The sequence below is a fragment of the Alnus glutinosa genome, chromosome 9, assembly GCF_958979055.1.
Source record: "Alnus glutinosa chromosome 9, dhAlnGlut1.1, whole genome shotgun sequence".
In the NCBI taxonomy this organism is placed as follows: Eukaryota; Viridiplantae; Streptophyta; class Magnoliopsida; order Fagales; family Betulaceae; genus Alnus; species Alnus glutinosa.
The window spans coordinates 13,352,539-13,423,712 of NC_084894.1; the positions used below are offsets into that span (position 1 = coordinate 13,352,539).

The 71,174-nt window shown below is 36.7% G+C and overlaps 6 protein-coding genes across 9 annotated transcripts in view; 3 read left to right on the forward strand and 3 right to left on the reverse strand.

Moving 5' to 3' along the window:
• Positions 1-9,107: 9,107 nt before the first annotated feature.
• LOC133878662 (uncharacterized) lies at positions 9,108-25,639 on the forward strand. Of its 4 annotated transcripts, none has more exons than XM_062317239.1 (11): positions 9,108-9,186; positions 9,280-9,331; positions 10,779-10,892; positions 16,799-16,865; positions 20,605-20,670; positions 21,901-21,994; positions 22,138-22,254; positions 22,541-22,641; positions 24,184-24,258; positions 24,352-24,444; positions 24,781-25,639. In XM_062317239.1, exons 3-11 carry the CDS (start codon positions 10,879-10,881, stop codon positions 25,078-25,080), a joined length of 927 nt encoding a protein of 308 aa, XP_062173223.1. In that variant the 5' UTR covers positions 9,108-9,186; positions 9,280-9,331; positions 10,779-10,878; the 3' UTR covers positions 25,081-25,639. The 4 variants fall into 4 exon arrangements, with proteins under 4 accessions (XP_062173223.1, XP_062173221.1, XP_062173222.1 ...); XM_062317237.1 differs by having other exon boundaries at positions 9,169-9,186; positions 9,269-9,331; XM_062317240.1 differs by lacking the exon at positions 9,108-9,186 and adding an exon at positions 10,500-10,710 and having other exon boundaries at positions 9,224-9,331.
• Positions 25,640-26,652: 1,013 nt separating this feature from the next.
• LOC133876783 (uncharacterized) lies at positions 26,653-29,154 on the reverse strand. Its single transcript, XM_062315030.1, has one exon. It carries the CDS (start codon positions 29,152-29,154, stop codon positions 26,653-26,655), a length of 2,502 nt encoding a protein of 833 aa, XP_062171014.1.
• Positions 29,155-32,162: 3,008 nt separating this feature from the next.
• Positions 32,163-35,269, forward strand: LOC133876784 (uncharacterized). The gene is made up of 6 exons (XM_062315031.1): positions 32,163-32,859; positions 33,001-33,491; positions 33,601-34,563; positions 34,667-34,771; positions 34,842-34,919; positions 34,997-35,269. Exons 1-6 carry the CDS (start codon positions 32,163-32,165, stop codon positions 35,267-35,269), a joined length of 2,607 nt encoding a protein of 868 aa, XP_062171015.1.
• Positions 35,270-35,974: 705 nt separating this feature from the next.
• On the reverse strand, positions 35,975-37,636 carry LOC133877197 (uncharacterized). Its single transcript, XM_062315450.1, has 2 exons — positions 37,178-37,636; positions 35,975-36,323 (listed from the first exon to the last, which is right to left on the reverse strand). The coding sequence occupies exons 1-2, from the start codon at positions 37,307-37,309 to the stop codon at positions 36,030-36,032; spliced, it is 426 nt and encodes a 141-aa protein (XP_062171434.1). The 5' UTR covers positions 37,310-37,636; the 3' UTR covers positions 35,975-36,029.
• A 6,686-nt stretch (positions 37,637-44,322) lies between these two features.
• On the reverse strand, positions 44,323-52,303 carry LOC133878411 (alpha-L-fucosidase 1). The gene is made up of 3 exons (XM_062316964.1): positions 51,622-52,303; positions 45,993-46,229; positions 44,323-45,354 (listed from the first exon to the last, which is right to left on the reverse strand). The coding sequence occupies exons 1-3, from the start codon at positions 52,263-52,265 to the stop codon at positions 44,586-44,588; spliced, it is 1,650 nt and encodes a 549-aa protein (XP_062172948.1). The 5' UTR covers positions 52,266-52,303; the 3' UTR covers positions 44,323-44,585.
• A 17,300-nt stretch (positions 52,304-69,603) lies between these two features.
• LOC133878078 (transcription factor RAX2-like) overlaps positions 69,604-71,174 on the forward strand; it is a 1,710-nt gene continuing 139 nt past the window's right edge. The window contains exons 1-3 of the mRNA XM_062316570.1: positions 69,604-69,902; positions 69,990-70,119; positions 70,419-71,174. The exon at positions 70,419-71,174 is cut by the window's right edge and continues 139 nt beyond it. Of these exons, the coding sequence (XP_062172554.1) occupies positions 69,767-69,902; positions 69,990-70,119; positions 70,419-71,097 (945 nt within the window). The 5' untranslated portion in view covers positions 69,604-69,766 and the 3' untranslated portion in view covers positions 71,098-71,174. The remainder of the gene's footprint in view (positions 69,903-69,989; positions 70,120-70,418) is intronic.

The window sequence follows — 71,174 nt, forward strand, 5'->3', positions numbered from 1 at the left end:
TATAGGCTTTACAAAACCTATTAGAATACTGATTCGAAGTTCTCTGGGCAGTGTTCGGACTAGGACAGTGGGAGTCCGAGCGGCAAGCAGCAACCAACTTCTAGTACGCGCTTCACGCGTTTCTTCATTAAACTCCAGTCTCCGCATCCAAACGGTGTTGCCCTAGCGTCCGAACAATTACATGCTGTGTTGACCAATCATGTCTGCTGAGTTTTTCAGAATCTTCTCAAACACTGATGGGCATCCGGACGTTTCTTTGGGCCGTCCGGACGGTCAACTAGGGAATCAACTTTGCTGAGTTGTAAATTGCACAGAATCTTCTTTGACTCTGGAAATTGCCTTCTTGATGCTTATGACACTGATACTTGTCATATTAAGGCATTTCCATAGTTAGAAAAATATGCTCTAAATATTATTGAAAACTCTAGATAATTACGGCATCCTTGTTATAACAGTACATTGATATGGTAGTGATTTTATCAATAAAATGTAGCCAATAAAACTAACAAGTAGTAACAAGGAGTAAAGTATGGATTTTAGTAGATCTTTTGCTCCATATAACTATTATTATTATTTTCTATTTTGTTACTGACAAACTTGTTCTTGAGAAGTTCATAGATCGATGGGTAAAGAAAAGATAGAGGAAGAGAAAAACAATAAAGAAGCATACAAGATTCCCACCAAGAATGGAGTTATCATCTTTGTCTACATCGACATGAGGATTTGCAACAAAATGGACTAAGACAAACAGGACCCATAGATCCAAAACCCAAATCTCATACCCTTTCTCTCTCTCTCTCTCTCTCTCTCTCTGTGGTGAAGAACGAAATGGGAAGGGGGATGGGTTTGGAGATGAAAGGGATAATGGGAAGGGATTTCTGCTTAGAGATTGACTGATGAGAGAGAGAGAGAGAGAGAGAGAGAGAGAGAATGAGAGGAATATGGCAGGAAAAGAGAAGATGCGTAGAAAATATTAGAGAAAGAGACAAAGGAGAGAGAAATAATAAAGAAATATATGCATTTGTGAATAGTGTAATGCCACATGTGGCGTTGCATTGTACACAAATGGAGCAAAAATGCATTATGCATTTTGGATGCCTAATCTTATGGACTGGAATTTTAAGCATTTGCTTAACTATTCTATCTAAAAGTTGAAAATGCATAACCCATTTGTGAGTGCTCTAACTCATAACTCTTTCTCTTTTCTTTTTTTCTTTTTTTTTTTTTCGGTTTTTTATTTCTTGGAGTGAGAATTGAGATATGCAGGATGTACTACTTTTTTCGTCTATCTGATTTACCGGATTTACAATTAGCTCCATGTAGTATCAAAATGAACTCAGAGATCTTTGGGATATGCCAAAAAAATAATTTACTCCTTGCAATAAAATTCTATCAAAACAATTGAAAGATTTAGTTAGTGTGTCACGCCAGCGCCAATAACATGACGACACATATCACTCTTAATAAAAAATATATATAATAAAAAAAACTTTTAAAAATTGAAAAAATTGAAAACTTAAAAAACATATTTTTCAATTTATTAAAAAGAGGGGGGGGGGGGGGGGGGGGGGGGTTGGCTACCCTTTACTGAGGGTGGCCTGTGAGCCATTCCTAGCCACCTCTAGGTGTGACTCGAATGCCACCCCAAAAGTAGCAGGGGGTGGCACGTGCCACCCCGATGCCACCACCGACCCATGGGTCGCACGCCACCTTGAGCTACCTCTAGAATGGCCTTCGAACCACCCCCTTTCTGTTTTTCTTTTTTCTTTTTTAAATAAAATAATAATTTTTTAATTTCTTTAATTTTTAAGTTTCATATATTTTTTTTTTTTGTTAAGAGTGACACGTGTCTTCATTTTATTAGCATCGACGTGACACACTAACGAAATCCGTCAAATGTTTTGACAAATTTGGCTGCAATGAATAAATTATTTTTTGGCATACCCAGGGACCTCTCAGTTCATTTTGATACCACAATGAGCTACTTGTAAGCCAGGTAAACCACAAGGACTGATTTTGCTTCTTCTTTTTTTCCCTTTTGTTTTTTTTTTCTTCATTCAATTTGTGACAACAATTTTTTTTTTTTTTTAAAGTGCTTTGAGTGTTCGGCCACCTCTAAGCCAAGAAAGTGGTTCAACCACTTTCAATGGCCGATTTAGGGGCCGCCAAACCAGATAATTTCTTTTCCAAAATTATTTTCTTTCTAAAACATGTAAAACACTATTATAGCATATATTAACATATTAAATAATAGCAGCAACACGGCTCATTGTCTTCCATAAAACATAAGCATTTGAAGAGTCTCTAAAAGGCACACCCTTTTTCACATCCAACACTGTTTAAAGTCTAAAGTTGGAACCTTTTTACAACCTAAGCATAAAGCCCTCAAATTTACACTTTCACTATTATCCTTTCACCAAAAACTCCAAACAATAGTCCAAACCTACAACTTACAGAGCCTAAGGCTCATCTTTGGTCTCATCTAGTTTATTTGAAAGGTTAACCATATAAAGTTATGGGTTTTAAACAAAAGTTTAAGCCTTTTTTCATTTCTACACCCATTAAGAACACACACACACACACGAACAAGCATGCATGTATTCAACCAACCCAATAAAAAAAAATGCTTTTGGAAAGGAAAACACAAGCTAGAATCAAGAGATTACCTTTTGAGGCCTTGAACTTTCAAAGAAACAAGAATAGAACTCCATTTTCTTTCTCAGTCTCTTCTCTCTCTCTCTCTCTCTCTCTCTCTCTCTCCCTCCTACACATTATGTAGGGTCTAGACAACCATTTCTGTCCCTCCTACACATTCTGTAGGATCTAGACAACCAATTGGTTGTTAGGGTTCCATAATGTGCCTTAAATAATCCCCTCTCATTTCTGCAAATTCTGGACTTATCTAAATTGTATGCTATCTGTCACCAATCTAATTGATCCATAGGGTCTTTTATTTAATCTGACGTGGTTTCATGCTTCACCAATCGATTAGCTACTTTATATTGATCGATAAATTACTTTCTTTGCAACCCGTAGTGTGAAACTGATCGATCAGCTTAACTGTCGATCTTTCCAGGCCCATTTTCCTTAATTTCCACATCATTCTTTGTCCCTTATTTATGTTCTGAGTCCTCATTGTTGTTTTCTTAATTCTAGTTTAGAATGTGGTATTACATCAGCCACACAACCCTAAAATTCTCTTCCATTTTGAGACCTCGCCACCTTCAACCACCATCGTCTTATCACCACTGAAACCCACTACAGCACAATCATGCCACCGCTATCTCCAACATATGCGACACAACTTGACCGCGACCACAACACCAATGTCAGAGACCCCTACGCTACCCCCAACAACAAGCTAATATTTTTGAAAAGAAAAGCAAACGAAAAGGGAAGGAACAAATCAGAAAGCTAACGCACTTATGCATACGAAGATTGGAAATGGTGTGAGGCAGCTTCAGCTTGTGGTAGTCGACGATGGACATGGTGGAGTAGATGCAAAAGAGGCCAATGAAGAAGACGAGTAGCGCGCTGGTGAACTCCCATTGAGTGAATGCGAACCTATCTAATTTGAGCCTCTTTCAGGTGGGCAAATCGTTTTCATCCTTGGCCGCTGCACAATCTTTATCCCTAAACAACCTTTCTTTCCCGCGTATCAGAGTTCAAGGAGCTGTCATTAACGTTCTTAGCGCATCCCTCCGAATTGCACTAACCACATCACCGTAGGCTGTGAGGACTAAGATGTTTGGGTGTGAGAACAGCTCATGAACCACATCAATCAAATTAGTGTAATTATAGCGTTGGACAAACAACCCCTATGACTATGGCGGTGGTTTGATGGTCCATTCTGGGGGTGGCCAAACCACCCCTAAGGTCATTACCTTTGGCCAATTATAGGGATGGTTGAACTGTGACAACCCATTTCAATACCATTTTTTTTTTTAACCCAATCATCACAATAACCTGTACACACCTAATAACATCTCATAACATGAGCATATCACATCAGAGATACGGTGGTAAGAACCATCTATGTGACCATGATTAAAAAATGCATTTACAAGCAAGAGTGATCAACCGCAATTGCAGGGACTAAGGGATGTCTTTACTCACACAGCCGAAAGATAAGATGCGCTACTATTGGTTTAAACATTTCTTTAAAAATATTTGTAGCTGATGAAGTAGATATTGTAGTTATGAAAATCCTTTAAACATAATATCTTAGTTCTGCGTATATGTGCACATTCCAAACTCATGCTCGGAAACGTACACATACAAACCTATCTAAGTCATAACACATTATACAATATAACTCAGCTATACCCATATATATGCATTCTGAAACTTTATGCGAAACACAAGCATACAAGTATGTCTAAGCACACATACATTCTATGACTCAACTATATACATATACATGTGTTCCACCCTATTTTGGTGAAACACGAGCATACAAGTATATCCAAGCATAAAACCATATACTCTCTTAACTAAGCAACACCCATATACACATTCATGCATTCCATCCCCTTTCGGTGAAAAACAAGCATATAAGCATGTCTAAACATGAAGTCATAAAACATCATGTGCAACTAGCTGTAACTGTATGCATATGTCTTGTCCCATTCAACTCATATACATACTAATATATCTAGCATGAAATCCCTCATAAAACAAGCCATAAATTATCATCATAAATCATTGTGCCATGCATGTTGTCATTAATTTCTTTCCTTTTCATTTCCATTCATTACATAGACGGTGGGACTTTCTTCATGCTCGTCCAACCCTTTTGTTGAATGGGTGGGACTTATTCCCACCAGGAACATTCTCCCTGCTCATCATTCATTTATACTTTATTATCTTTATTCACTGATGGATGGGACTTGCTCCCATTGGGGACTTTCTTCCTGCTCATCCAATCCTTTTATTGAACGGGTGGGACTTGTTCTCATCAGGAGCTTTCTTCCTGCTCATCAATCCTTTATACATTATCGTTTTATTTCCTTGTTCTTTTCATTCATTCTCATTCCCATGTATATATTCGTGATGCATGCTATAAAACCATTCATTCCTTTACTTTCATGCTCATACAACTATTTACATTTATCTTTAATACACTTCAATGAATTCTTCCCTAAAAAATAATAAAGACTTCTAATTTACCGTGTGTGTGTGAACAATGCGTAACAAAATATCAAAGTGCGAAAGACTTCTAATTTACCGTGTGTGTGTATGAACAATGTATAACAAAATATCAAAGTGTGGAATTTAAATAAGATAGATATTTTGTTAACAAAGTGGAAACTCAATTAAGAGAAAAATCACTCCGGGGCAACCAAACCTAGGAATTCCACTATTTAGAAGACAAAGCTAGTAACAAAGCAGAAACATTCACATACCCCGATGCAGTGGTCGTACCTTGCACTCTAACGCGTAACCCAACGTGAACGCTTCCCAACCAGGTCTCCTACCTGAAGGGTTCTTCAATGGATTCCTTTAGCTTAAGGCTCCTCTCTAAGCTAAACTTCACACGAACAAGAACCACACACCGGGCAATACTTAGAGAGCTAGCAAATCTTCACAATTTCCACCTACACACCCTCTCCAAGCTCTAGAGAATTCAATACCAAATTCTGTAAATAATACATGCCTAGAGGCCTCTATTTATAGGCTTAGAATACCTAAATTGCCACTGATTTAGATTTCTCTAGGCGGCATCCGGACGGTGAATTGTGCAACCGCCTTTCCATAACGGGCTTCATGCGTTTCCTGATTAAGGCCGGATTCAGACAGTATTGCCCTAACGTCCAGACGGTTGCAAGCTGTCTTTCCCAATCCGTGTCTTCAAAGAAAATCTGGATTCTTCTCAAACACTGAAGAGTGTCCAGACGGTGTTGCGCTGACGTCCGGACGGATGCACGCTGAGCTGTCAGAATCTTCGACACAAGAGGGCATCCGGACACTTCACTAGACCGTCCGGACAGGAACAATAGATCCAACTTTTACTAAGTTGGAAACTTCGTAGAATCTTCCTGGAAATCTGAAATTGCCTTCTTGAAGCTTGTGACACTGAAACTTGTCATAATAAGACCCTTTTCCATATTAGAGAAATAAACTCTGAATATATGAAGACTTCTGAAATAATATGGTATCCCTATTAAAACAGCATCATTACATGATAGTGATTTTGTCAACAGAATGAAGCCAATAAAACTAACATTCACCATTCGTAAACCAAAGCAAATACACATAAATCACTCATCAAAGCATATCTTAAAACAATTGAAATCATCGAAAGTGGTCATGTAATAATATATCGTTGGCTCATGTTAAACAATCATATCATACTTTGGAAACTCTTTTGAAAACTCATTCTGTTTAGCAAGTAAAATACTTACTAAACATTAAAACATTAATTTATAACAGTATTTAAAACATAGTAGTATCTTTGCTCAGTCAGTAATATACTTACCACAATCCGCTTGATGTTGATGGACAACTCTCAATAAAGCTCGCAATGCCCAACTACAATAGTTCATTGCATGTTCACTATTAATTACTACTCACAACTTTACTTTGCCCTAAACACAATGATACTTGAACACTACAAGTATCACACATACATGTCAACCCATAGTGATCTAGAGTTTCTTTTGACACCCTATCAACTAATAACATTAACCCATAGAGAAACTCTGGGGTTAAACACTTAAAACCCATAAATTTATACCACTTTACAAAAGCTAGGGTTATAACATTACCTTGCTTTGTGGAGAGATCCGAAGTTTCAACCCACGAAACTTCAATCCAAAGCTTCACCCAAGCTAAAGACTCCTTTATAACCAAAAGCCCTAAAGAAATTGACAAGATTAAGCATCCCATAGAAAAATGTAGCTTAACTTGATAGAAATTAGGGTTTACGAATTTATCTCGAATTGATCAGTGAGAATCGATGTTCTAACACCAAGAATCACATTTCCGGGGATAGATTTGGCTTTAGGATCTCACTTGAATCATTACCCAAGGTTTGAGCTCAAACCCTAGGTGAGAGAAGAGAGAAAATTGGTAGAGAGGAGAAAAATGTGAGAGAAATGAGCTAAAAACGTTTTAAAGACCTCTTTTTTTCTTTTTTCTTTTTTCTTTTTTTTTTTTTGGCGCTAGATGCCACGCGCACTCGGACAATTTAAGTCACCTTTTGAACAGGCCTCTCAAGAAACCTGTAGGGACCCCATCAGAAGGTCCCGTTCGGATGCTCAGAGCAAACGAGACGTTCTGTCCTACATTCATTTGCATGTTGTTTGAATGACTCAGCAAATGAGACTTTCTGTCTTATTCATTGTCCCGTTTTGATGCCTTAGCGAATGGGACATTCTGCATCACCCCTGGAACGTTCCATTCAAACGGAAAAACTCTCGTTCGAAAGCCAACTCTGGTATTAGGCATTTTTCCTAAATTTTAAGGTTTTTCTTACTCTTTAACTGTTTCTCTTTGGTTTATTAGTTCCACTTGTCTTATTTACTTAATTCAACCATAGTGACTCATGTAATTACCTTCTTGGGTGTTATGTTGAACCACTCCTGAGACCATTAGGGATGATCGACCACTCCTTCTAGCCAATTATGGGGGTGGCCAAATCATCCCATTGGCTCTGGGGGTGGTTCGGTTACCCCTAAAATCACCCCATAAGCCTTACCATATGGACTATCACATCTGTTTAGTGACTAACGTGGTAAGTGCCACATGGATTACCACGTTAGTTTGTACGAAACTTGTAGTAAATGTTATAGTATCCCTAACAACATTCTTATCGTTAACATTACTATTTGGTATATTTTATTATAAGTGACGTGGCAATATATTGGCCTTCAAATTTAGTTTTTTATACACGTCTCTTATTTGTGTAATAATAAAAGAAAATTAGTAGGTTCTTAACTGCATTGAAGCGACTTCCTAGAACCCTGACTTTTAAGCTTTTCATATAAAAAAAAAAAAAAAAAAAACTAAAGGCTATATTTGTTAAACATTTTGAATTTTTTTTTTTAAAAAAAATTGATTTGAAATTGTTTTTTGATGTGACTAAAAGTCAATAAGTATTTTGAATGTGATCCACATTTGAAGAGTATTTTTTGTGAAGCCCATTGAAGAAAATTGTTTAGTAAACCTTTTGAAATAAATTTGTGTTTCCAAAGAAATAAAACTGAAATATATTTATTTTGAGAAAACACATGCTTATTTTTTCATGAGTGGAGCATAACGTCTCATTTATAAAAAAATAAAATTAAAAATTAAAAAAATATGAAGAAGGTCGCACAGTCACCCCAAAGGAGGAAGGATGATGACTGTTTTATTCTATTGGGTTGGCCGCGTGACCACCTCTAACCTGATGGGGTGACCACACAACCTCATCTGTCCTGTTGGGTGCTCGCGCGGACGACACAAATGTCGTTGGGTAGATGTGCAACCATGTCTCTCCTTTGTACGACCTCCTCTTTTTTTTTTTTTTAAAAGTACTAAGTTAGTCTCGACCCTTACAAAAAATAAGTATATGTATATTTTTTAAAATATTCTGATAAAAATGCGTGAAAAAAGTTTTTAGAGGTTTGTTGTGTTATGAAAATTAAATAATTTATCAAATTCTTAGAGAAAAGTGTATTTTAATTTTTTAAAAACACAAAAATATTTTCGAATAATTTAAGAAGCATATCATACATAGTAATGCTCAATATTATTGTTTTATTTTTATTTTTTTAAAATTGGCGTGGTTTTTAAATTATATTAAATTTTAAAAGTTGATGTGATTTTTAAAATTATCATTAAAAATGTAATCCATCTCTAATTGAATGATAATTTTAAACACTACGTTAATTTTGAAATAAAAAGTGAATAAAATGATGATATTTAACCTTACTCTATCCAATATCCTAAACATATCTTCTCTCAAAAAAAAAAAAAAAATTGAAAGAAATCTTTATATAACCAAACGCCAAACCAACATCCACCAAAAACAGTTCAGCAGTAGTTCAATTGGCTGGAAAATGAAGTGGATATCACTAGTTCCAATTCTACTTCCTCGTGATGACATGTTAAAAAAAAAAAAACCATACACCAGAAACTGGTGCAAACTACCCACTGGCCCGACTCACCGGGCAAAGGAGATCAGACCCGACAACAGACGAACAAGTACTTTCCCTTACTCATAGTTCTTAGAAAAGAAAAGAAAAGAATTCTTAATTTTCGAGAGTACCGACTATTTCTCGCAAAGCTCATTTGCAGATTAGCTCATAAAAATGGAGTTCAGAGGGTTAGCGCATTTGCAGATTAGCTGGTAAAGCTCTTCGTCGTCAACTTTTTTCCGTTTTTGTGGGTCTCTTTTTTCTTGTACACTATGTTTTCGTTGTTAATTTGGCTTCTGCAAGTTTGTTTCTATCGTATGGGTAATATTTCTGGAGGAGGCGGGGTATGATGCACTGGTGCGGGCCTTGTGTTGGATCATGAATAAAAATTGCAGTATATTCTGTGATCCGTAACATTGTGTGCGCAGCACCTGTTTTTTTTTTTTTTTTATAAATGATTGACGAATGCAATTTTTGACTTTTATGTGGTTATAGAGTATTCTTAGATTTTTGAATGTAATACATTATAGGACAAGAATGATGCAAAGCCATGTCTTTCCTTATTTTCACTGTGTGGATAAGGATTAGTTCTTTAAAATTTTTCTTGAAGATAGAAGTGCGCTGCAGAGTGAAAAAGGAAAAAATCACTGATGTTGGAAATTGGTGTTGGATTGTGTTAGTCATGGTAATAAGCTCAAGGGTCAACAAAGAATCGCCCAAGTAAAGTACAACTTGCAATGCGAGCAAAGTACCTGCTTTTTTTTTCTTTTTTTGTAGTAAGTATTAAAAGCGTTAGGCGCCCTTAAGTATACAGAAAGTATACAAAAGGAACACCTAGAAAAAGAAAACAAAATGGAAACAACGACCCACAAAAGCCCAAAACAACCCCACACCAAAAACTACAAGAAGACACCCTTGACAACATAAGCCAAACCTCAGAATGCTGACAGAGCCCTCTTGCCTTTGCCACTGCTAGAGCCTTCAAAATTAACGGCAAAGTACCTGCTTCTTTTGTACTCTGAAAAAGCTGTAGAGAATGTTGTATGCCAACTTTCCTTTAGCTGTAAGCATCTCTTTATGTGGATATGCATGTTTTTGTGTGATTGTGCATGCATGATCATGTGTCCGGGATGTTAGCAAAAATGGTGCAAATCTTGAGTGCTAAATGTTGTGCCAAGTTGGAAGTGATGTAGCAATGCATTGAATTTTCAAGTTTCTACTCCATTTTGTGGTATCTGTGGAGAAGTAGCTTTTTATGCTCATGTTATGTTTAGTCTTCCATGTTAAGGTTGTAGCATTCTTTATTGTTTTGACTCATCTATTTGTGTTGTACACACTTGCACATGCATATACATTTGTTTTGAGGGTTACTTTTCTTAGGAAAACAAATTTATTGCTACAAATGGAAGACTAGAAAGCTAAAGCCAAAGGTAGTATTACATATATACTCAAAGCAAAAATCCTGACAACAATTGGAATGAGATGAGCACAAAGTCTGGATACTGCATCTTTATACTCCAAGTATGGGCAGTATCACTGAGCATAGAACTTCTATTCACAACATTAGACCTTGCAGTATCACTGAGTATAGGTTAATTACTCTACCTTAATTAACCTCCCCCCAACATCTCTCTCTCTCACTCTCTACTTATATTGCAGTAAATGAGCTCAAATCAAGATGTTACTTTAGCTGGGATTTAAGGCTTCTTGAATCAAGCCCGGTATAAAGCTTTCACTTTGCTTCAGGAACTGCAATCAAATGGAGCCTGACAGGTGTTTTACATCTTTTGTTTTTAGTTAGTGATTTTTAAAAGAGAATATTTTCAACTTGCTCATAGTCAAGTTGTAACCAAATTCTATGATTACGTTGCAATTAATAATTTATGTGCTTTAAAAGATTATTTACTTTGTCACTCTCTCTCTCTCTCTCTCTCTCTCTCTCTCTCTCCCCAAAAAAAAAATGTGGGGCAACAGTTCCTATAAATCTAATTGTTCATTACTTTCTGATGTTATTCAACGATTTACTCCAATTTTCTGCCTGAGATTTCTTAAATCTGATTTCATTAAAAATAGATGCATATCGTTTATAGTTCTACAGCAATTCAACTGTTGTTAGATTCTTACTCTGTCTCTGTGTTAAATATTTATGTTAAAAATCACATGCACTAGAGCTTTTTGCTTCTTACATGTAGGATTTATGATGAAAAACTGCTTCGCAAATTTGAAGGATGAATTACTTGGACATTTTCTCCTAGATTGCTTGCTCTAAAACCATTTATCATACATTTAAGTCTGACCATGTAAGTAATCGTTGGAATTGACATGTTCCCCTGAAATTATCTAATCAACTAGACTGGAACTAACCAACCTGACTTTAAAAATGTAGTGTGACCTTTTTCATTTAAATGGATGTGGAAAATGCTTTATATCTCAATATCAATATATCTGGTCAAGATCCTATATATCTTATTAGAGGCTCTTGACTTTTTTCTTTTACAAAGAACCAATTTCTTATTAAAAGGATTTGTTGTATTTAGAAAATCAAATTCAACATGTATTCAGCTGCGTCTTTTGTCCGTATTATGGGTGAGCAGCTCACCTCCAATTTAAATATCTCCGATTTCCTCCATTTGACCACGGATTTGAAACCCCTCAACACGTGAAATTCAACCGTGCAGAAAAAAGACATGTTTTTAATAGAGTTCTAAGTCCAAAGAATTTGTTAAGAAATGCTGTCAACGTAAGTAGTCTCTTCTGCCATCTCTCATTGATGCACAAACTTCATATAGCTATCCAGATTTACACAAATCCAGAATCTGAATAGGAGAAAATAATCTAATTTATGCTCAAAACAACGGGAGAAAACTCAATGAAAATTTAAGAGAGTATAGCAGAAAATAATCTGTTTTCTTGAATAGGTAGATAATACAGTCTTGCTTCCTCAAGTAATAAAGTGAAGAAAATAATTGAGGGAACAAAGAACAGTTTCTCGGCTTTTTTTTTTTTGGCTTCCAAACACAAAGGTAAAACCCAGAAGTATACAGATGAGTAGTTTCCATTTTACATAATATTTTCAATGTTCAACCGAGGAAAGGTATCCATAGAGAGGAAACAGAGGAAAAAAAAAATTGATGCATAAAAGGAAATACATGCAATATCAAGATCACAAGACAATTGATTTGATTGATAGTGTATTGGATAAACAACTGAGCAAAGAAAAACTAATAGTACAAGTTCTCCAGGAAGCATAAATTAGTAAGCACCAAAAAAGTTACTAGTTCAATCGGCTGGAGACTACGTCTCATAAAGCAGAGGCCACTAATTTGAACCTCCCCCTCTCCTTGGGGCCAATTACTTACATATATATATATATTGATAAGTAAGAAACCGATCTTATTAAAAAAGCGTAAGGTGCCCCTTAGTACACTGAGAGTATACAAAGGAAACACATACGTAAAAAGAGAAAAGCGAGCGAGAAAGACAGCAAAATTAAAAGACAAAGGGTGGACATAAGCCATAGTCCAAAAGTACAATGTAAGGTAGAACAAAGAAAGAATCTCGTCTAAGGTACTTTCCAAATTCTCAAAGCACCTATTGTTTATTTCCCTCCATAAGCACCAAAAGAGGCAAATAGGCGCCATTTTCCAAACCGCATCGCTCCTTGGTCTTTCAGAGGACCACCAACAAGCAAGCAAGTCGATAACTTGTCTGGGCATAATCTAAGACAACTCAAAACGACTGAAGAGAGAACTCCACAAAGTAGAAGCCACATCCCAGTGAAGAAGATGATCCACAGACTCCCCAGTCTTCTTACACATAGCATCTGTTTATCACGATAACATACCGCTTCCTAAGGTTGTTTAGGGTAAGGATTTTGCCACGAGCCGTAAACCATGCAAAAAAGGCAGCCCTTGAAGGAGCCTGAGTGCGCCACACACTTTTCCATGGAAAGCGACTACCCCCAAAGCAAGCCAAGGAGTAGAAGGACTTGACCTTGAACAAACCTTTTTTGAAGAAGACCCACCACATCTTATCTTCGCTGCTTCTTCTCACTTTGACTGAGTGCAAAGCCTGGAAGAAAGAAGCAAAATCGTCCACCTCCCAATCGTGAGCCTCCCTAGTAAAGCTCAAATTCTACTGGTTGTAACTGCCCAAAAACTCTAAATTATCCGCAACTATGTGTGTGTGTGTGTGTGTGTGTGCGCACCAAAAAAGTTGCAATGCACAAATTGGAGTTTCGAGGTTTCTCATGAGCAAACTAGTGCTCATGAAAAAATACAGGAAATATGAAAGGGAGCCATAGAGAGAGATAGAGAGAAAGAGAAAGGGATTGTGCATCAAAGAAACATTTTATCAAACATCTTATACATAGCATTTCAAGAAATTGTTTCATTTTTTTTCTACCACAAACGGGCAAACATCACTCGGATCGAGTGGATCCAATCTTTCACATACAAACCCAAATTAGAAAACCACAGAAAAGAAGAAGAAAAAAAAAGAGTAAAGGATTGTAGATCTAGCTTCTTCTCAGCCTTCATCATCTCCATCATAGCATGCTTGGCCAAGGACTGCATTTTGCTCTAAACATTTCTCAAAATCTCTTTCACAAATTAAATAGAGAGTGAGAAATATTTTGAGCAAAACCCAGTACAAATGGAAGGATGTCCGGCCTCTGATTTGCTCTCAAGGATTTGGAAGTGGTTTTTGGTTGAGAGGAGGTGAACATGGGGAAGAAGGAGATGGCGTCATAGGAGAAGACACTACATAGTGTTGACGGCATTGTTTAACGGCATTTGATGGTTAGAAATCTATTATAAATGCCTTTTTTCTATGTACAGTTAGATTTTGAATGTATTGAAGTGTCTTAAATCCATGGTCAAATGGGAGGAAATGGGAGATATTTAAATTGGGGGTGAGCCGCTCCCCTATTTTGGGGCCTTGGGTTTGAATTCCATTCTCCATGTTGGATCGCCACATTCCTGTCCATGTCTTTAAATCATATTTTTGTTAAAAATGAATTGAATTTTATATTGCACTTCTTAAAATGATGAGATATTGCTAAGACTCGTCAAGAACGGACTTGTGAGTGGAGCGTGGTGGCGTGTCCGATGTGTTCCCTGTAGGGGGCTGCCGTTTGCGGTTGGGGATGGAGAGCCAGTTCTTTGTGGAGGCTAAATTCTTCTGTTTTTCGATGGTGAAATTAGCAGAGCTTTGGGTGGAGGAGAAGAGGAAAGGGTTCTCAGGGGTTGCTCTTTTGGGGACAAGATGCACTGTTGTCGATGGTGGAATAGGTGTTGAGAAATCTTGGGATCGAGGATTTCGTCAAATCTTTTAGGAGGGGTCCAAGGCGACCATCGTTCGGAGAGGTGAGAATAGGTCCAGTCAGTTCTTGGAGGTAGCGGTTTTTTACGCCGTGGGTGGCCAGAGAGGGACGATTCTATTTCCTGAAGGCTGTGATGGGTGGGGTTGGAGCCGTGTTTCTAGGGAGCTGAACAAAGATCTAGCCTTTCTTGAAGCCATGTATGGGTCTCGGTCTTCTGGTGTTCCTCTGGCAGAGAAAAAGTTGGGAAAGGAAGTAGGATCTCCATCGTTTGCGGAGGTGGTGTACTCGGCATCAACCATCTCTGTCATGGGTGGTTGGCCTCTAGTTCAGACATCGGGTTCACGGGGTGCGGCAGAAGTTGAAGACGCACAACAGGTGGTGGAATGGTGCGAGTTGAAGAAGCTTCATCCGCTGGGTATGGAGATGGAGGTCGTTCGGCAAGCAGTGGATTGCTTCGCTCTGGAATTCCAAACGCTTGGTCCTTTGAGTAAGAATCTTCGTGTCGATGATTGTTCCAGTTTTCGAGACTTCAGAGGTAGCTTGGCTTGCATCATGTCTAGGGATGCATAGGTTGAGGTCGACGCTTCGGTGCAAGGTGAGTCTCAAGCTGTTTGGACGCTTCTCCAAGGCTTTATATTGGGTTTTCGGAGACTGGGCTTTAAGGCCTCTTTTGGGCTTAAGTGTAAGGTGGGTAATTTTGTGGTGGCCGGGTGATTAAGAGGTATAAGGCTGCTCTCAAAGGTTTCTGGTTTCGGGTTGGGTTCAGTCGGTTGGTGCTTAAGCCCAATGCCAAGAGGGTCATAGGTCCTGACCGGGTTTTTGGGCCCGTTGCGTTTGCCGTGGATTCGGGTCCTGAGCCCTCGTTGGATTCCGGTGCGGATGCGGGGTGGGTCTTGGGTCTGGGTGCGAGTCCAAGTTTGGGGGTTGATCAGATTTCTCTCGTCTCTCCGTAGGCGACATCTTCGGCGGTCATGGATGCTTCTATGGTTACGAGTACTGAGCCTTCGTTGGGTTATGGTGCGGTTGTTGGGCAGTTCACGGTCCCAGAAACGTTTCCAAGTTTGCGGTTTCCATCAGCGATTCCAGGTTCCCTCTTTGGTCCAGTTCAGTAGTACTCTGGACCAGAATTTGTTCCAGTGTTTTCTGGGTGGGATTCTTTTGCTCCGGCAGTGTCTGTGCGTGCCTCTTCTTTCCCTTCTACACACGTCTCTGCGCTTTCTTTCCCCAACACTTCTATCCCTTCTGTGCAAGTCTTTGGTCCAGCTCTTTCTAAGCAAGAACCGAGTATTGAGGAGTTTGCTTTGGTGCCAGGCTTCGCAGTTGTTGGGTAGGAGTTTTTGGGGGCGGCAGCATTGGGTGAACGGCTTTGGTTCTCACTTCCTGTGATGTCAAAGTCAAGCACGCCTATCTTTCTGTCGGAGTCTAAGTCGGTGTTGAGGTTTTCTCGGAAGCGGATGGATGCCTAGCTTAATAAGCGTTTTATTGCTGAGTCTTTGGCGGCATTCACCGCCTCTCCTTCTTTGTTGGGTCCTCATTCTTTGCCTTCTATGGAGACCGTGGCCCGTTTGGGAGCCATCGGTTAGCTTTGTTAGGCGTGGGTTCCTTCTTCTGTGCAGTGTATCTTCCCCGCCAATTGAGGTGGGAGGATCTTCGAGGAGAGGTGATTCTGAAGAGGCTGTTGGTTCTCCCGAGGTAGCATTCGATGCTACATTGTGCCTTCAAGCTATGGGGATTTCCTTTAAGGGGAACGAGAAGGGTTTTTTGGATGTTATGTCTTAAGTGGTTGAAGGGCAACGTCTTGAGGTCCCAGTTTTTACTCCTAAGATTAAAGGGAATAGAGAACTACATAACCTTGAGTGCGATATCAATTATGATGCTAGAAGTCTTGGTTCTACTTGGGGCAAAAGCAAGAGGCCTTTGCTTTGATGTAATGTTGCAAAGGGTTTTTGCTGGGGTGTTTTGGGATTTCTGTTGTGGTTGGGTCTATGCAGGTTTTTTACTTGTTTCTTTGCCTTTTTTGTTTTTGTGTTTTTTTATATACTTCCTGTATGCTTAGGGGCGCCTATGCTTTTTATAAAATTTCTCTGATTATCTATTAAAAAAAATAAAAAAAAATGATGAGATACAGCTACATGTACTACTTCTAACTTCTAAGTGGTAATCTAGCGATTATTGATACTGTGTTTACACATGTAACTTATTTTGTGGATAGTTAGAACTACTTATCAAAAAAAATTTGTGGATAGTTATGAACTCATGTGACAATACGTGGTTGATGTTGTATTTTTTGTTTAATGTCTCCAATCATGCATTTCTTCAAAAAATTGTTTTTATATTATACAATTTTCTTTGTTAGGTTAAATTCTCCAAGTACTTTTTCAATGACTCTCGAGATTTTAGGCCATGAATTGCAATTTTCTCAGGTATGCCTTATTTTCTGCAGTTATTTGATGTGCAGACTTTTTTCCTTTACTTTTTTTTTTTTTTTTTTTTTTTGCAATTTGTTGGTTACTGCAATTTTTTGCCTGTTGAAAATTGAATTACACATCTTTAAAGAAATGTTACCAATTCACCACATGATGGATGACTTGTCTTGGTAGAGAGAATAATCCCCCTTTGTTAATTTGTCTTGTAAGGAGAGATTCTAACGTAATGATGTAGTCTAGATTACATGTGGCTTCATGGAGGCCCTTGAGCTAAGAGGAGAGCGGTTAAGTATGGACATGCGATTCTGCATGAGGCAGAAACCTCAAGTGACTCTCACTTGACAATTGCTAGAGCGAGAAGCAGTAGGACGTTTGCACGATCTTCGCCCAACAGTTGCTTGAGTGAGATGCTACAGATGACAGAAAGTTAGCGCGATGTTTGCTCGATCCTGGCTCAAGCGAAAAATGCGAGTAATCGTGGGATAGAAATCTCACGTGAGTGTTGCGCAATGTTGTGAGTGTTGCGCAATGTTGTCTCAAGCGAGATGCATTTATTTTTAATAAAGGATAATTTTGTAATTCTACTTTTAGGATTGAAACCTAAACCTATTTAAGCATAATAAGGCCAGTTTGGCCAATTATTAGTGTTGTTATTCAGCTTTTATCAATAAGAATACTCTTGGAAAGAGTTTTCTCTATTTTCCTGTAATCCTAGAAGATTTCTAGGCTTTTATTGAAGAGTTGGTAGTCTAGTTTATGCAGATTCTGCTTCCCATAAGCTATGCTGCATCAGTTGGTATTAGAGCCTGGTTATTTTCCTAGCATGGCGCGAAGAGGAGGATGTGGAGAAAGACATGCAACTATTGGCTATGTTTATGAATGTGATGAGCATCTAGAGGCACGTTTGGTGAAAAATTAACTAACGATTTGACCAGTTTGGTGATCGATTTAATGCATTGACTGATCAGCTTGCCGCCTTAGCTGTTGCTAATTGGCGTCGCCATCAATCAAATCTACATTTTGCAAAGGAGCATGATGAGGATAGCGTCGGTGGAGAGCCCATTAATCATTTGTTGAGTGTCGAGCAAGGATGAAGCATCCCTTGATGCCCAACAATGCTAGCCAGTGGGAGGTGGGTTTCAAGCTTGACATACTGGAGTTCCAAGGTTGTTTATAGCCCACAGAATTCCTAAATTTGGTTGCCGCTATGGGGATCTTGGATTTCAAGGAGGTACCCGATGATAGGCGAGTTCCCTTGGTGGCTACCAAGTTCTGAGGGCAATACACTGGGGTTGTGGCAGCAGTTGAAGCAAAGCAGAGTCTGTCAAGGCAAGTCAAAGATCAAAAGTTGGGAGAAACTATTGAAGCATATGAGAGCGGCGCTCTTGTCTGACAACTACACGAGGACAATGTACTAGTAGCTCTAGAATCTTCGACAGGGGACACGCTCTGTGGATGACTACACTACGGAGTTTTATAGGCTTGTGGTACACATTGATCTTGCTAAATCAGATGATGAGCTAGTTTCAAGTTACATAGGAGGTATGAGACAATAGTTTCAAGATTTTTTGAATTTATTTAATCCTGTTAATGTATCTGAAGCCCATCAAAAGGCCTTGCACTTAGAGAAGACCTTGCCAGGAAGTCTTTGGGTGTAGTAGGGGAAAACAATGGTGGTAGTAGTCACGCAAACTCCACACACCCTAGTAGTGATATGGTTCTGCCACTTGCACAAAATAGAGGTCAAGCGAATGCGCAGCCTAATAAGGCAGCTTCGACAAACGCCCCACCATGGTGTTCCCAATGTGGTGAAGCGGGTCATAAGATGGCTGGTTGTAGGAAGTGTGACAGCTGTGGTAAGGAGTTATTTATTGACTTCGCAGAGCCTGTGGATGTTAATCTAGTTGACATTGAACAAGGGCTTACATATGATGTTGGCGGAGAATGTGAGTAGTATGTCCAGGGAGATGAGTATCCTTTGTTAGTAGTGAGGACAGTGTGCTTTACACCCCATAAGTCTGAGGGGGAGGACTGGTTACAATAATACTTTTCAGTCCACTTGTGTTATTGGGGGTAAGTTATGTAGACTTGTGATTGATATAGGGAGTTTTGAGATAATTGCTGAATAGATTCAAAAATTGGGGTTGGAGATGGAGAAATACCCTGGTCCCTACAAGTTGGCTGGGATCAAGAAAGGAAATGAAGTAACTATCTCTAAACATTGCTTGGTGTCCTTTTCTATTGGGTCTAAATATAGGAATAGCATGTAGTGTGATATTTGCTATGGATGCTTGTCACTTTCTGTTGGGTAGGCCATGACAGTATGATAGAGCTACTTAGCATGATGGGAAGAATAATACTTACAGTTTTTTATTTGAAAATGTCAATATAGTACTCCAACCGAGCAAGGAGGTTGAGCCCAAACCCTCTAAGGGGGAAGGTAAAAATCTCTTAGCAAGAAGAGAATTTGTGGATGAGATGTTGAAGTCAGTAGAGAAGTTGGAGAGGGAGCTGAATGAAGCAAATGAATTAAATGATCATACATGCAATCAAATTTCCATTGGAAAGGATTTTTTAGTACAGAGGACAATAGAGCTTTTAGAAACAGAACATCAGCTTGAGGATACAAAGAACATTAAGTGTTGAATTGTGCGAACTCTTGATGGATTGGAGATGGAATGTAAAGAATCAAAACTGATTAGAGACAATTCAGAGAATGGATAGAAAGGCAGAGGGTTTAGTTATTCAGATTCAGATGTCTCATAAAGCTACAAGAGATCTGGTCCCTTCCCATGGCGATTCATCAGATGACAAAGCAAATTTGAGGGTGAATTCTCTCCAACCCGAGGAGGATGATGTAGTCTAGATTACACGTGGCTTCATGCAGGACTTTGAGCAAAGAGGAGAGCTTTTGAAGTGTGGACATGCAATTATGCAGGAGGCAAAAACCACGCGTGACTCTGGCTCGAACAAGGTGGCGGCGGGACTCTCGCACGATCTTTGCCCGAGAGTTGCTCGAGTGAGATGTTACCAATGGCAAACAGAAAGTTCTCGTGATGTTCAGCCGATCCTAGCTCAAGCGAGAATGCAACTAATCATGAGACAGAAATCTTGCACGACACTAGCACGGCATTGGCTCAAGCTAGATGCCTTTATTTTTAATTAAGGTTAATTTTGCAATTTTACTTTAAGGTTGAAATCCTAAACCTATTGAAGCATAATAAAGCCGGTTTTCTGACCATTAGTGTTGTTATTAAGTTTTTATCATTAAGATTACTCTTGATAAGAGTTTTCCCCTATTTTCATATAATCCCAGAAGATTTCTAGGCTTTTGTAGAATTGTTAGTCTAATGTTCGCAGATTCTGCTTCCCACACACTATGGTGCATCAAGTAGGCATTTTCCTACTGTTTGCAAGCATGAAGAACTAGTCAATTCAGTATATGTGAACAATAGAGTGAAGAATTTTCATTTTGCTGAATATATTTTTGCTAGAGAGAAAAACTGTTGCTTATTTGGAATTCTGGTTGAAATCATGGTTACATACATGTTTGTCAATAATAATTACTACAGACCTTTTCCAATTTTTGTTGCTTCAGTTACTAAATATAAAAGACATGGTCGCTTTAGGAACATCAATTTTTGTACACATCTATTAGCATTTCTTTATGTTGATCCTCTTGTATATCTCTTAATAACTTCTGTAACACTGACATAGCTTGTTATCATTGTGGTAGGATCCCAATTCCAAGCATTTAGGAACTACAGTTTGGGATGCATCACTTGTGTTTGTCAAATTTCTGGTACAGTTTATTATCCCTTTGTATGATCTTGAAACGTTTCTGCTACTTTTTCTTGCACATGTTTCTAACTCATTAGAGGTTCATATATGATCTCTTTCTTAAATTTATATGGGCGACTTTACGTGGGTGGGATTAAACTTTGCCGAGTAAATCAAGTTGTGTGCAGTATGGGCAACTTCAATCATTGATCATGTTTAATTTTTTATTTTTATTTTTCCTTAATCTAGGGAAAAGACAAGGTGACAAGGTTGCTAAAAGATTATAAAGCCTTAAAGTGATTCTCACATGAGCCCCTGCTTAATGATTTGGAGCAAATTGCTATAGAATCTTTTTTTTTTTTGACAAGTAAGCAAAAATTTTATTAAAGAAAAAAGGTGAAAGGCACCCCTAAGTACACAGGAAGTATACATAGGAGCAATCACAGCTAACCCACAAGGGCTAAATTACCATAGAATCTGATGACAAGTGTACTGATCTGTCTAATGGAATATACTTTTTGTCATGGTTACTTCGTTAAAAAGTTTTCAATAGTGTTTGGTCCTTGATGCTGTACTACATCAAGTGTTATTCTTTGCTTCCTAAGGATTAACTACAATTAAATATTACATTTATTTAAAAGGGGAAGCCCATTCCCCCTTAAGCAGCCTCGTGTTTGATGCGGAATACATTGGACCTTTAGTTTTATTTAAATTATTAGTTTTATTCTATTTAATTAGGGCTTGATCCAAAGTTTAAGTTATTTGTAGTTTAATAATGGGCTTGGCCCTTAGTTACATTAGGGTTAAGGTTAGGGTTAGGATTTAGTCTATGAGTCTATTTAAGCATAATATTCTATTGTAATGGACAGTTGATGATGAATGAAAAATTAAGCGTGCGCCGCTATTGTCTTCTCCCTATTTTCCCTCTCTCTCGGCTTCTTCTTCCTTTCTCTCCGAGCTTCTTCCCCTCTATTTCTGTGTCTTTTTCTTCTTAAATTCTTGTGTTATTTATTCTATTAATCTGTCCTACATCAGTGTTGCTGATAGAGGAGACTCTTTTTATGTGGAGATGAGGTTCTATGATATTAGGCCTCTTTTCAAGCTTAGTGGGAGTTAGGAATTAATTTTTAGTTTGTCTGTTGGATTCAGTTTCTTCAAAGATCATGCATTATAATCCTACTTTGCATTTTTATGCACATTTGTATGTTTGAATGTCTAAAGACCCTTTTCTTTTTCTTTTCTTTTTTTTCAGGAGAAAAATTGTAGAAAGGGAAGATTTTGCCAATCTAAACTGAAAGGAAAACGTGTTATTGAACTAGGAGCAGGTTGTGGAGTAGCTGGCTTTGGTGAGTTTCTATTTTTCTCTTGGTTTTTTTGTAGAATTAATCTATACAGTGGTTGTGCACTTTTTTCTGCTTGAACAGGATCTAGGCCGTCCTGCTTTATAATGTAGGGTGCTGCTTTGCCTGACCTGGACTGCTCTTTTCAGGCATGGCTTTACTGGGATGTGATGTAGTGGCAACGGACCAAACTGAAGTTTTGCCATTGCTGATGAGGAATGTTGAACGTAATACTTCAAGGATCTTGCAGATGAATCCTGGTTCTGGTGAGCTCTGTAACATTTAAGCAAATTAATTGCTTATGCATATTGCAGTTTCAGTATAATGTCCTTTTGATGCTCATTCGAAGTGCCAATGTCTGTGCTAAGCTGTTACATTGAGTTTGACTATATTTTGCACTATGAACGGAGCAATGATAACTATAACCACTTTTAGAATTGTTTGGCTGTCAATAGAGGATTAGAGGACCGCACTTAGAACTACCCAGTGATTATTTTAGAGAGTTTTAATGGTACTACTTGAAACGTAACTGAAACTTTATGTTCTTTGTAGATTCATTTGGTTCGATTAAGGTTGAAGAGTTAGACTGGGGAAACAAGGATCATATTATGGCTGTTGGTCCACCGTTTGACTATATCATTGGCACTGACGTTGTAAGTTTATTAAATGTTAGACATTTTTTGCACGGATAAAAAAGAAAAAGAACCATGTCATCTCCCTTATCGGTGGTTCCATATTAGGAAATGAATAAATTTTTTAATTATTGTTTCATATGTATCATATCTATATTTTGGTAACACAAACATATCTGTGAAATTGGGACTTTTCTTGATCAAACTTGGTGTTGCGATTGCTGTTTGCTGCCTATGTGCTTGATATTCTTTGAGTGGAATGAAGTGCGTGCTTTCTTCTGTACTTTAAAAAAGAGTCCATTACCAAGTTTTAGTCCTGCAAAAGTAATATTCTGAGAGCAGGTATCGGAATACGCACTTAACCTTAAACGTTTTTGCATGAACAGAAAATTAGACCCATGCACTTGTGTTTGACAGTTTGGAGACTTTAGCTTTGCACCGCACTATAGCCTCTTTTACTGAAAAAGAAAAGAAAAAAAAGAAAAGGAAGGTGTTGCTAGCTTGTGTAGTGGCTCTCTGTCCTGCATCATACAAATGCAATAGTACTCTGATCTTTTGGGAAAAGCTCAATGTTAGATGAGACATTACCGAGGGATGACAATCATGTTTGTGGCCTCTAGGATGCAAGTTCTTGATCTAGATTAAGTTTTCTGGTGCCTCAATCATTCCCTTAGAATGTTGGAGGTCTCAGAGAATGAGGGCAGTAAAATATTCAACTCTTTTTTTGGAGGGTTTTCAATCTGTAAGTAATAATTGAAGGGGCAAAAGAACAACATACCGAAGACACAGTAGGATTCTTTCCTCTCTTTCTTTCTTTCTCTTTTTCTCTTTTCTTTTTTTTCTTTTTTTTAGTCTTCTTGTCTTTTGGCCAAAGAGATATAGTAGGGTTGGAAAATCAGTTTTATGTAATATTGGTCGCAGTTGGGATGTGAAGCATTTTAATTGGTATAACAGAAATTAAGCAATATGATACATGTTGATGGCTAGTGATTTAGAGGGTGTTTTCCGACAAGACAAATAGAATATTCACAAGTTTATCCAGCTTGATAGTAGGAGTAACTTTTCTGTCACATTTATGTAAGGTTGAACTACACCAGAGGGGTATGGAAAGGTTTTGAAGATAAAGGATTTATTTACACATTTAACCAAATGCTCCTGTTTTACAGTTCTGAGTTGTGGACATATATATTTTCATTGACAAGGATCTCTCCAGCATAGCAAATATTCCTTCGTTGCTGTCCTAATTTTTAGGGCTTACTTACTAGTTATTTGTGTTAGCTTTGCAATTTAGGCAACTTTGCCAAAATCATTTGTCACCCAAACTAAATTGATTTGTTACTTCTAAGTTTTGCTTGATATGGGCTACATAAGGCTTCCAACCTGTCACTAAGCAATTAAATCTTGGATGTGTTTGCTAATTGATCAAATAGCCTGTTTCTTAGCATTTCCTTTATGTTTAATTGGACTCATTCATATACCATTTGTCTTATTGTTGTAGTGATGTGACTCTAATTAAAATTATTTCATTTGAGCCAGTAAGTTTCTAACTTCTTTGGATTTAAGGTTTATGCAGAGCACCTATTGGAACCGCTATTGCAAACAATATCTGCATTATCAGGACCTAAAACTACACTATTGGTATTGTATTTGGTAGTTGTTATTTTAATTTTTTCCTCAAAAACATTATTGAAATTGATGCACTTATTTTAATTTCTAATTATTTTCATGAAGCTGGGTTATGAGATCCGTTCTATGAGTGTCCATGAGCAAATGCTTCAGATGTGGAAAAGAAACTTTAATGTGAAAATTGTTCCACAAGCTAAGGTATGTGTGATGTTTTATGCAAATCTCTACTGTAAATGGTTTGGTCCATAGTCTTTAGTTTATACCTTTTACATTTAATTTACAAGTACAAGACATGATATCGGTGTCTCATACCTAATAGATTTAGAACGCATAATCTTAGCCATTACTTTTTGCAGTAGGAAATATTTTGAGAACATGCTATATCAGATGGTCATCATCTGATTGTGGATCTACTTTTTGCATCATCTGATCATGCACCATACGTCAAAATATGGTGCTTCAAAAACCATGCATCAGGTTTGAGTCCTGCGATAAGAAATGCTACCACTTCACTCGTTGACTCATTCCATGCAGATGGACCAGACATTCCAACATCCAAGTATTCAAATATTCATTATGGGATTAAAGCCTCCAGAAGGGAATATAGTGAACGCGGATCAGGGGAGTGATCGGAAAAGTGACGAGATTGAAATAAGTAAGAAGGGTGAGAATGTTGGGACAAGTAATGAGGAACAGGTGGCTGATTCTGTCGGTGTAGCCAATGAAGACTGCGAGCTATTGACAAAATCTCAGAACGAGAAACTTGATGATTTTGAAGTTAGAAGATATGGCTCGATGGCTGCTCGACTTCTGCGAGATGTCAAGATAGCCTAAATTTGCAGGGCAGGCCTCTTGTGATTGTTTTTCTCTGGTAATGTCAAGAGAGCCTATATGGATGGGACATATGTGCAACAAGTTTTCTTTCTGAGCAGCAACCTAGGCAGCTCGATTCCAAACCCCCATATTTTTCACCCTGAGCCAAGCTTCCTGTTTTGTGAGGCACACACTATTCCAAGCAACCCAACTCCCCCATGATTAAGGTTGTTTACTTCCAAAGAAATGCCCTAAAAACTTGATCATCATGCTTAATCACTCATTTAGGGAGTATGAACAATAAGGAACAAAACGTTTGGATGGCAAATAGAATTGCAATTTGCCTTGATGGGCCAAAATTTTGGTTGCCCAACTTGTATCTCTGGCAACAATCTTTTGCATCGAGGTCTTACAGTCCAACTTAAACCAAGAAGCAATCGGAGAACACCCAGGTACTTAATAGGGAGGGACCCTGTATTGAAACTAGAGATTTCCAAAAACTGATCTAAAATCCTACATGTACGATCGTCATTTAATTTTAGATCTAATATTGTTACATTAAGAAGTGTGCACTTTGAAAGAATACGTAACATTTCTCTAAAATTATTAATCGTACCACATGAGAAAATGTTACTCTTATCCGGATTGAGGGTGATTTGTCAGAACATGTATTTAAACTTAAGTCACATCTATCACAGACGTTGACGCAGCACCATGATGTGGCAGTGCTACATTGGAGAGTAGAGCTGTGGAAGTAATTTTGGGAGTACCTAACATTTCTCTTAGAGTAATGCTTGTTGTACACAATGAAAGAGGTTTACAATAATTTCTTTCAAAATTTACTGTTTGTCCCTCTGTTAGAGGTATTCCAAAAATGTCTGTGATCAAGTAAATAGCTCTGTGATCGCGGAAAGATTTGTACAAGTTATACCTTTCGTCACCACTTTGTGGAAAATCGTAAGGTATGAATATGTTAGAGACCTGTGACTCGATTGGTGAAATAGTATATCTCCAAAAAAGTATGTTTTTTTTTTTTCGCCGCACAAAGAAAATATTTTGTTGCAAATGAACAAGATAGTGAGGAATTGCCCATACGTAAAATCATAATTATTGACACGGGCTTTTTTCACATAAAAGGGGAATCTTTTGTTACAATCGAAGCAAAAACAAAGTGTGTACACAACTCCTTTGTATTCATTTTATATATATATATATATATATATATTTGCTTGACACACTTTGTGTACAACAAGCATTACACTCTCTCATCCTAATAACATTTATGCGTCTAAGGTGATATTCTTAAGCTTTCTACTTTGTTTCATTTCTCTTCTTAAGCACTCATGAGTCGTAATCAATGTTAGAAGATCACAAATCGAGCCCTCGCTCTCTCTGTCTACATCAGTGGCGGACCCAGGTAACTGACATTGCAGGGGCCAATAAATATAATTTAAAATAGAAATTGAATAATTTGTCACACAATATGTATCACAAAAGTACATTATAAAAATTCATTATAATCTGTGCCAAAATTAATATATTAGCAACAAAAACATGTTGGCACTAGTACAAAAAGACAGAAATATAAAGTGTTCAAAAACCTAGTTTACGTCCTTTTAGAGAAACAAAATCATCAAGTATCGAATTTAAATTGAAGCTCTCAGCAATTTCCCTTTCAATATACACAACTAAACTATTTGCAAGAAATTCATCTTCCATTTTGTTGCGAAGTCTTGTTTTAACAATTTTCATAGCTGAGAATGCTCGTTCGGTAGTCGCTGTAGACACTGGAAGAGTCAAAACAAGACGAATCAATCTATCAATAAGATGGTATGTCTTTGATTTTCCTGTCTCTACCAATCCTTGACATAATTCTGCAACAGAAGACAAATTTTGCAACTTCAAATCATTATGCACATCAAGCTCAAAATACTTCAACTGGAATCCCAAATTAATTTTCTCCTGCTCAGAAAAATCAAGAGGATAATACACCTCTGCAAGACTACATATATCATCAATTTTAAATGAATTATAACCATCCTTTGGATCCAAAGTTGAGCTAAGTGTCAAAAGTCTGACTGCCCTTTCACCAAACCTACAATTAAGCTCTTGCAGTTGAAAGTCTATAGCAGCATTGAATATGTCAAAATGATAATGATGCTCCACTGTAATGTGATTCCGTTGATTACGACCTCGACCTTCAATATAACGAGCACTCAAGTCTGGGATGTCAATTTCAAATTTCTTGGAGAAAGAGACAACGCTCTCAAGCAATTTCTCCCAATCATCATCTCTCAGCTTTTGGATAAGCTTTTTTGCAGTAGAAACTGAATTAATAGCATTCAAAATGTCTTGAGATTTTTGCTGCAAAGCTTTACAAAGAACATCAGTGATACCCATAATTTCCTTCATCAAATGTAAAATAAAAATGAATTCGAATGATGTAATCATTTTATAAGCAGCATTAGCATCTCCCCGTTGAGAGTAATTAGCTCCTTCTCTTCTAATTAATTCAAGCACTGAACAAGTAGCATCAAACATACTTATTAGGCTGCAAATAGAATTATAATGAGAACCCCAACGAGTATCACCAGCTCGTTTCAAAGTGCCAATTTGGTTAGCTCCTTTTCCAGTTTCAAGATCACCAATAGCTCGCATATGTGCAATTTTTTCTGCTTGAGCAGCTTGTAGTTGATCGTGACGTTTACATGAAGCACCAACCATATTGATAATGAAATTCAAATTTGTGAAGAACTCATGAACAGAAACCACTTCTCTAGATGCAGCAACTAATGCTAATTGCAATCGGTGAGCAAAACAATGAACATAGTATGCATAAGGACAATCATTAATAAATAATGCCTGCAATCCTTTCCATTCACCACGCATATTGCTAGCACCATCATATCCTTGTCCACGAATATTTTGAATGTCAAGTCCATGATGAGAAAGAACATCAGATATTTTATTCTTGAGAGTCAATGCCGATGTATCTTTAACATGAACAAGATCAAAGAAGCGCTCTTGTATAAAACCATATTTGTCAACAAATCTCAAAACAATAGCCATTTGTTCTCTTTTAGACTCATCTCGTGCTTCATCAACAATAATACAAAATTTAGAGTCTCCAATATCTTCACGAATTTTATCTCGCACTTTACTTGCCATGACTTGCAAAATCTCCTTTTGAATTCTATGAGAAGTATACTTTGCAGATTTAGGAGCATTTTCCAAAACAACTGTTGCAACTTTTTCATTATATGATGCTAAAATTTTAATCATCTCAAGAAAATTACCTCGATTTTTTGAATCAGGAGTCTCATCATGACCTCTAAAAGCACATCCTTGAAATGCAAGCCACCGAACAACATCAATAGAAGTTTTTACACGTAATCGATTATTTTGAATTTGCTCAGTACTTTGTGCATTCAATAATTTATCGATATGCTGTGATTGTTGTTTTAAATCCTCACAATATTTCACAGCATTATTATGGGGTGAACAAGGATCCTCTCCAATATGAGTCAAAAAGGCACATTTCTTTCCATCGTGAACCTTTTTCCAATTTCTAAATCCCTTGGTGATAAATACATCCCATCCATGACGTCCAACTGGTTTCATTGTAAAAAGATAACATGGGAGACAATATGCGGCATCCGTAGTAGGAGAATACTCAAGCCAAGATGAAAATTGTGTAAACCATGAAGCTTGAAAACGACGGGGATGATTTTCAGGTCCAGAAAATGGATAGTCTCGACGCAAAATTTGATATGGACGTGCTTTCAAATAAGCCATTCTTATTTCATCACGTCGATTGACTGGATAGTCCCACATCGGAGGACGTTTTCCTGGATCCCGTTCTATAGAAAAACCATCAACTTCGTTAACATTAAGCGTGGAGGATTTAAAAGGAATCTCTTGAGCTTCCACAATTACAGATTCATAAGGATGTTCTTCAACTTCAATCCTTTGAGATTTAAGAGGACGTTCTTTGAGATTTGAAGTTTCAGTATTAAAATTCAATGGTGGATTACTTTCTGGAACATCAACTTCTTTTCTTTTGAAGAATGACTCGATAGTTTTAAACTTTGACATGCTTGATGAACCTAAATTTTTCAAATTAAATTACAACCCCATAAGATACAATCAAACTATCAAACAAAACAAAACAAAAAAGAAAAAATTATCAGAATCTAATAAGTAACAATCATTGAATCATACAAACTAAAAAAAAAAAAAAAGCAAAAAAAAACAAGAGTCTATATAACACTAAACTAAAAATAATAATATGAAAAACTAAAAACTTCAAAACTAACATCATTGATAATTTCATATATAACCCAAAATCAAAAAATATTCTGAAAATTTGAATAGAGAAATTACCTTGTAGACAAAAGTCACAAGATCAGCACAAGTATAATAGAGAAGCAATGCCCAAAAATAATGAAAAATCTCTTGTCCTCTTCCTTCTTATGCTCTTCAAGACTTCAACACCTGCAAATCAGCCAAACCTCAAAACTAACATTTTTTTTAGGGGTAATTACCTTTTCCCCCCATGAACTACCGGCCAGTGTCATTTTGCCCCCACGAACTACCCCTTCGACCAAAATAGAGCATCCAACTACCAATTTGACACCGTTTGCCCCCTTCCGTCAGTCAGACCCGTTATGTCCGACGGTCAACTGCTCACGTGCATGTCAAGTGCCGTCTACCCCATTTTTATTCCGAAAATGCCCTCCGGTACGATTAAAGGCGAGAATACCCTTATTAGCGTGGAATACCTCAAATGCCCTTGAATTTTGTTTCATTCTACCCTAATCTGCGCCGCACACTTCACTATTTTCGGATTCAAACCACACTTCACTTTGAACACTGAAAACCCTAGAACTCAATCCTCATGCAATCTTCAAACATCAAAATCAGCCTATAACAACTACCAATCTGCTACAAGTAACTCTGTTTGTTGGAGATTTTCGGAATTGTAAGTACTTTTTATTTAATTTGTTTGTTTTCATTGTCTCTGATCAATGACCTGTTGCTTTGTTATTGTTGATTTCTTTTTGTTGTTATTTGTTGGTAGTACCCGATAGATTTGCTACTTGGGATTTGGTTTTATTTGTTTAGGGTTTCCTCTTTGCCTTAAGTGGTCCCGCAGTGGTCGGCCCTTTGTCGGTCAGTGGTTCTTTTTTTTTTTTTTTTGTTCGGAAGTGGCCCCCTTTGTTACTTTGTTCCCCTTTGTGTGTTAAAGTTCACCAATTTTCCCCTGAAGTGGTCCCCTTTGTTCCCCATTTGTTTGTTGTGTGTGTTTTGAAATTGTTTAAGGTTTTTTTTTTTCGATGAATAAAAACTTTATAAAGCACAATCTCAACATCCAACAAACACTCCAGTGAAGACTGGAAGCACTCCTGCACTACTCCTCAACGAAACACAACTAATAAAGCAACAAGCTACTACACACAACCAAAACAACAGAACAGAAAACAAACACTGCAGCAACCACAAACACCAGAATCAAATATCAAAACCAGAAAACCTCCGGGAACTTCATCTAGTACATCCGAATTATTGAAATATAACTAAAGATATTAATCATTTGACTCTACAAATTACAATTTATGTAAAATGTAAAATAATTTCATATGTAGGGTTTATATATACTTTTGAATTAATTGAATTAATAAATACTGTTATAAAAATATGTGAAAATAGGCTCTGCCCTATCAATCTTGACAGGGCAACGATCATCATACTTTATTTATCATTTAATTTACTTTGGTATTTCATACATTACATATTTGATTTAGCGCATCTTAGGGTGCATCTTAGGGTGCATCTTAGGGTGCATCACAATACTCAAGAGTCTCGTTATATTTTCAAATTTTCTTAGAAAAAATTTATCAATAGAAAACATTCAGAAAACATAAAGTTTTAAAATCGCATTATCAAAACCATCTTCTACTTAGTGACTAAAGCATCCCTACAAGCCAACCAACAAATAAATGAATGCCGAGGAATGGCTAAAGAAAACCAAACCAAATTCAGTGTTGGTTAAAATAATTGATCATCTACAACAGCCAAAGCATAAAATTTCATGCATTGGAGAAACTACTGTAAATATAACTATCTACAACAGCCCAACCTTCTTTTTTACCAAGGTTCTTTTTCTTCAACAATTCATGTGCCTGAAAGAGCAACAAATATGCAAATTCTTAAATGGACAATCTAGCACTCATGAACTTCAAAATCAAAACTGCATTTAAATTGAACAGGAAGACATTACCATGTTTATCCAGTTCAAATAAGATATTAGCAAGCCTCAGCATAAACCAAATAATATATATATATATATATATATATATATAGAGAGAGAGAGAGAGAGAGAGAGAGTTCTTTAAAGGAGCGACACTGTTCAAAATCTGAAAATTCAACAAAAACATAATAAGCATTCTATTTGTACCAAATGCAGTAAGTTGAGGAAAACACAAGACAAAGACTCATATGCCTTGAAAAACCAAGTAAACGCAAATCCCCTCAGGCTCATCCAACACAAGCACTAGGCATAGGCATATAGGATCATACATGCAAATATTTGCCTTCACTGAAGTGTATGTGTGTGTGTTCTTGTGGCTTCACTTGGCATTAGAGAAAGTACTATTTTCCGAATAATTTCAAGTCACTAATCAACAAAGTAGTTTGACTTCATTGTTCAGAAGTGACCGTGAAACTCTTTGTTAAAAAGTTTATGACCTATAAACTTCTAAGTTTTCGAAATAAAATTTAAAATTTAAAACTCAATTCAGTGTTTGTATGTTTTATGTGCAGTGTCAATCAATCCTATCACTTGAACAATGGCAAACAACGATGTCATTTTTAGGGTTCATTACGGGGGCCGGTTTGATCGGCGATACAAATGCACCTATGTTGGAGGGCAAATAGGGTTGTATGAAGAGTCGTATGACCTAGATTGTTTGTCTTTTTTTGAGATCGAAAGAGTAGCTGGAAAATTTGGATACGAACCAGGTGACCTGGTGTACTATCGAATACCCGGAAGAGAATTAGATGATGGGTTGGTTTTATTAACATCTGATGAGGATGTCTCCAGAATGGCCGATGTCTTATTAGGCCATACACTTGTATTACTGTACACGGTGTCTTTTGCAGATGCTGGTGCTGAAGTAGGGGCAAATGAGGGTGAGGGTAAGGGTGAAGATATTGTGGAAAGTGGTAATGAGGAAAGGAGGTTGAAGGTTGTAAATGATCCATACTGGCATGCATTGATGAGTGACGATGACGATGCATGGGATGGGGCTGATGAACCAGAAGCTGGTGGTTCAAAACGTGATGATGATTATAGTCCTCATTTTGATGATGAGGGTGATACTGATGAGGAGGATGGTGGTCATGGGGAGGGTAGCCATGAAAAGGCAGCTGATGTTGGTGGTTTAAGTGGTTCGGCTACTATGTTGGATGATGAGGAAGAGGATGAGGTATCCTCTAACTTAGCTAGAAGTGATATCCTCATAACTCCCCCTAAAAGTGATGAGGAGTATGAGGCGAGTAGTTGGCCTAAGTGTGTTACTAGGGTTTCCCAGTTTCAGGATGTGGACATGGAAGACCCACATTTGGATGTTGGCATGTCATTTGAATCTGCTGCTCAATTCAGGAAAGCTGTGAGAGAATACAATTTGTTTAGGGGTAAGGATGTTGTGTTCACAAAAAATGATGGGGATCGGGTTATTGGAGTTTGTAAGAGTAGGCCCAAGGGTTGTCCTTGGAGAGTTTATGGTTCACTGGTTACGGGTGAGAGAACTTTTATGCTTAAGTCACTGAACCCTAAACACCAGTGTACACGATGTTACAAGTCTTCGATTGTAACGTCTAGATGGATTGCAGACAGAATGACCCACAAATTTAGGACATAGCCAAACTATCCAATTGCAGCTCTCTTTGATGATGTAAAAAGGAAATGGAATGTGGATGTTACTCCTAGACAACTGTACAGGGCCAGGGTTAAGGCGAAAGAACAGGTAGAAGGTAAGCACAAGGAACAGTACAAGCGGCTATGGGATTATTGTGCAACAGTAAGACAAATGAATAGAGGGAGTACACTGTTGATGAAAGTTGAAAGGCCTACGTTAGACGTCCCACCTACTTTTCAAAGGTTGTATATGTCTTTGGCAGCATGCAAGGAGGGTTTTAAAAGGGCTTGTAGGCCCGTGATAGGTGTTGACGGCTGTTTCCTTAAGGGACATTTCGGGGGGCAATTGTTGGTTGCTGTGGGAAGAGATCCAAACGACAATATTTATCCGATTGCACTGGCTGTGGTTGAAGCTGAAACCAAGGATAGTTGGTCCTGGTTTCTAGAGACTCTAGTGGGGGACCTTGGTCCAAATGGCTGTACTGGGTGGACATTCATTTCTGACAGACAGAAGGTATATTAAAATATTGTCTTTTCATACATTTTCACTTGTGCATTTACTTTCATTGACTCAAATCTCTCTTTATTTATTTTTAATTTGTCTTCTATTGTTCTTTGCCTAGGGGTTGATACCAAGCTTCGAGGAGGTCCTACCAAGTGCACCGCATCGCATATGTATCCGACACTTATATGCAAACTTTAGGGGTGATGGGCACAAAGGATTGGTGCTAAAAGACAAGCTGTGGAAAGCAGCTGCTGCATATAATTTTTATGGGTATCAAAGGGAAATGGAGGCGCTGAGGAAATTGAGTCCAGCTGCCCATGCTTATTTGGAGAAGATTGACCCCCGTACCTGGGCTAGGGCTTTCTTTGACACCACCCCAAAGTGCGACTTGATCATGAACAACTTATGCGAGTGCTTCAACTCGTACATCATCCATGCCCGAGACAAGCCAATCATTACCATGCTGGAGATGATTAGGAAGAAGTTGATGATGCGATACCAGAAGAAGAGGCAAGGAATAAGGGAGTATGTCGGGGAATGGTGCCCGAAGATATTGGCAAAGTTAGACCAATGTGGAAAGGATGCTGCGGAATGTACTTCAACTTATGCTGGGGATGGAATCTATGAAGTGTTGTGCAGTTATGGCACATTTGTGGTTAGCTTGACGGACCGTGTTTGTGGGTGCAGGCAGTGGGATATGACTGGCATTCCATGCCCACATGCCATCTCAGCCATTTTATATCATTCTGCCAAACCTGAACAGTACCTGCATCCGTATTACAGTGTTGAGAATTACAAAATGGCTTATGACCCAATGATATACCCAGTGCCAAGTGAGGACCAATGGGTCAGAACCGGGCAAGATGAGGTTCACCCACCCGTTATTAGAGCTACCCCAGGCCGGCCCAAGAAGCTCCGGAGAAGGGGTCCAGATGAGCCAAGAAACCCACATTGCATGAGGAAGGGTGGTGTAAGCATGAGATGCTCGAAGTGCAGGACAGTTGGCCATAATGCTAGGACTTGCCCTAGGAGGAAGAGGAAGTCCACTCCAAGCACTGCAACAGAGTTGAACTTAGATGATGTAAGTACATATATCTTAAATACCACTTTTTATTTTTTTATAACAAAAGACAATTGCCAACTTTGTTAATAATTTTCCTAACCTTGGTTGTTTTGTGTCGCAGATTCCTTCTCACCCAATTGCTGATGATTCACAGCCTACGGAATCATCTACAGCTGCACAACCTGTTTCACAGCCCAAAAAGAGAGTTCCACCTACTACTGTTGATGTAGGTATCAGTAACATTTGTTATTACAAATATATATGTGTTATTTCTAATGACGATATTACATATGTAGCCTACTTCAACGAAAAGGAGTAAGACAATGGCTCCCTCAATGCATACTCGGGCATCACAAAGAGCAAATTCCACAGCTGTAAGTAAATACAGCTTTCCACCCTATACTTTATATGTAAATAGACTTTGAATTACTAATAAGAGTGTGTTGCACAGGCAAAATCTGTTGCTGCAAGGCCTATTAGGAGGTCTGGTAGGTTGATGGCAGCATTTAAGGAGCCCGATCCCAACAAAGAGATACCCACTATTGACCTAACATGTGATGATTCACAACCAGCAGTATGCACTCGGGAACCGGCCAGGGCACTCGGAGTTGTCATTCGAGAACCAGTAAGGAAGCCAGCAAGAGTGGTGGTACCAACAGTGGAGAAGGGTATACGAAGAATGGAAGCTAAAAACAAAGGGAAAAAACCAATATGGCAGCCTTGATGTGTTTTTATAAACTGTTGTTGGAAATATGATAGTCGACTATGTTGGTTTGTAGTTGGAAATATGATAGTCGACTATGTTGGTTTGTAGTTGGAAACTGTGTTTCGTTTGTTGTTGATAGGAACAGTTTCTTGATGTTGTAGTGGGAAATATGGACTATGTTGGTTTGATGTTGTTGGAAACAACTTGTTTAGGTTTGAAGGAAAATATGCAGGAACAATACTATGTTTTCTGATTTGTATGTTGGAACCTATTTGTTCAGGTTCCAAAACAGTGTAGTTGGAAACAATTTGGTTTGTTGTTGATAGGAACAATTTTTTGATGTTGTAGTGGGAAATATGGACTATGTTGGTTTGATGTTGTTGGAAACAACTTGTTTAGGTTTGAAGGAAAATATGCAGGAACAATGCTATGTTTTCTGATTTGAAATTATGCAAAAATACCAAAATGTTATGTTGATGATGCCAAAATGCAAAGTTGTACAGGAAACTATTTGTTCAAGTTTCGTATGTTGGAAGTATAGGTCAGTATTTTAGCATATGTACAAGGAATAATGAATCAAATTGGGGTTGTCAAAAAGCTATTTTGATGATACCAAATTTCATGCCAGGAAATTATACACATTTTTTACATTTTCGAAAAGAGGGAGACAAACATTACAAGTACACTACACATTACGAAGTTTACGAATACACTAGTTACAAGGTTTCAAAGTTACAAATACACTAATCATTACAAACATATTAGTCATTACAATTTTTCAAGGTAGCTGTTTGTAGGACATATGTCCTTGACTGACACCATACAAGTTGCCCCAAAACACAGCTAAGAAGACAACAAAAAAAACCCAAGAAAATGCCAAAATTCGGCTATTTGTCTTTGCAATTTTCACTTGCATGTCATATCGAATTGCTTTGATCTCTAGCTTGGCCTTCAATTCTACAACTTCCTTGTTCAGCATAGCGTGCCTGTGTTGCACACGAGTCAATGCTCGTCTAGCATGTTCACACATTTCAGAATCTTTCCATTGGAAGAATCCGCAAGACCGACCAACCTATTCAATTAGAGGTCTCATGAACAAAGTTAGTTTTTCAACGTTAAAAAAAGTTCAATGGAAGGCCAAGTATAATTAAGAGTTGATACCACTTTACTTACTAACATAATTATATTATAGGGGTAATTAATGTGGAAACAAGCATACAATGCAATTATGATACATATAGAAATGATGTACATATTAATCTGGCTCTTTTGGAATTTAAGCATGATCATATCTATAAATTAAAAAAATAGAAATCTAACATACATGACTAAGCTCACTGACCTCTTCTCTTTCGATTTGTTAAGATACAGTACATGCATATCACAAAAAGTGGTGCTTTCAATTTGCTTATCATTTAACCAAACCAAATACAACATAATGCTACTGAAATTATTTACAATGCCAAATAGTGGTGTCATTATTGCTAAAGTCCTCAGCAAATGACGAGAAGAAAGATATTAATGCTCTGATTTCATGAATTATCTAAGAGGTATTCATCATGCAATCATTGTCCGAACACAACTAAATAATAACCAATACCTCATTTCAGGATAATTTAACCAAAAACCACTCGAGCAAAAGAAAGAAAAAACGACCCATTGTCTTCAGTTACCCATTGTCCGAAAACAATAACCCCAAAACAGTTCAGGCAAAAAAAAAACACCTCATTGTCCAAAAACAGGAAACCAAGGAACAAAAAAAAAAATAAAATAAAATAAAATAAAAAAAAATCCTAAGACAATAATCTAAGATCTAACTTTCAAACCCTAAAAAAATTACCCATTATCTATAAAATATAAGAGAATAAGCAGACGAAGAAGAGGTACTACCCATTATTTACAGATCCATTAAAAAAAAAATCTTACCTCATAGTTCACACAACCGTAGAACAAGCGGCCGAAATTTTCATCGGTAAAGGAAGTCTTCAAAGGTGCAGGTACTCCACACCGGCAGATGGGCTCTCCGGATGTTGCTTCGCTCTTCCATGAACAAGACATTGAAGCTCTTCAAGGACGACTCTTTCAGCGGGCTACTGCTTTGAAGTTGAAGTGGAACACCAAAGAAAATGACGTGAAAGAAGCTTCTGTTGCTTAGTTTGAATTGTTTTGTTTTGTTTTTCTTTTTTTCTTTTCATAAGCTTTAATCTACTGTACCGGAGGGCATTTTCGGAATAAAAATGGGGTAGACGGCACTTGACATGCACGTGAGCAGTTGACCGTCGGACATAACGGGTCTGACTGACGGAAGGGGGCAAACGGTGTCAAATTGGTAGTTGGATGCTCTATTTTGGTCGAAGGGGTAGTTCGTGGGGGCAAAATGACACTGGCCGGTAGTTCATGGGGGGAAAAAGTAATTACCCCTTTTTTTTAAAAAAAAGAGAAAAAAGTTTTTTATACTCATTGAACACTAAAAAAAAATACCTCAAAAAAATGTTAAACTTCCAGTCTTCCACACTTCAAAGTTTCTGAGTTTCACACTTTTACTCTTTCACTTCAGCTTTTTTTTCCACCACAGGTCCACAGCCACAAAACTCACGGTACTCACCCAGCAGCAGTCACCAGCAGTGGCGCAGTGCAGGCTCTTTTTTTTTCGTTCGTTCGTTTGTTCTTTCGTTGTTTCGTTCTTTTTTTTTGTTTTGTTTTTCGTTCGTTCTTTAGTTCTTTGTTTAAGAGCTTTTACAGATTTTTTTTTTTTTTTTCTCTTCTCTTCTATCATTTGATTTCTTGAGCTGTGCGTGCTGCAGGGCAGCAGGTCTGCAGGTGAGATGGGCTGTGCGTGCTTGTCTACTTGATGTGCTGCAGGGCAGCAGGTGAGAATCGTGAGATGGGCTGTGGACTGATGAAGCGACTGATTAAGTACTGTAACTGTGTAAGCATTCCAGATTAAAAAACCATGCTGATGCTGTGGGTCCCTTAAAAAAAAAAAAAAAAAAAAAATCTATTAGGTAGTAATGATGATTATGGTGGGGCCAAGTTTGAATTAAGCTTAGAACTTGGTATTGTAAATTTTTTTTTTTTTTTTCTCAGGAGCCAGCAGGGGCCACGGCCCCTGCTGGCCCCAACGCTGGTCCGCCTCTGGTCTACATGGCTACATCCGGGTGGCAATGCATTCAAAAAGAGAAATGTTATTTAGTAGGTTGTCATATGATTGTCAAACACTTGAAATAACATGGGGAATTATAAATAAACTAGTTTGTTCGACAATCCGCTCGATATCCACTCGTTTATACTCGATCCGAACTCGATTCGTAACTACAAAAACCCGCTTGTTACTGTAAAAACTTGCTTGATTATTAAATGATAGATACCTGACTCACTCGACGAGACTCGATTAAGGCTCGCTAACTTAAGTCATAAATACACATAATATGTGTGTATAAACATATAGTAACTTAGTATTAACTAACATATTAAGTTATTAACTAGTTGGTTAATATATACTAACTTAATATTACTAAGCAACTGTCCCCAAGACCGCTCAATCGACTAGGACCACGCCTCATGAAGCAGAGGTCACTAGTTCGAATCCCCCTCCCCTCTCTTATGTAAGCGTAGTTAAGTAGTTAACTAGCTAAATAAATATAGTATTACATATTAATTTTAATACTTTGACAATAGTATTTAGTATTTTTATTAATTTTTTAATAATTAGTATATAACAATATAACTACATTAAATAGTTAGTATATAACTATATAAATAAACAATATATAACATATCACACATGGTTAATAATAGTTATATACTATACGTATACTATAGTTAATTAGTTATATATAGTATATTCGATTTACGACTTGCTCACATTATACATATACTATAGTTTATACTCTCTAGTTATATATAACTAGCTCATAACCCGCGCTATGCGCGAGATTCTTCATTATAATTTAATTTCAAAATTTAAACACATGTACATCATACTTTTTATCATTAATCCATAAAAAGTAAAACTTTTTTAAATATTTGTTCACATAAGTTTAAGTTGGAACTCGGCTTTTATATATATGTGATATGATAGTTAAAAGAAGAAAGAGAGGTAGAAATTAGTGAGAATTTAATGACAATAAAATTTGACACTTCTTTTATTTTTTCTATTTAATATAAGAGAGTTAATTATGCATATTAAATACACTGTTTATTTCACTTGAAATACATGGACTGATTCAATGTTACTTAAATGACAGGTTTTCTACTTAAATGACCGATTCAATGTTTAAAAAATATATGTTCATGCTACGTGTCATAATTCTAAGCTAACTATAAGTTGGAACTCGGCTTATATATATATATGATAGTTAAAGGAAGAGAGAGAGGAAGAAATTAGTGAGAATTTAATGACAATAAAATTTGACGTTCTATTATTTTTCTATTTAATATAAGAGAGTTAATTAGGCATATTAAATACACCGTTTATTTCACTTGAAATACATGGATTGGTTCAGTTTTACTTAAATGACCGATTTTCAACTTAAATGACTAGTTCAATGTTTAAAAAATATGGGTTCACACCAAGTGTCATAATTCTAGACTAACGCTAAGTTGGAACTTAGTTTTTTATATATATATATATGATATGATAGCTAAAGGAAGAGAAAGAGGTACAAATTAGTAAGAATTTAATGACAATAAAATTTGACGTTTCTATTATTTTTCTATTTAATATAATAGAGTTAATTAAGCATATTAAATACACCGTTTATTTCACTTGAAATACATAAACCGGTTCAATTTTACTTAAATGATTGATTTTCTACTTAAATAACCGGTTCAATATTTAAAAAATATGGGTTCATACCACGTGTCATAATTTTAAGCTAACTCTAAGTCGAAACTCAGCTTGCTCATAACTCGCGTTATGCGCGGGATTCTTCATTATAATTTAATTTCAAAATTTAAACACATCTTTATCATACGTTTTATTATTAATCCATAAAAAGTAAGAACTTTTTAAAATATTTGTTCACATAGGTCTAAGTTGGAACTCGACTTTTATATATGTATGATATGATAGTTAAAGGAAGAGAGAGAGAGAGATAGAAATTAATGAGCATTTAATGACAATAAAATTTGACGTTTCTATTATTTTTTTTATTTAATATAAGAGAGTTGATTGGGCATATTAAATACATTGTTTATTTCACTTGAAATACATGGATCAATTTGATGTTACTTAAATGACCGGTGCAATGTTTAAAAAATATAGGTTCATGCCATGTGTCATAATTTTTTTTTTTTTAACAAGGAAATAACCTTCATTATAATTTGAGACCCAAAGGACCAAAAGGTATAATTAGGGGTACAAAGACTCCTAAAAACAAAGTACATGACTAGTTCCTGACTTGGAAGGCAGCTACGTTATCATAAGGACACAGAAAAACACATCTCTTTTACAATAAGTTCCACTATGAGAAGATAAAAGAGCAAGATCTGATCTGAAAACTAGATCTAAAGTCTACTATGGCAAGCTGTAGAGATTAAACAACATAACACAATCTAAAGAAGCTAAAAACATAAACTCAATAACATTGGCCGGCAGGGACGGAGCCAGGCATTTTAATGGGAGGGGGCCAATATATATTTTTAAAAAATAGGAGTTTCATATATATATATATATATATAATTTTTTGTTTTACGGTGAAATTTTTGTTTAAAAAGTGATTAATATAATATAAAATGTGAAAAAATTAAAACATTTTAAAGTTAATTTTCTTCTAAAAAAAAATGAAAGTGAAAGAAGGGATTACCAAACAAATTGATCCACTGGCACCCACAAATTCACAAAAAAATTGTCAAATGTTCCGAGTTAGCAAAAAGCATATATCTGTTTGCTAATTTAATTTTCAACGGCAATATACAAGACCACATTATAACTATAATAGGAATGCTCTTTTCTTTTACATTTCCTCCTCAATAAAGACAGTGATGAGTCCATGACTGATGGATGACAAAATGGTCAGCCTTTGCTTTTGACTTTTGAGGACTTTCCTCCCAAAGTCTATGCGCGCAACATTAGAAAGCAAAGCACCTAAACTGGGGGGAGAGAGAGAGAGAGAGAGAGAGAGAGAGAGAGAGGCAATGGGAAGCCTAACGCCCAAGCTACCACTCTTCTCAGTCCCACTGATGCAGTCAAACGGAGCCTTTCGGCATGCTAAACCCGCCACTCCATAGCTCAGCCTCTGTTTCATTTTGCTGGGAAGAAGAACCAGGCAAGCCCAGGCCCTGCACCGCTCTCGCCACCGTCATTGACGTCTTTGCCACCAAGTGTTTGGAGCTGCCTCCAAGGCTGCTGTTGGATACAAAACTGTCTTCACCCACCACGGTCTTGGAGGGTCCTTATGTGGGCAGGTCTAAAGGAAAAGTCCCATGAGCTCAGACAAGACTTATAATTTTTTATTTTTTTTTTTGAAATTGGGGGGGGGGGGCTGCCGGCCCCCACCCCCCTTTCCTCCGTCACTGTTGGTTGGCATAGAGCGTAGGGAGTCGCCGGTAGATCTTTATAAGGCTTTCTCTAAACGAAAAAAAATCTGCTCTGGAATAAGTTTATCCGCGTACTGAAATAAAACTCCATTAAAACCTATTCAAGAATAAGCATATTCCTGTGTTGGAATAGAAGTAACTCAATTGTGCACCCAAACATCAGTCTTCTTCTTCATCAAAACGCTGCCGACGCCCTGGAAAAGAAACACATCAAGTTGTGCAACCCATCATCATTCCTTCTTCCTCAAATGTTGTCGACGACCCCTGAAACAGCACAGAAAGTGCAGACCCGAGAGAAAAAACCCATCTACATCCTCCATGGTCCCCGCACCAGTTCGAGCCTCACTAGAAATAGAAAACCAATCTTTGCTCCTAACTTTGAACATCCCAACCGTAGAGCGAAACCCACTAACTCCAAATCCTCAAAAGAATTAGAGGAAAACACCTTCACCTCTTGGGTTTGTAGAGAGTCACCTAAAGGGAAGAAATCCAACAGCCCACGGCTTAATACCGAGCCGAAAACAAAACCATAATTCTAGGCTAATTCTAAGTTGAAACTCGGTTTGCTTAACCTGTGCTATGCGCGAGATTCTACATTATAATTTAATTTAAGAATTTAAATATTTCTTCATCATACTTTTTATTAGTAATCCAGAAAAAAGTAAAACTTTTTAAAATATTTGTTCACATAAGTCTAAGTTAGAACTCGGCTTTTATATATATATGATAAGATAGTTAAAGGAAGATAGATGTAAAAATTAGTGAGAATTTAATAACAATAAAATTTGACGTTTCTATTTAATATAAGAGAGTTAATTAAGTGTATTAAATACACTGTTTATTTTGCTTGAAATATATGGACCGATTCAGTGTTACTTCACATATCATAATTATAGGTTAACTCTAAGTTGGAACTCGGCTTTTATATATATATATATATATATATATATATATATATATATATATGATAACATATTGTAAATTTGTTATTTATATACTATAGTTATGTACTATATTTTATAATTTGATTTATATAGTTATATATTATATATTTATGCTATAGATAAATGTATAGAGGTTTATAAACTCGGGCTTGAACTCCGCTCGGATCATACATTAAAAAATTTGATATGTTTGGCTCCAAAAATAATCTGATTTCAATTTGCTACAGTGTCCGAGTTTTTTTTTTAAAACCTGAAAATTTAAAAGCAACCCGAATTATACCCGAAAACACCAAGAATTTCTATCAAAATTTGAATTCCAACGCATGTCAGTGGAACCATGTGGAAAGTCAGGCGTCCATTATTGTACTTGCAGGAAAAACGTGAAGTCAGGCATCCATAATAATTAAATAATTATTATTCATATTTATTTATATTAAATAATAATTATTTCAATTATTATTCGACACTCATTTTCATAACTCCAATCATTCTATACAACTTTTCATACCATCAATAATTTCCTACCATGGTTTTCCATAAAAAAAATAATTTCATACAACTCTCACTTAAACATGATTTCAAATATAATTTAAATTCTACTATACATCCAAACATGGTTTTTTGTCTCGAAATTTGTACACCAAATAATAATTGAATTTTGATTTCAAAAAATCGAACACCCAAACGTGCCATTAATAGTTTAGCTCGAGCTCTAGTTGAGCCGAGTTTGTCGAGTACCCGGCTTAGCTTGCATGGCATTCCCAATGAGCTCAAGCTCACCTAAGCTTTCAACAAGCTGAACTTGAACACACATTTCATAACTCGGCTCGAGCTCGACTATTAAAGCTCGACTCATAAACGAGCAAATCTTGAAATCTTAAAACTCAGCTCTGCTCGATTAGACCTCTCACGTGATTGTAAAAATCAACCTTTAATTTTTTATTTTTTCAAGTCTTTACTAATTCAAATGTTGATTTCCATTGCTATATAATTCAAGTTGCGTAGCAGTATACTAAATAACGTTACTCTTTAAATAAATAATAATAATAATAATAATAATAATAAATTTTTTTTAAAAAAAAAAAATGCAAAGGAGAAAGTTTATTATGGTGGTCAGTGTGCAATAATTTATCAGATTTTAGCTCCATAAATTGAAAAATTACCCACATATATTCAAACATGAAACATGCAACTGGCAGTCATGTAACTGTTATTCTCTCTCTCGCTCTCTCATAAATCCCATCATACATTTTTCTTAATGTTGGGTTATCTATTTCTTACATGAGAGAGAGAGGGGGGCAACCAGTTGCTTGTCAAAGAAGTGTAACGAAAATCTCAAACTTTCTCTCTAGGTACTAAAAAGTTTCATAGTTAACCACATATCCACATGGTATGCGTGAGAATTAGAAGAAGCACACGTTATTTTTCGCTTTTGAGTTAGACCGATGCAGTTGGACATCCCAAATCTAGGTCGGATTGGGTACAAAAAACAAAAAATGCAGATGGAGTTTCTCCTTAAGCAACGCTAAGGTCTGATTAAAAGAAGAAAGAAGTAGCAACTAAGAGAACCAAAACTCGCACAAAACAGAGATCATAACATTTTTAGTCTCCATTTACCACACCACAAAACTGACATGGGTTCGCTGGATCTTTAGAAAAAATGGAAATTGAATCACATGAGCTATAATTTCAGAGATTCAAGCGCGCACCTTTTCACATTTGATTTTGTTCTTTCCAAGAATCCTCACTAACCAGAACTTGTAATTTTGCTTATTACAAATCTTTCAAGAATCAATATTCTCATATTTGGACAATCACACGTACACCGATGAGCTAGAAATTTTCAAATTCTATAGGCTGACAATCTGAGAATGGTTGTATCCGGTTTGCTGAAGAACTTGTGTGCCATTGAAATATGTTCTTGAGCTTGTATCAGATATGTTACTACTCAGAATAGAAAATTGATCCATATAAATTCCGAAATAAGAGATAAGCGGATCTGCCCGCGACTTGTCAACCACAAACCTCAAGTACTGAGATTTTATGGTCGGAAATTGCAACAGCCTCTGATATCCTACCGTAGTGCCATTGATCACTTTCTCCCATTGCCCATCTTCATTCAAGATCTCAAGGTGAAACTCAATAACCCGCTGTCCGACGTGAATTGGTTCTTGAACCCGCAGAACATTGAAAGATAATACTTGTTGAAGGTCCAAATATAATACCCAATCAGTTTGATTCTCCTCCGGGGCCCAATAGGTGTAAATACCTTCTTTGAGGACATTCTGGGGGTTGAAACAAGAATTGAAAATGCCTCCTCGTGTACTGCTGGCACTAACAGGAGCATTAATAGCCAGATTATGTGAGAATATGGACCTCCGGAGCTCACTGAATTCTTGAAGCACTTGTATGTCTTCAGCTGATATAAGACCTGAAGAGTTTGGGGGTACATTTAGTAACAAGTGACAGTTTCTGCCAATTGATTTGTAGTATATGTCAAGAAGTGTTCTCGCAGATTTCGGAACTTCTGATGCATGCCAAAACCAACCAGGCCTGATTGAGACATCACACTCACCGGGTACCCACTCATGACCGAGTTGGTCTCCTTCCCTTAAGTATCTGTTAGATGTATCAAAAGATCAGCTTAACAAAAACAGCCGTTCTCAATGTATCCCTGTTCTTTCCTTTCATTCTTTCAGGGATCAAAAGTAAACAGTGTTTCCAGAAAGCCAATGTTTCATATATCAATGCGATAATGAATAGATCAAAGCAATCATAATTCAAGGGCTGCAACAATTGTGCTTTGTGAACCAGGACTTTCCTAAATGAGACTGATATCTCAAAGGGATATGACCTCTAGCTAATGGACAGTTCCCACTGTATTAATATCAAGCAATTGACTCTAACGCTACATTTGCCCAGGATCGCCCCCCCATGTGCTGTTCTGTAGAATTATATCAATATTTTCAGTTAAGCAGGAAAACAAGAATTACGATTTAGGAGTTAGAAATCCTGTTAAAAAGTCCTTCTCTGCCAAGTGCATCAATATTATACCATTAGTTCTGTGAGCAACACGGAAAATGATGGCAAAGCAATTACTATTGAAGGGTAATGATGTTTTAACTTAATAAGGTATCTTGAACAAGCAGAAACTTGAAAATACTTGTAAATGCTAGAAAACCTCAACCTATATTGTCTTAAGCAATCAATGTTACTAATGGAAGGGAAGGGAGGAAACTAAGGAAAGTGAAACTCACTGACGGTCGGTGTCACCAATCTTGGCAGTACTCCTGTTGAAAAGCGACCAGCAAGTAGAACCAGCAACACCAGCCTCATCACCAATCCACCTGGTATCTGGACCAGCATCAGAAAAAATGACAGCCCCAGGCTGGAGTTGATGAATGAGACTAAACCAACTCTCAAAGAAATACTCCATGTCTTTCTCTCCCTCCCCTTTCGCACCATCCAAAAATACCTCCTTGATGTCACCATACCTGTTCCAATTATGAAAGATCACCTGCTATAATTCTCTGATTCTCTAACCATGGAACTCGAAACAAAAAATAGGAAATTACTCAAAAAGTTCAATTCTCCAAAAAGAAACAGAATCCGTCTGTTGAACCAATAGAAAAGAACTAAAACAAATCTTCAAGAACTTCTTAAACTTAAACAAGTAGAAAACAAATATAAAGTTGATAATGTTAAAATGAGACTTGTTAGGTTTTTAGTATTGGCAAATTCCGTGTCAAAACTTATTTGGTTGTAAGTTTTAGTCTACTGGTTAAGTCGGTAAAAAACTTTATCCAAGACTAAATCCAACTCAAATTGGAAGACCTAGAAGATGTGGTTAAAGCCTAATCAATCAAGTCTTGAAATGAGCAAATTGGAATTTCATTAAGTGGAGTTAAAATCAGATTTATCAATTTCAAATTGAGTACGTCTCCGTATTTTAACTATAACTTTCGTCTCAAGTATTGGATTGCGGTGAAATCAGCGGTGTTGAAAATCTAACACAAATGGAAACAAATATGTCGGAAATAGGTTTTCCTTAATTAGGACTTTTACTATGCCAAAATCGTCCCACAAAATAGGACCAAAAATCTGGGCAAATTTTTCTGAAATCCTATTCCAACTCGAACTGGGTTTTCTTCTAAGGTCTATTTAAAGGGACATCCAGGCACGAATTTATTAAGGATTCTACTCTATAATTCAGTGTGCTAAGAGAGAGTATTAGACCTAAACTGTTAATGTTAAATCTCTCTTAGAGTTTTGGTTATTGTTTAACCATCAACCTTGAACAATTAAAGCCAACCGGAATTTCGGTTAAGGAGATCAAGAAGAATAACTCTCTAGAGGTTATGAGAGAGAAGCAGACAAGTGAGTCACTTGTAGTAATTCAAGAGTGTGACAACTACAAAGGTTTTGTGAGTATTAACATCTTGTAATTCGTAGATTCTTCGTTATTAAATTGATTTCTTGGGTTGGCTACCCTTTAGTGGTTTTTCTCTTTGAGTTCAAAGAGTTTCCACTTCGTCACCAAATATCAATGTCAATTGCTTTATTGCTTATCATATTTTGGTGATTGTTTGTTTGTAGTTAATTAAATTTTTTTTTTTTGATAAGTTTGTTTGCGGTTAATTAAATTTTTAATTCCGCATTATATTGTCATACACCTATTCAACCCCCCCTCTAGGTGTTGTTTGGAATCTAGTTTATATTTTCAATTAGTATCAGAGCGAGTTCACTATGTTTGGATTAAATTCCTTATTGAGATCCTTGACTCCTCTTGTTATGAATACTTCTCGGTCATCTCAAGATGATTCTGATGATTTAGTATGACCTTCAGACGACCTATAACAAGCTCTATGAGGAATGTATAAAATTGATGAAAATCAATAAAATTTCCCGTAAAAAGCTTAATGATGTTGAGCATGAAAAAGAGTCTTTGATTGCTAAATTGTCTGAATTACATGCTTTAGTTGACTCTTTGAAATCTGAAATTATTGTGCTTGTTGAAAATAATTAATCACTTGAGAATGAATTGAAAGGCTATAAGGAACTCTCACATAGACTCTCTAGTGATAATATGAAAAACTTGTTTTGTGTTCAAAAACATGTTTCTAACAAGCCTAGTATGATTGTTGATAACTTAATTGCCTCTACTTCGCATGCTTCTAATTCTAATTTAAAAAAAAACTATGTTTGTTAAGCCTATGAAAGTGGAAGAAGCCAACGCCGATATAGTGTGTTTGGATAAGGGCAAAAATTCTTGCATGAATAATTGTGTGAAGCTCAAATTCAAGGCTCATCTATGGAAACAAACTCAAGCTAAGTTTGTTCCTACATGCCACAATTGTGGAATTAATGATCACATTAGGCCAAATTGTTGTCAGTTGAAATCCCAAAGACCTTAGAATAAGGAGGATGCTCCTAAGAAAGAAAAAGATGTTGTAGAGTCTTCTGTGTCTAAATATGTCCCTCCGCATAGGAGACAACCTTCTCAAAGGTTTGTCCCTGCTTGCCATCATTGTAGCAAAATTTGTCATATCCAATCTACGTGTTTCAAACTAAAACCCTGTGAGCATAAGTATGATAGCTCCTACTCTAGGAAAAGCTATGAGTTGCTGTGCAACATGATGAGAGTGGTTTTAACTAGGTTAGATGAGTTGGACATGGGTCATAAAATTGTACATAGTGGTAAGAAGGCTTGGGTTAGGAAGGTTAATACCATTCACCCTTTGAGGAGGAGTGGTAGTGGACTCACCTAGAGTTAGGTGGTCACGTGGCATATCTAGGATCATTGTTCATGCATATTCATATCCTTAGAGCATGTAGAGTTCTTTGCACTTATTTTTTTTATTTTTATTTTTATTTTTATTTTTTTTCTGTGATTTACTTAATTTCTATTTTGCATATGCATTGCATTAATTTTGTGTTTTATTTCCAGCTTTCATTAAATTAACAAAAAAAAAATAATTGTTCCTTTCTTCCAAACTTTGGCTTTTGGATCTTGAAAGTTTATTAATTATTCATGTGTATTCCTCGAACTCAACTCATAATTATCTCTTGGAATGTGCTTATTATGCATGAGTTGATTATTCTTTTAAAGGACTAAATTCTGTGCCTAAGCATGAGCTTTTGTGGTACACTTCTCATATGCTAATATTTTGTGCGCTTTAAAACTTTTATTTGAACTAAGCTTGACTGCAAGGATAATGTTTGTTAGGCAACCATGTGAGGGAGGTCGACTAGCTTTTCGATCAGATTGACCAATTCGCTAGTTGAACCTAGAACCTAAAAATTCATGCATTCTTTCCATCTGATTTAAGCACAAATGTTTAAAGGCACTTTCTCACAAAGAAATATATGAACTAAAGTTCAATGTCAAATTATTGCTTAATATGTCTTTATAGAAACAGTCAGTGATCAAATTATTGCGGAAAGAGATGGTCACTAAAGGACTATGTTTAAGTTTGTGCTATGTCTCAAGGGGATTATATTAGATGAGGGTGATTAGGCCCTCATATGATAAGGTTTAACTTTTGACTTGATGTTGATGCCAACCTTCCTTATGAGGATTTATGAGCTTTTCTTCTCACCAAATAAGATTTTAAGCTTGATAAATAGAATGTTATCACATACAACACAAAAGCATAGGTTGAGTGGAACATATTGCTTTGCTTTTGTTAAAGAACAATTTGATCCATTCATCTTTGATTCTCATGCTTACTTTGCACACTTTAAGCTTTATTGTGTTGGGAATTCGTTGTTTAACACATGAGCTATTGATGCATTTTTCTTGTGTACTATTTGGATATTTGATCATTCTTTGAGGGGGAGAATTTTATTTTTTTGCAAAATATTCAATTCTGAATATCATGTTTCTACTATTCATTGTCTTGGATTTCACTCATTTTAGATTCGGTGCATTGCTCATGATCATGGTCGGGATTAGAGGAGAGTTTCTAGATGTGGTACTATCTAGTTCTTAGAGAGGTCTTTTGTTTCTATGCATCAACCACTCATGTGATGTACATGGGTGATAGATTTGGCTTGTTTGAATTGATTATTACAGGACTTTGTATTGATTTTTTTTCCTTAGTCATTTCGTGACAAAAAGGGGGAGAAAGTTTTGGTTTCGTTTTTGGTCATTGATGTCTTCGATAAGGGGAGTAGTATCTCTTTGATTGATTAACATACTAACGTGTTTATTGAATATCTATTCAATTATTCATCTTTATGTTAATTGAGTTTTAGTACTTATTTCTCTATTCGTTAATGGTTTGTTCATGTTTCAGAGAATAGGTTAAACTCATAATTTCATCTAGCTTATGTTGGGTTTTGGGTTTTGAGTTTTTTAACTTGAGCTTTTTGTTGTAATTGGGTTCTGTCACCGAATTGCCAAAAGGGGAGTTTGTAAGGTTTTTAGTATTGGCAAATTCAGTGTCAAAACTTATTTGGTTGTAAGTTTTAATTTACTGGTTAAGTCGGTGAAGAATTTTATCCAACACTGAATCAAACTCAAATTAGAAGACCTAGAAAATGTGGTTAAGCCTAATCAATCAAGGAAAGAAACAAATTGGAATTTCATTAAGTGGAGTTAAAATTGGATTTGTCAATTCCAGATTGAGTACGTCTTCGTATTTTAATCGTAACTTTCGGCTCAAGTATTGGATTATGGTGAAATTAGCGGTGTTGGAAATATAACACAAACGGCAACAAATATGTCAGAAATAGGTTTTCCCTAATTAGGACTTTTACTATGCCAAAATTGCCTCGCAATATAGGATCGAAAATTTAGGCGAATTTTTTTGAAATCCTTTTGTTTTTTTATAAGTAGAGAATTTTATTAAAAACACAAAAGGCGCTCCGAAGCATACAGGAAGTATACAATTTCTGAAATCCTATTCCAACTCAAACTAGGTTTTCTTCAGAGGTCTATTTAAAGGGACTTCCAAGAACAAATTTATTAAGGAATCTACTCTAGAATTCAATGTGCTAAGAGAGAGTGTTAGACCTGGAATGTTAATGTTAAATCTCTCTTAGAATTTTGGTTATTGTTTAACCATCAATCTTGAACAATTGAAGCCAACCAGAATTTCGGTTAAGGAGATTAAGAAGAATAACTCTCTAGAGGTTATGGGAAAGAAGCATACAAGTGGGTCACTTGTTGTAATTCAAGAGTGTGACGACTGCAAAGGTTTTGTGAGTATTAACATCTTGTAATTCGCGGATTTTTCATTATTTGATTGATTTTCTGGGTTGGCTACCCCGTTGTGGTTTTTATCTTTGAGTTCAAAGAGTTTCTACTTTGTCACCAAATATATGTGTCAATTGCTTTATTACTTTTCATATTTTGGTGATTGTTTGTTTGTGGTTGATTAAATTTTTAATTTCGCATTATATTGTCATACACCCATTCAAACCCCTTCTTGATGTTGTTTGGAATCTGGTTTATATTTTCAAAACTCAACTAAACTCGACAAGGCATCCAAAACGATTCATAAGAACAAGAATTTTATATAATCCATTGGGCAGAACCCCGAAGCTCAATAACTACCTAAATCAAACAATCCAGTCAACAAAAATTTTAAGAATTTTTTTCCTTCTTTCCTCGTGGGTCAGAAGTAGTAGGTAATTTAAAAGTAAGAGAAAATAACATTGCATAGAATTCTCAGATAACATAAGAGATCAAATGCAACGAGAAAGACAGAACCACAAACAGTTCAAAATGACAATCCCATTAACAAAATTCCACAGAGCATAAAAGACCCAATTCACAATCAACAGAATTTGATCAGACGTCAACGCAGAACTCCGAACAACAAAAATGTACCATAATTGCTTAAAATCACATTCAAACTGAAAAAATTCAGAGTCAATCACCTCGTGAGCAATTCAGTCATCTGCCCAATGTAGAACTCATTATACTCCAAAGTCTTCCCATATGACACCTCGTGCCGATCCCACGGCGAAAGATAAAGACCCAACCCAATGCCTGCGTCCCTAGCAGCCTCAGACAGCTCGGCAAGAACATCACCACTTCCATTTCTCCAGGGGCTCGAGCGCACCGAGTAGTTGGTGTAGTCGGAGGGCCATAGGCAGAACCCATCGTGATGCTTAACGGTGAGAATCACGCGAGTAAATCCCGCGTCCTTGGCGACTCGTACCCACTGAGTTGCGTTGAGGTTGGCGGGGTTGAAGACGGAAGGGTCGGCGTGGCCAGAACCCCACTCGGAGTCGGTGAAGGTGTTTGGGCCGAAGTGGAGGAAGAGGGCCATGTGCCCGAGCTGCCATTGGAGCTGGGGAGAAGAAGGGATGGGCAAAATGGGAAGCGGTGGAGGTTTGACTAATGGCTTTGAAGAATAAGAAGATGCAGATGAAGACGAAGAGAGGAGTGAGAGGAGGATTAGAAGGGTGATCTGGGACATGGGTTTTGTGGCCTTTTGGGTTTGGCTTCTGGGATGGTGAGTTCGAGGGATGGTGGTAGTGAAGCTGCTTGCGGTGGTCTGCTTCGTCTTCTCCTCCATGGCTTGGGAGACAGATAATGGGACCAAGTCAGAGAGAGTGAAAGTGAGGGGCTTTTTAGGAAGGAGGTTGGTTTTTTTTTTTTTTTTTTTTTTTTTTAGATATTTGAAATGAAAACAACAACCAAAAGCCATAAGAAAATGAGTAATTCTACGTATCATCCCTTTATCTTCTTTTTATTCCCCAAAATTGATGTGGCTATTAAAATTACCATTGGATCAAAATTCAATAATGATCTATCATAAATTCAATGGTGATTTTAAAAGCTACATCAATTTTGGGGAGACAAAAAGAGGACAGAGAGATAATATGTAGCATTACTTTAAAAAAAAAAAAATATATATATGGCTTAAGAAAGTACAGAAACAGACGTAAAACAAGCCAAACATATAACAATAACTAGGTGGGTGGATCCTTTCCGCCAAGTGAAGGTTGCTTTAAAGCATCTCAAGAGACTTTTTATATATTTTATATGCTTCACAATCGCTATACTGAATATACTTATTTTTCAACATATGTTTTAAAATGATAAGTCTTGAAAAACTTCCTATAGTAAGCTTTCCCGCATGAAAAATAATTGAACGGTTCAGATTTAATAAAATATATTTTTTTTTTATCAAACGATATTGTTATTTATTCCCTTTTTTCATAATTGAACCAACTTCGTAATATTATTCCTCACTTTAAAGAATAGTTATTTATTTATTGCAATTAAAATAATTATTACAAAACTATTTTATTTCACGTCTTTTTTTTGCTTTTTATTAAAATTATTAATTTTTTTAATAGAATAATCATTTCACTTACCAAACTAAACCTTAATTAGTATTGTTAACAAAAGTTTACGGCCCTGATTCAAAATCTCCCCACCCACTTCTCACCTTCCATGTGCACTGTACATATCAAAAATGTACGAAATTCTTTTTTTTCTTTTTTCTTTTTTTTTTTTTTTTTTCCATTTTTTACCCATAATAAGATGCATATTTCCTCACTTTAACGCTTTTCATTTTTTTTCTTGCTAGGGGTAAAATAGAAAAGTGAAAAATTCATTGTCAAAAATGTGCATATACATCACTCATAATGAACTCTTTTTTTTTTTTCTTTTTTTCTTTTTTTTCATTTTTTACCCCTGTCAAGATGTGTATTTCCTCACTTCAATGTTTTTCATTTTTTTTCTTGCCAGGAGTAAAATGAGAAAGTAAAAAATCTATTTTTTCTAAGAGCTGTACTATTTTTTTTCTTCCATTTTTTACCCCTGAAATACGCATATTTCCTCACTTCAACGCGTTTCATTTTTTTCTTGTTCAGGGGTAAAACGGAAAAATAAAAAATTCATTGTCAAAAATGTGCGCATACATGACGTGCTCTAAAATGAACTTTTTTTTTTTTTTTTTCCATTTTTTATCTTTGTTAAGATGCGAATTTCCTCATTTCATAACTTTTTATTTTTTTCTTGCCAGGAGTAAAATGGAAAAGTGAAAAATCTATTTTTTCTAAAATTATAATTTTCCGACTTGCGTACTGTGCACAAGGCCGGTGCACAATGCACAAGAACGGAGAGAAGTGAATGAGAAAACTTCCAAACAGGGCCTACATGTATCCATGGGAACGGTCGATCCCCAAGATTTCCCTTGATGTTCCAGAGACGACATTTTTTCCCAACTCAAATTATTATTATTTCAAAAGTAAATCAAAATGGGTTTGAGAGAAGAGAAAGAGTGAGTTTGTTGGATTAGACAGAGCAAGAACTGCCACTTCGTCTTCTTCAAGTAGTAATAAGCAACCAACACTAGTTAGAGTAGTTGCACTACTCATACAGGCAGCATTAAGTAACAAAGAAGAAGCAATAACGATGTCGTTTGGTTCAAATATGTTTTTGTTAAATCTGGACTGTTCGTATTTTTTTACAGAATATCTACTGTTTTTTTTCTTTTTCTTTCTAAAAAGTTCACTTTAAAGTTATAAGGGGTAGCTCATTCGGTTGGGGATCAAGCCTCATGAAGGGAGGTCACTAGTTTGAATTCCTTCTTCCCTTTTGTGTGACATATCAAAATAAAATAAAATTCACTTTAAAAGCACCCCACATCAAAACTCTTTAAATTTGTCTTAACTCTATTTAAATATTATTCTTTATTCAGACTACTCTTTATTCCAATGGTCATATACTCATATTCTTTCCGTATAAATAATAAATTTTTCTCTCCAATTTTCTTTCACCTCAACACAAATTTCTTTTACAATTCAATCTTTGTTTTTTCAATATGACTCGCTATTTTTCACAAAATGCTTCTTATCGAACTAGAGTTTGATGGAGAGTTGAAAATATTCATGCTCTTGTACTCTGTTTGTTTGGGCGTAAAATATTTTTTAAAAAATATTTTCAGTACTTTTTAGTGTTTAGTATAACCGAAAATGATGGTTAAACAGAAATTATTTTCAGTTTAACTGTAAAAGTCTCTTTAACTTTTGAAAAAAGAAAAAGAAAAGGGGTAAATCGTTTTCCAGATTAAAATTCTTCATTCTTACACGCACGTTTGTGAGAATTTGCTACCGCCAGGCATTGAACTTTATTGGTAGCCCGAATTTACCGCCCAAGGTCCCTGAATTTTGGTATCCGATTGATAGAATGTAACAGCACTAGTTAGATTCCGGCAACCCAAATTCCGATAAAACAGGTCAGAATCCGATCGGTGCCGAAATCTGGCAATTTGCGTCGAAATCCGGCAACGTTTAGCCACCGTCGCTGAATTCCAACAAACAAAATTCCACCTAAATTGGCCGGAATCTGATCATTTGTGTCGGAATCCGGCTAACCCAAATTTCAGGCGAAAATTGGTTGAAATTTGCCCAGTATAGCCGTAATCCAGCCAGTTTCTCCAAAATTCGACAGTACTGGGCCAAAGTCTGGTGAAACTAGTTAGAATCTGGCCATTGCTACGAATTCCTACATCTATCTCTAGAATCCTGTAGAATTTCGTCAATCAATAGTTTTCGCAGTTGGTGATTTTTTCGTATGAGTCAAACGCAGAAAAATATTTTTAAAAAAATTATTTTTTTTCTCTCATTAAAAATATTTTACGACAAAAAATATTTTACGTCGAAATAAACGGAGCATTGGCGTTCAAACATTTGATTTGCCGATTTAATGAAAAGATGATTGTCTTGGTGAATTCTTGAACAAGAATGTTTCAGCCAAGTAAAACTCTTGAAAAGAGAAGGATAGAAAGAAAAAGTAGCGGGACTTGAAATCCATGATTGATTGATACATCTATCAGCTAGTTGGGCCGGTCCATGGCAAAGCTAATGAACATGACGTTAGTTTATACGCAAATAGTTACGGCCCAAAAGCATTCACACCCACAGAGACCCAAAAGCAACACTTTCTCACAGCCCATTCTAGCTATACATTAATGTCAATAATAATTGTTTAGCTTCCTTCTATGACAATGATAGATATAACGGTTTAACTTTTCTACAAAAACAACAATTTTTTCCTTTATTCTAATATTCTCTAACTAACATTTCCTTTATTGGAAATGTCTTTCACTGATATTTCTCGGCGACATTGACATGTGTTAATTAAGGCCAACTATTAGAGAGAGCGCCGAGAGCAAGAGACAGTCCCAGGGGGAGGGGGCCTCTTCACCTCCCTCCTCTCCCGGTAGTGTTTTTCCCTCCTAACCCTTCTAGAGTGAAGGAGGTGTTTTGTTTTCTCACTGGTTTGCTCCAATAGAAGCTAGAGTCTCCCAGCCACTAAGGTTGTGGAGTATTTTGTCCTCCCGGACTAGTTCCGGTAGTGGTTTATGTCCTCCTAGTCTTTAGAGGGTAATGGAGCGTTGTTTGTTGTTTTTTTTCCTCAAAAGTCGTCCAATCACCCTGATGCCAGAGCTAACTGATAGATCTGAAGCAGTCGGTCCCATCGCCGCCGAGATCACCACCAAAATCACTGTCACGCGCCGCCCAGAGGGTCTGCTAGTTTAGCCGCGCACCGCCACAATCCTCCAAACCACTTCGATAGCCACACCATCAGACAGATCTGCCGCCGATATTTCTGCCCTTGTCCAGATCACCTCCTTATAACCATCAAAGCGCTCCCACGCGCCACTAGAATCTCCTGCGTGTTTGTCCCACGCGCCCCATGCGCCGCCGCCAACCACCACGCGCTGCCGCCGCCACCTCTGCCAATCACCTTCCACCGTGCAGACCTGATCTGGGATCAGAACCCACCGATCTATTCAGCGATGGCTAATCTCCCGACGACAGCTTTGTGTTGGATGTTTTATTTATGTTTTATGTTTTTCTTTGTTTTGGTTTTCTGTCCATCCTTTGGCAGGTTGCTTTGTTCAGTAGATTAATCTTGGTAATTGCTTTTTAGCTCAGAATGTGTGACTTACTCTCAGTTCAAGCAAAGGTTTATATTGACGTAGAGGCATCATTCTGTTGGCTAGGTTTCCTTGAAACAACTGTTGGGATGGTTTGAGAGATTTTATTACCAGTTTGCTCTGTGCTATATTAACCTGGTCATTTGCCCTCACCCAGTATGCGTGACCGACTCCTCTTCAAGCAAAGGTTTATGTAAATGCAGAGGTACCATTCTGTTTGGCTAGGTTTCTTTTGTTAGCAACTGATTATGGACTCGTGATATGTGTACACCTATATGGTGGTTGACTATGTATACCAATTTGGTGATTTCTTACTGGTCATTAATGAAAGCCTAAACTCTCCTAAAAAAATATATATAAATTAATTTTATACAAAAATGAAAAAAAAAAAAAAAAAAAAAACACAATTTTTTTTTTTTAAAGGTATTTGTCTTTTTGAGAATTTTTAAAAGTATTTTTAGGACAAAAAGAGTACGTTACTATTTTATGGTAATTTGAAGACAGCAATTATAAGTTTCGGGGTACATAAAAAATTGCCTAATAATTAAAAAGGTTTACTTATAGTTTCTCCTAAAACATTTAGGCTTCGTTTGTTTCATAGAATAGACATCTGAAATAGAATGACTATTTTCACATAATAGTTATTCTTTTATTTGGTAGAGTTCTATTCATTGAAATTGGAATAACTATTTCTTTACGAAGAGAAATATTTATTCTTCTAAAAAATAGTTACTCCTTTTAACATTCTTTTATTTTTATTTTTATTTTTTTCTTTTATTTTCTTCTGGGGGTAGTCAAACTTCAACTAATAATATACAGTACTTAAAACCATTCAATGTTTACCAACAAAATAAAATAAAACCATTCAATTTTGTTGCAGAAATGCTTCACATGAGTGCGTCTCGAGAATACGTTTGAACATTTCTAACAGCCTCACCAAAATAGCTAAAAAATAATTTGGCGAAATCACACAAAAATCACTACCAACAGCCTCATTACTATAACTAAAAAAAAAAAAAAAAAAAAATTGTGAGTGAACAGCACTCACCAACAATAGTGAATACTATTCACTCACCAAATTATTAAAAAAAAAAAAAGAAAAGAAAAAGAAAGTATAAAAATTTGGTCATTTCTCTCTCTTCACTTTTTATTTTTTTGTTTGGGTAGGTTTTTTAAAATCAAATTTTACTCAAGTTTTATCAAATTGGATGCTGGGGGTGCATTAAAAAAGTGGCTCACCAGAATAGAGAAAAATAATTTTTAATTATTTTGACTAGTGAAATTTAGTGAGACTAATAAAAATACTCTATATAAGTAGATTGAAATGCAGGGGTATAAATGCCAAAAGGAAAAAGTTAGGAAATTATCCAATGTCCGTTGCTTCACATGTTACAGGCACTTTTTAAATAATTATATAATAATGCAATTAACGATTAGAAGCTGCAAAAATTTCTAGCTTAGTTTGCCAACCGTTGAGAAAGTGAAAATCAGAGCCGCCCGAGAGTCAATGCGAATGACGACACTCGTCTATTTTGTTGTTTAGTTGTATAATTTTATTAATTAATTGCTTTTTCGTCCATGTCTATTATCTTGATGGAGATATGCCATGTTTTTTCAATTTGAAGATTCCACGAGCAAGAAAGTAGATTCAACTCATTTGCACGCGCATAGAATATGAGCGTGCAATTGATCTCTATTAATCATGGCCTTTTCTGCTAATTGCGGAACAAATCAATTGCACGCGCATATATATATATTCAATAAACCAAGTTCAATATTAGCAGAATCATAATTTTTTTTAGGGGCCAAATTAATAAAATTATGTTATAATTTTTCTCAATAAAATATCTTATACCATGCGATCCATATGATTATTGTTCTAATATAAGTTGTTACAAGTTAATTAAGCGAAAAAAAAAAATGAAATTAAATGTCATAATTTTTTATTTGACAAATATTGAAATAATTGTTTTGCTAAAAAAAGAAAAAGAAAAACTGGACAAGAAACCAAAGAAAATGAAAAACAACAGAATTTTTGCATCAACATTAATTAACATAATGTAATACAAAAACAATCAACATCATGTTGTCCACAAAAAAATAAAAAAATTGATCATGAACGAGACTTAACATTTGCTTTTACTTGGGCTAGAGGTTTTTATTATTTCATGGTTAGATCTAGTGGAGGTTAGGTGGTCCCCCAACAATTAGGGCTGTGGAATTTTTGTTTCTCCCAAATTTTTCGGTGGTGGCTGATGTCCCCTAGCAGAAGACTTCACAGGACTTTTGGTGTTGGGGAGCGGCTTTTTGGTGTGTCTCCAGCGAAGTTTCTGACCATGCTTCCTTCGGATGTGTGTTTTCTTTGGAGTCAGATCTACTCATTTCGGCTGGGTCTTCCACGACACACACCTCTCCACGGTGGTCGCCGGCCTCTTCCGGTCCTGTAGCACCCAGTCTTGGCCGTGTCGCACGTCCTTGCTTGGTGCTTGGCCAGCACACTCCAGGGAGGTCACTCCCTAGACCGGAGTGTGAGGACCACGGCTTGTCTCCCAGGACATGGTTGGTGGTGTTTTGGTGTTTCTGGTGTCTCCGGCAGCCGCCTGCTAAAGAGGGAGGTCCCTGGTCGTGGCGCGTGTTCTACACGAGCCACTACGACGTTTCCCGACACCGATACCGTTTTTGGATTTTGTTTTTTGGGTTGTTTTGTTATTTTATTTTTTTGTTCACAGTCTACCTCTATGATAATTAAATGTTGCTGGACTATTTGTTGATTTAGGTGTTAGATCTGCCATATTTTATTAGTGATTGTGCTTAATTGTAAAGAGTGTCTCGTTGTTGTCCCTGTAATGTTTATGACTTGTTTAGGTTGCTGTTCAAGTTAGATTTATCTAGTTTAGGGTGTAAGGGGTCTGATACCTCTAGTATTTGTCTATGCCCTAAGGCTTGGACATGCTATTTGTTCAAAAAAAAAAAAAAAAACATTTGCTTTTACTTAATCACATGCATATCACAACAACATTAATAAAGGACCTAGACAACTTAACAATTTAACAAGTTTAATTTTGTGTTGTATTTCAATATGTGTATGGTCTGTGTGTGGGCCTAGCTAACACCACTAGCTAATTACTAAAGTAGTTAACAATATCTATAACCCGGCAAAATAATACAATACAATGAGATTAGCTAAGAGAATTAAGAAGAAGAAGATTAGACCTTGAAGAGAAAAATGATCTATCAAATACCGAGTCTCCTTCAAGCTTTGGTCCTTTGTGATATATATATATATATATCTTTTAGATTTTTGTATTCTTCGCTTTGAAAAGAAAAGATTATGCAAGAAAATGGAAAAAATTATGTGGGGGTACAAAAAGAAAAAATTGAAAAGAAATGAAAAGGCCGAACTGCCTAAGAGGAAAGGAGGCTCTAAAGAACAATAATAGATAAGCAAAGTTGTGTGAAAATGTGTCATGTTATGTTTTGAAATGTCATTTATATAATTTTTAACTCTTTTAGGAGCTAGGTTGAACCGTTGTATGAAAATTGAAAAGGGAACTTACTCAGGATGAAAGATAATAACAATTAAAGAAGAGAAAGACCCTAGTCGGCCCGAACAAGTAAACAAAGAATAACTATGAAATATTATTGAAACTCAAAAATTGAATTCCAAAATAATACAGCTATGCCTTTATATAGGCTAATTAAGTTTGAGTTTTTTCCAAGTAAAATACTTGTTGAAAAAGAAAGGAATAAAAATATAAAAATAACCCTAAAATTTGAAGATAAATCAAAATATTTGTAGAGAAAGTATTAAAAGATATTATTTTAAAAATAATATCCAAATATTATGCACAATTTTTTTTCATTTTTGTGCAGATTTTTTCTGCTAAGATATTTAGTGCTAGTAATTAGTATCTGGCAACTCAGCCTTTATCTTTTCTCATAACTGGGATTTGAGCTAAAAAAAAAAAAAAGAAAAAAAGAAAAAAGAAAAAAAGGTGGGGGTACTGTTTGGAGCATGAGGGTAGATTTTTATTTTTTATTTTTTGAGGGCCAACCCATCTATTTTTTTTTGGTTAAAAAATAAAAGCCTTGGGCAGGACCATGAGGGGCTTGGAGGGCCCCATGGTCCCCATCCCCCTATATACCTTGGCCACTGCAATAGCCTCTATGGCTCTCTCTCTCTCTCTCTCTCTCTCTATATATATATATAGTGTGTGTGTGTTTTTGGAAGTATTGTAGAAGAGCATTGAAAAATAGGTGATCATGAATATAATAATAGTGAGAAAAAAAACCGCTTAATATTGGGAATAACAGTGTTATTGTAGTAATCATGCAAAGAAGCTACATATTTTATTAACCTCACACTATCAAGATATATATATATATATATATATAGAGAGAGAGAGATCGAGAGAGAGAGTTGCCTGCTACCTCTTGATCAACTAAATGATTCGATCGTACCCTGCACTCACTAGTGACTATTCAGTATTGATCAGTATTCAATGACTGAGTTTTAAAGCATTAATCTGCATTGGAACTGTCAAATTATAAGGTTGAGCTGCCTAAATATGGTTCGCACTCCAAAATATAAGGGAAGAGATCGGCTGAGATTGGATGGCCGGATGTCCCATGCATGAGAATCCAAAAGTAAATATGGTAAATTTTATATATGGATGTTACATGAAAATTGAAAAGTTAATTAATATGGTAATTGATTTCCATCCCATTTCAAGTTACAAGTCCATTCTCTTTGATGAATGTCAGCAGCAGATGGCCGGAGGAATTCTATTATATATATGCAAATGAATTTTGGCTTTATTTATTTTGGCGTAAAATGATTTAAGAAAAATATTTTTTATATTTTCAAGTGTTTGCTGTGACAGAAAATAATAGTTAAATCAACCAACTAAACTTTTTTAATAACCGTAAGATAATTTTTATTTTTTAAAATCATAAACTATTTTTCGAGTTTGAACTTTTCATTAGGCTATATAATGAATATATAAGAGATGTAATATCTTAGTTGGACGGTTTCTTTAGTATCTATTGATATTATAATCATTATCATGTCAACTACCTTTGTATCTATCTTTATCATTATCATATATATAATTGCTTGTTTAAGCAACGGAGTTGATGAATAAAGAAAGTATGAGGCGTTATTTGCTCAATTATTTAACCTGGAATACCCTAATTAATATTCTTTCACTATAGATCGATAGTCATTACCATGCTGGTCTTGCTTAATATTATCACAACGACATTTCTAGTTTTTTTGATGAACTCGATCATCAGTTGCTTTGATCTGATGTCTAATTAATTAACATCTCTGGGCATTGCGACCAAACAATATAATTAAGCTAGCCAATATTAATTATTCTATATATATATATATATATATATATATATAGATGGAGAAATCTAGCTTAGCTTGCTTATTATGTAATTAATGCATAATAGAATGAGGGGGATAATAAGTGTATATATGTTAGAGGTGATGATGATGATATCATCACAATTCCTTTCCGGAATATATATATATACATGGTTGTTGGCATGCACAGCTTGGTAGTATATAAGTATCACGTTAGCAATGACACAATCAAGCTCATTAATTAAATTATAGAATGGAAATGGAACCCAATCATGTTGATTATGTAGTGTAATTATATGTTGACTTGTGATAATGGTTCATTGTCGGACGTCGATCGTAAGATATCTACATTAATTTTTATATAATATATATAGATAGTAGTACTGCTGAGTAGCTCCCTCGAGCATGCATTGTGACTCACATGGTTCGTTGCATCAAATTGATTGACGTACGTGTACAATTTTGGTAGGGGATCGGAGTCAAACCAATTGGTAGTTGGGAAATTAAAGGAGAGGTATGTATAAGCTAGCTGCTTGTGGTCAACCCTAGCTTGTATTGCATACGACGTAGTATTATATATATTGCAAGCAACTACGTACTCAGAAAGGATCGACAAAGCTAGCTAGCCCTTAAGCAAGAGGGTCATGGTCGGTCCTCATGGAGAAGTTTATATATATATATATATATATCCTCATCATCATCATCAACGCTCTCTCTCTCTCTCTCTCTCTCTCTCTCTATATATATATATATATATATCCATCCAATTAAGTCTTAATTTGTTTAATTTGACCAGCAATTAATTAATTATAATACTTGATCAATTAAGTACTGTTTCCAACCATAAGTAGCTTCTGCGAAATTTCAACAAAATTGACTCGTTTGAGTTACGAGGACGATGTTACTTCACAAAAACTGCGACTAGTATTCTTAGGCTTTTTGGGCCTTTGTATATATATATATATAGCTTTTCTAATACATGCATGCAGTAAGAATCAAGCCAAGCAGGGGACACGACGAAGTTATATATATGTCCCTTTCTGTTTGAGCATTATTGTTCATTTTGGGTTTTTTCGTAAGGACATGTTTGTAATTTGATGATATGACGCATGCAAATTAAGTTCTTAATTAAAATACATGGCCTTTTCATAGGGTTTGTTGGGGATAAATCCCACTCAACCCGATCCAAAGAGGAGATTCAAAAGTCTAATAAGGTCCAAACAGATAAGAATAATGATCAGATAAGAATAATGATCATTATCAGAAGTTTAAGAAGATATCGGATCAGAAGTCTAAGAAGATATCAGATCAGAAGTCTAAGAAGATACTCAATTAGAAGTCTAGTAAAGGATTGAAGTCCAATTAGAACTCGGACAGCAGTTCTAGATCAACAAGGAGCAGGAGTCCTAATCCAGGTTTGACTCCACCTCTATGCCTATAAATAGGCTCATACCCCAGGTATAAACTAAGACTGAATTTTATGCACAAAGCATTATTTTCTCACAGAAGCTAACTTAGGCATCGGAGCGGGACCCCCGGAAGGGTCCCTAGGTTTTGTTGTTTTGCAGAGTTATTGAGAAGCGTGAAGAACATCAAAGGAACGTGCAGATTCACACCATACCGGAAACTGTACCAACAGTTTGGCGCCGTCTGTGGGAAACGATTATTCGTTCCTCATAAAAGAAAAAGAAGATCCAGCATGGTGATGAACACACGTTCCGGAAGCCAGACCAATCGACAGCCCGTGGCCCCACAGGAACCGGCTATTCAGAATAATTTGCAGCCTCCACCGAACCCTCCCCCGGGGGGTGGAGATCAAGATCGCATAGCAGCGTTGGAAGCCCAGATTGAAGACTTAAATGCAGAATTGTTACGCATGAGGACGAGACAGCCCAATCCCGAGATGAACAGGGATGAGCGTGAGGAAGAAGATCACAATAGCAACATTAATCCTCGGAGGGAGGATGACCGTCAAGGAGATCTGAGCAGAATTATTGCCGAGCTGGAGAGAAGGTGCACGGACATGGAGATGGAAAGAAAGGACAAAGGCAGATCCGTAATGGTGGACAAGCTCCTAATGGGTACAGACTCACCCTTCACCAGACGGGTGGCAGACTATCAGCTTCCCGATAAGTTTAAGGTACCCCAAATTCTAAGTTATGCAGGAGACAGAGATCCCTTGGATCACCTAGAGAATTTCAAAGCTCATCTAGACCTTCACGGGACACCCGATGAAGTAGCATGTCGGGCCTTCCCTCTTACTCTTTCGGGGAATGCCCGAGACTGGTTCAGGAAGCTGCCCCCGAATTCCGTTGATCAGTTCAAGGAATTGTCCAAGATATTCCTAACGGAGTTCTTGGCTTTCCGGACAAGGAAGAAGCCTTCGGGATATTTGCTATCATTGCACCAGCAGGGCAATGAGAGTCTTAAGGAGTTTATGGCTCGGTTCAACCGAGAGAAGGCTACGGTCGAAGATCCGACCGAGGATATGATTTTTGCTGCCATTTATCAGGGAATTTCACCCGAGGAGCCTTTGATGAAGAAGTTGATCCGGAAGCAACCGAGTACCTTGCAGGGCCTCATGGATAAGGTAGAAGAATTCATCAATCAGGAAGAGACGCTGAAGTCTATGGCCAGTTCTAGACTACCCCGAGAGACAGCCCCAGAAAAGAAAAGGAAAGAACTCAAGAAAGCTGATTGGGAAGAGCAGAGGCAGGTAAAGAAGTTCAAAGATTACAACTTTACACCTCTCAATGCCGAGATATCAGAAGTCCTCATGGAGATCAAGAGAGATCCGGCGTTTCGGGAACCGCAAAAGATACCAGGTAATCCTCCTTATAGGAATGCAGGGAAGTATTGTGATTTCCATAAACAAGCAGGTCATTACACCGAGGGGTGCGTAACCCTAAGGTTGTTAATAGAAGAATTCATAAAGAATGGCAAGTTGGTTCGGTTCTTGGGAGAGCGACGGAACCATCAAGGAAATAACAGGCCTCGGAATCATCAGGACTATCAGCCCCGAGATCAACAGCCACAGGATTACTATCTCCGAGACCGTCCTCAGCTAGACGAAAGGCATCAAGAGAATGCTCCCCGAGATGACATAGAAAGAAGAGAGGACCGAGGAAGCAGAAGCCCTAGGCATAGAGAGCCGAGGCAACAGCGGTATCTGCCCGTGATCCCATAAAAAGGATTCTCGGGAATTTCAGGCTTGCTTTTATTTTTTAGCATTTATATTTGCAAAGAACTAGATTTTTATTTTTAATTCAGACTAGACAGAAAATTCCCCAGATTTTGGGAATAAGTATTTTCAGAATAAATGAATAAAGCTGACTTAAGCATCGGAGTGTTCCCGGTCTAGGGACCAGGAACCCGTCGATGTTGTTTCTTTTGCAGGCAAAAACTCTCGGATTAGTTCTAGCCGAGAGTCTCGGATCAGTCCTAGCCGAGAGCATGAAGAAACTTCTCGGATCAGTCCTAGCCGAGAAGGAGCCTCTCGGATCAGTCCTAGTCGAGAGCATGAAGAAACTTCTCGGATCAGTCCTAGCCGAGAAGGAGCCTCTCGGATCAGTCCTAGCCGAGAGCAAGAAGAAAAACTTCTCGGATCAGTCCTAGCCGAGAAGGAGCCTCTCGGATCAGTCCTAGCCGAGAGCAAGAAAAACTTCTCGGATCAGTCCTAGCCGAGAAGGAGCCTCTCGGATCAGTCCTAGCCGAGAGCATGAAGAAACTTCTCGGATCAGTCCTAGCCGAGAAGGAGCCTCTCGGATCAGTCCTAGCCGAGAGCAAGAAGAAAAACTTCTCGGATCAGTCCTAGCCGAGAAGGAGCCTCTCGGATCAGTCCTAGCCGAGAGCAAGAAAAACTTCTCGGATCAGTCCTAGCCGAGAAGGAGCCTCTCGGATCAGTCCTAGCCGAGAAGGAGCCTCTCGGATCAGTCCTAGCCGAGAAGGAGCCTCTCGGATCAGTCCTAGCCGAGAGCAAGAAGAAAACTCTCGGATCAGTCCTAGCCGAGACCAAGAAGAAAACTCTCGGATCAGTCCTAGCCGAGAGTCTCGGATCAGTCCTAGCCGAGACCAAGAAGAAAACTCTCGGATCAGTCCTAACCGAGAGTCCCGGATCAGTCCTAGCCGAGAGCAAGAAGAAACTTCTCGGGGGGTCGGATTTAACCTTCGGGTTTTGCAGATTTTTCAAGAGACAGGGAGAAAACCCTAAGGAAAAACAAGAAGGTAATGGGGGGTAAGATTTAACCCTCAGGTTTTGCAGGTTAGCAGGTTTTCAGAAGGAGACAAAGATCGGGTTTCCTTAGACATGGAATTCCCATTATTCAAGCAAGCTTTGGATAAGGGAATTGGGGGGTAACTGTTGGGGATAAATCCCACTCAACCCGATCCAAAGAGGAGATTCAAAAGTCTAATAAGGTCCAAACAGATAAGAATAATGATCAGATAAGAATAATGATCATTATCAGAAGTCTAAGAAGATATCGGATCAGAAGTCTAAGAAGATATCAGATCAGAAGTCTAAGAAGATACTCAATTAGAAGTCTAGTAAAGGATTGAAGTCCAATTAGAACTCGGACAGCAGTTCTAGATCAACAAGGAGCAGGAGTCCTAATCCAGGTTTGACTCCACCTCTATGCCTATAAATAGGCTCATACCCCAGGTATAAACTAAGACTGAATTTTATGCACAAAGCATTATTTTCTCACAGAAGCTAACTTAGGCATCGGAGCGGGACCCCCGGAAGGGTCCCTAGGTTTTGTTGTTTTGCAGAGTTATTGAGAAGCGTGAAGAACATCAAAGGAACGTGCAGATTCACACCATACCGGAAACTGTACCAACAGGGTTTTTGCTTCCAATTAATTAGTAACCAAAGGTGCCACTCACTAGGCATGCTAGCTGTCGTAATATTGTTCCACTAGCTGATATTGAAAGGGAAAAAAAAAATCTAAATATTATTTATGTTATGCTAATTGAAATATCTTTATTTTTTTCCTGGCACATTATAACTAGAATTGTTGAATTATTCATGAAAAATATGTTTTTCCCTCTTTAAGATTTTCATCTTCCCCTATTTAATTTAGTCTTGAAAAGCTAAATAATTTTTAGTGATTTATAAGGACCAAGTCTAAATACGCACCGGCCGCACATCACTTTAGTCACAATTTCGCGCATGAGCCACATGCATGCTTATTATTTGTTTGAATTTTATCATAAAAAAAAAAACTGTCGTAAGTGCTCTGATAGTTCTATAAAATACTGATTTCAAAAATTAATTCGATTAATTTATACAAATATTTTTCTCTTCTTTAGTTGTTACGTACACATTTTCTTACTTAGAGTAGTGTTTAATGTTTACAATCTCAAACTATAATTGGAGCATGTAATAAGTGTTGAATCCCGATGAATATTTGTCTAAGATCCATAGATGAGCTATTATTCCCATTATATATAGTATTATGCTCTACTTTCTTTAATTCAAAAATTCACACATTTTTTCTTTTAACATGAATGAATGAATTAATTAATTAACATCTTCCCTACATTAAAGTGTTGCTTAGAAACCTGATCGAGATCAGGCAATACCTGAGAAAAAGACGGGAAAGTACGTTTGATCGATTCCATTATCTTTTACAATATATTAATTGCTAAAATTAATTTCCGCAAACTTTTGAAAATAATAATAATATATATATATATATATATATATATATATATATATATATATATATATATATATATATATATATATATAGGTAGCTTTGGTGGTTAGAAGGAAGGGCAAGAGGGTGAGAACAGGAGGAACCTTTCTTTTTATAGATAAAACATTACAATCCTTATGAGGTAAAGTTATAGGGCGTAGGTAGCATGCAGAAAAAGGAGGAGTCACAGGATGGTTCATGTATTTACACCTGTTTGTCTTTTGCTAGGATCATGAGAACCCTAGCTACAAACTAATAACCAGTACAAGTCGACACCAATTAGGTCTATATCCTAGCTCTCCATGTTTTACAATATTGTCCATAATTATTTGTTTACATTTTAAAGAATTCGAACAGATGAGTGTGAAACATTACTTATATAATTTATTTGACTAAATAAAAATTAGACTGTCAAATTACTTATCTGGTTAAGTGGGTTCCATAAGTAGTCTCTCACAATTACCTGTCTGAAATGTTCTCTAAAATTTTAAGAAATAATTATAGACGATCCTAATTCTTTGAAAATTGCCTCCCCATTTTTACAAGCTGTGACATTCATTACTCACTCCCAAATTAAACACCTCATCACTTGAATTTAGGGCCAAAATTCTGATTGATGAGGCCATATATGATATATATGCAGGATGAAAAATAAAGAGTTTTATTTATATTTTGTTAATTAGGCCGGTTAGTCGTATTTAATTTAATATTTTATTTAAATTTTAAGGGTTAACTTTATTTTTTAATTCAATAATAAACTTAGCCCAAACTCAATCAAATTTGGGTTATAATTTTTAGTCTTTGAGTCCAAGTATGATTAGCATTTTTGCTAGTGTATGTTTAAGTGCTCTTTTGTACGAGTACATATAATGATTAAGTGATGAATAGACAAATTTTCCCTCTTTAATTTGAGGTGACCCCTCTTCTTTTTGGTAGTGTGACTCTATCAAATTCATTTTTTCTTTAGACTGTGTGACTTAATTCTTTTCTTTTTCTTTCTTTCTCTGTTTTCTTGTCTCAAATTCTTCTTGTCATGGATCAATTAGGGGTAAAAAGGTATAACCATGACTGCCTCGCCTTAGGTAATTAACAGTTATCAAATAATTGGCGATTAACGGTTATTTTAAGTTATAATTGTCCTACATAACTGATTTTAAATTTGGACATTTGTTTTGCTTATTTTTTGGGGTTGGACTTTCATTGAACCTCTTTTTTGGACCTTTTTTTTTTTTTTTGCCAAATATATGGTATCATTTAAAAATTCATATGAAATGACGTCATTTTGTATATATGTATGTATAGATGATTATTAATCGCACACCTTTTCACTCCTAGCATCAAATATATATATATATTCAAAGAAGGTTGCTATTTCGCAACGTCTAGATTAAGAGCAGACATTCATAATCATCTACAGACAAATATATAGTATTTGAGTGAGAGATCGATCTTGATAATAGGTTAATAAATAAATTTTAGCAATTTTACATGAAGTACGTAATACTACTTTTTCTTTTATTCTTTTATCCAAGTACGTACACATGTTTTAAGTAGTTATACATAACATGAATTGAAGTACGTAAATATGAATTAGTTATATATTTTATCTGGATATACCTAATACCTGTAGCTATCAATTCAGTTACTAGCATGACCTGTTGTATTTCCACATAATTAGCAAGACTTTGGATGCTTTGAGAAAAGGAAGAAACTAAGGTTCATATGAGCTGTCAACATTTGAGATGGAAACTTCTATTAGCTTAGCTAATTAGCAGACTTATCTAACGTTTTGACTTATGTATCTCCCAATTAATTAATAAACTTTTTTTTTTTCTTAACTTTTATATTTTCCTGTTCAATCTCTCCAAAACCATGAGGTCCTTTATTAATAATAATTATAATGCCATAAGCATTCATTCAAACCAAACTTCATTTCGCTAGTCAGTGAGAGCTTTGATTCTAAAAGGCTAGGGGGATATATATGCAAGAGATCAAAACTTCTCACAGCTAGAACCAACAAATACCCACACACACAGAGACAGAGAGAGATGGGGAGGGCTCCTTGTTGTGACAAGGCAAATGTGAAGAAGGGGCCATGGTCACCAGAAGAAGACTCAAAGCTTAAGGATTACATAGAGAAATATGGAACTGGAGGGAATTGGATTGCACTCCCACAGAAAGCTGGTAAGATTGACCTAAACAATGATCAACCCATTTCATAACCATGTTTAAATTTCTCTCTCTCATATTTTCCTCTTGTTTCTGGATCAGGTCTGAAGAGATGTGGGAAAAGTTGCAGACTGAGATGGCTTAACTATCTGAGGCCTAACATTAAACATGGTGAGTTCTCTGACGAGGAAGACAGAATAATCTGCACCCTTTTTGCAAGCATCGGAAGCAGGTATATATATACTCCAATTTCCACACTAGTTTTGACCAAATTTTGCTGTTTTCTGCTTCTTCTTTTTTGTTTTTACCAATAACTTCATCTGGAAAAATTGCCCAAATTGTTATCATTTTTCTCCATTTCTATTATAAAAGTTAGCAATATTTATCAAGAGTGAGAGGTATTTTTGGATAATTCTGCTGCCCTCTGCATGCATGCCAAGTTTAGATCTAACATCAACACCCACTCACAGCTGTTAAGCGAAAGCTGAGAGTTTTCTTCTTACGGGAAACTTAATATGTTAACAAATACAGGTGGTCAATTATAGCTGCTCAGTTGCCAGGCAGGACTGACAATGATATCAAGAACTACTGGAACACGAAGCTCAAGAAGAAGCTCATGGGGATGCTTCCTCCATCTCAGAGAAAACCTCCTGCATTCCCATCCTCTCACCAAACGCCACTGTTTCAATCTCATGAACCACTTTCATCTTCACCCTACAAAGAATGCAGCTCTTACTATTCCCCAACAACTAAATCCTTCTCATGCCTTGAGCCCACCATTTCAGTCCCATTGAGTTTTTCCAACACCGCCACTCCTTTTTTCCAAACCCAGGAGAGCTGGGTGACGACCTCCATGAAGTATTATCCTGTGAAAGAGAACCTGCTCATGTTCGGATGCGAAGGAAGCTGCAGTTCATCCGATGGGAGCTGTACTCAGATCAGCTATGGTAATGGGGGCAGAGAGATAATCAAACAAGAAGAAATGGGTTTCCAGAGCTGTATCTCCGGTGGGTTTGAAGAAAATCACAACAAGTTCATGCTTAATTACGGCTGCAATGGAGTTGAAAAGGCGAACTATTTTGGAGAATTCCCATTAGAGTATGGTGTGGAAGATGTTAAGCAAGTGATTAGCAGTAGTAATAGTGACGCAAACAGCTTGTTCAATATTGATGAAAGCAAGACACAAGAGAAGGTCATGTACTTCTACTGAAGAACTGATGTCTGACTGTAAGTAAGTAAAATCAGAAAGATTTGATGGGGTAAGGGCGTGGTGGTAGGGGAGATTCA

What these genes read in the sequence shown, in the direction of transcription:
- LOC133878662 (XM_062317239.1), top strand. An exon ending in GACCTAAAACTACACTATTG is followed by an intron (nt 24,259 to 24,351) that starts GTATTGTATTTG and finishes ATTTTCATGAAG; the next exon opens with CTGGGTTATGAGATCCGTTC. An exon ending in AAATTGTTCCACAAGCTAAG is followed by an intron (nt 24,445 to 24,780) that starts GTATGTGTGATG and finishes CATTCCATGCAG; the next exon opens with ATGGACCAGACATTCCAACA.
- LOC133876783 (XM_062315030.1), bottom strand. Translation starts at nt 29,154, where the DNA reads ATGTCAAAGTTTAAAACTATCGAGTCATTCTTCAAAAGAAAAGAAGTT.
- LOC133876784 (XM_062315031.1), top strand. Translation starts at nt 32,163, where the DNA reads ATGGCCGATGTCTTATTAGGCCATACACTTGTATTACTGTACACGGTG. An exon ending in CAGAGTTGAACTTAGATGAT is followed by an intron (nt 34,564 to 34,666) that starts GTAAGTACATAT and finishes TTTGTGTCGCAG; the next exon opens with ATTCCTTCTCACCCAATTGC. An exon ending in TTCCACCTACTACTGTTGAT is followed by an intron (nt 34,772 to 34,841) that starts GTAGGTATCAGT and finishes TTACATATGTAG; the next exon opens with CCTACTTCAACGAAAAGGAG.
- LOC133877197 (XM_062315450.1), bottom strand. Translation starts at nt 37,309, where the DNA reads ATGTCTTGTTCATGGAAGAGCGAAGCAACATCCGGAGAGCCCATCTGC. An exon ending in ACGGTTGTGTGAACTATGAG is followed by an intron (nt 36,324 to 37,177) that starts GTAAGATTTTTT and finishes CTAATTGAATAG; the next exon opens with GTTGGTCGGTCTTGCGGATT.
- LOC133878411 (XM_062316964.1), bottom strand. Translation starts at nt 52,265, where the DNA reads ATGGAGGAGAAGACGAAGCAGACCACCGCAAGCAGCTTCACTACCACC. An exon ending in ATGACTGAATTGCTCACGAG is followed by an intron (nt 46,230 to 51,621) that starts GTGATTGACTCT and finishes TAATTGGAACAG; the next exon opens with GTATGGTGACATCAAGGAGG. An exon ending in ATTGGTGACACCGACCGTCA is followed by an intron (nt 45,355 to 45,992) that starts GTGAGTTTCACT and finishes TACATCTAACAG; the next exon opens with ATACTTAAGGGAAGGAGACC.